The sequence below is a fragment of the Drosophila busckii genome, chromosome 3L, assembly GCF_011750605.1.
Source record: "Drosophila busckii strain San Diego stock center, stock number 13000-0081.31 chromosome 3L, ASM1175060v1, whole genome shotgun sequence".
Classification (NCBI taxonomy): domain Eukaryota; kingdom Metazoa; phylum Arthropoda; class Insecta; order Diptera; family Drosophilidae; genus Drosophila; species Drosophila busckii.
In genome coordinates this window covers 15,784,676-15,835,724 of record NC_046606.1, presented here as the reverse complement: position 1 = coordinate 15,835,724, position 51,049 = coordinate 15,784,676, and the positions used below count along the sequence as shown (strand labels likewise).

Genomic DNA, 51,049 nt, shown 5'->3' with positions numbered 1-51,049 from the left:
ACTCAGCTCGCAATGTGTGCTAAGTTATTTATTTATTGCAGTGCAGTTTTAATTAGAAGAAATATGTAAATTGTAGTTGGAATTTAATATAGGATCGGAAAGGTCGGAATTTCAATTGTAAAATTTAAATTTTAAAGTTGGGTAATTAAATCCAAGCAACTGTGAAACAATCAGCAGTTTCTTGAGGCGTAACATTTACAACATGTTGCTGAATGGGCTGGGATATTTCTCCTGAAAACAATGTTGCTCACAGCTACGGTCCTTTCTTGACTTACCGCAAATTCAGGGATATTTTCCACAGTTGCTTGTTGGGACAAAAGTCCTTCTGATTTCTCCTGTATAAGAGTATTATTATTGTCCTGATATGGGTTTTTAGCAGGGTAATAAAACATCCCCTTATCTTAAGTGTGAGCTGCAACGAATCTATTAAGGCAAAAGTAAATGCACACCTAAAATATTAAATAAATTATAATTTAAAATAAAATAATATAATAACAATAATTACTAAAATTATTTGAATAAAAACAAAATGTTTGATTATTGTTTTAAATTTTAACAATCGTTACAAGTTGAAAATTTCCCTACAATTGCGACCCAACAACCCCTTCAGACTAATGTCCTGCCACCCCTTAGAATTTTCTATGTTGCGTCAGTGCTGTCAGTTTAGCCTTTTCTCGCTCTCAAACAATAGAGAGCAAGCCACGCGCTCTCGCGTTCTCAATGGCGCTCTCAAAAACGTGCGCTGTTAAGCTTCTGTTAAACGTGTAAAACCCCCGCATTGATCAAATTCTTGAACAACAGCTGCATAGATTCAAACATTTTGAATTCAGCATGCGATTTCCTCCATCTTATGGCTGGAACCAACTACAGGCTCTTGGTCGTCACTTACACAGCCTTAATGTAAATGTGGGCTATTCTATAAAACTAATAATTGTTATCCTAAGCCTACGATTTTAACCAGTCAATGTGACAATATTGCTCTATTAATAAAAATTTGAGCAAAATAAAAAATAAATCCATATTTTAATAATTTATTATGTTGCACATTTCTGGCAACTCTTTGATCGTGAAATGCAAGCGGAGTAATCGAAAATCGATAACTACCGATCTACAAGTGTATGCATGTGTGTGTGTGTGCTAAACATTGTTTGCTTTAATGCGTAAACACGCCTTTTCATTAATAAATCATGAGTGAATAAAAAGTGCGATCCTTATTGAAATTGCTAGAATCTTGTGAATGCTTATGCAGATTCTTAACGGTAATAGTAAAAACTTCAGTTTAATTGAATGTGCAACGTGATACGTATTTTCATTACACCTACATATGTACCATCCATGTGCATGTGTGGGTATGACTAACTTTGTGTTATAAATCGTGTCTCTCTTTATCAAACATGTTTAAATTACATATGTATACATACATACATGTAATATCAAAGCTCCCATGAGAAGGCTTCCTTAAAAGTTAATGAGCAGAAAAAAGCAGTGGAATAACATAAAACCACACTTGGCCAAGAAAATGCCATACACACATACATACATACGTAATTTAACCTATATGTGTATTAGGGGGATTATTGTTTATTTTTTGTAAATATGCCAAAGTGTCGCAATCTTTAATTGTTGAGTCAAAACCAAAACATTCAATTATTATATATCGTATACATATGACATAAACAATTAAGAACAAACAGATAATTTTAATGATGGTAATCAAAGTGCTCTTGGATTTGCCGGGTCCTAATACAATTTTAATTTGTTTACTTGCTTCATTAAACCAATAATTCTCAATTATTCCCGATTGTGTTTTAAATGAAATGTGTAAGAGGCACATAAATTGTTCTGATAACTAATATTTACATAAATAAATGAACTGCTATTTTATTTTTGTTTTGATTTGATTTGAAGGTGTGTCTATAGAAGAGTAAAAACAGTTTAAATTCATTTCGTCTTATATCGGTATTGCAAAAGTTGAATGCTTACATTTGTCGTATATTGTGACATTATTTAGGTGCAAATAAATTGTGGTCGATCCATCTTAAAATTTATTCTTGCAATATTCGTAATGCATCAAATGCATCATTTTATGAAAATTATGAGAATCCTACTCTAGTTGGGTGGCAAATAGAAAAATTAAAAAAAAATAAGAAATTAATTCTAAGGACTTATTTTCTCATGCTAAAGAGCTCCCTGGATATTCTAACAATTAAAAATACTATGCATTAATTTAAAATGTATTAGATATAATGGGTTTAATTTCAATATCATATTTGTTATCTTCACAGCATACTTTACTTTTAACTAGTTTATTATCATTTTGAAATTAAAAATTGAATCCGAAGTATAGTTCCTTTAATATGGTAACACAGAAGATATTTTGCAAACATATGTCACAGCAGCAGAAACAGCTGTCATTGTTTATAGTTTGTTCTGTGTATTCATGAACAAGTATGTTTGTCCTGGCTTAACAGGAGGTTATTGGAAGAGTGAATAGTGATTTATTTTGCATTTGCCATAATTGTGAGAGAAAGTTTATTTTATTTGCTTAAGGAAATAAATTTTATTTTAACTTAAGTTTTTTATATTAGGTTCCTTTAAAAAAGCTGAACGCATAGCTAAACATGTCTGAGAAAATAGTCACCAAAGTGTGACGTCACCATCAGTGTCAGTGTCAGCTGTTATTAAACTGTTATTAATTTTAGCTTAATATTGTTGTATAAATAAAAAATTTATTTACAATGTATGACAAGCAACTAAAAATATACTTATTTTACCGCAGTAACTTTATTACAATTGCTAGAGCCTAATCAAAAACAAGCAACAAAAAAAATTAAAATTGCTTTACTTTTTTTTTTTTTTTTATTAATTTTTATTGTATTTTGTATATTTTAAGGACTGGATACCATGAGGACAAGAATTCCGAATATCTAATATGAGTTTAAACAAATATGCACCAATTGTTAAAATAAAAAGGGTTATTTTGCTTCAATGGATTATTCTAATAGTAAATTGCATATGCGAAATTCCGGCGACTCATTCAGGCACAAGGACCAACAGCTGCCGAAGGCAACACCAAGCTGCTTGTTTATGCGTCAACATGGACATCGGAAACCGGAAATGGCGCTGAATGCAACATTTATTGCAATTTATTAAACTTTTGAGCGCAGTCTATATTGCTAACATAGTTTGTTAGCCAACGGCACTGACTTTAATGCATATAGTATATGCATCTACCGACTTTAGTTTACAAACATCATTTGCGGTTAGACAGCACCTGGTTTACAGCTGCCAGCTGTCTCGAGCATTCTTTGTGTATGTGTGTGTGTGTGTATGTGAGGCTTACAAAGCGTTTTGTAAACGATTTCCCCGAAAAACTTTGCTGCGACCTTTTGGGTGTTGCGGCCTAGACCCAACATTTGTGGTCGAGTGTTAAGCATATTTTTTTGGATATTTTTGTTGGTTACCTGAGCGTAAATATTTGCTAATGAGTTTTGTTTGGCCATTAAAGATTGTAGTATATGTTGACGAGCTCGTAAATTCCCTTTAGATTTAATATGCAATAAACATAAATACTTGCCCTAATTGACATTGATTAAGCATTTAATTTTATATTATGCATTTTTAAACAGTCAACGTAGTTGCAAGTGCTGTCACAACAAGCAAATCTAATTAGCCGCTGGGGGTGAGCGATAAAAAAAATACACCGTCAATGATAAAAATGTAATTTAAATAATGTTAATGATAACCCGAAGGCAATGCCAACTTGGAAATGCAAAGTGATTTAAATTAATTACACAAACTTTCATATTAAATGCGCATAAATGAAATCTGTGTCAGCTTTATAATAACCAATACATGTGAGTAGTATATGTGCATGTGTGCGTAACATTTGTTGCGCTTTAGCGTAAATTGATGATTGTTAAGCCACTGAACAATGCCACAAACAGACCAGAAGACGTAAGCGTAAGCCAAAATGCTTTTGCGAGTCCCAGCAGCAGCGCAGCGGTATGCAAACCACAAACCGCTGTCAATGCTGAAAATTGAAATGCCAATAATTCCTAAGATAATATCCATATATTATATTATTATATTATAAATAATACTTGTATTTACTATATATATATTCTTTATATATTTTATGATTTTGTAATATTTTTGTATTAATTTATAATTATTAAATAGTATTAGTATAAATATGTAATAATATGAAAATGAAATAAATGATATTTTAATACATAATGAATAAGTAGTTTATGTAAATTATAAATATAAAAATATGTAAAATACGAGATAAATGTAAAGGAAATAAATTTGTTCCATATCCACAGTTTCACTTGTACATAGTTTGTTATTTCAATTGCTCAATTTATTTGACTGAACATATTCGTTGTTGTTGTTGTTGTTATTATTGGTCATTGATCAATAAGCACAAAACAGCGGGAAAGTTCAATTCAAGCAACAAAATTTAGCTAAAATTTTTAAAATAAAATTGAAAAAAAAAAACCATAAAATGGCAGAATATCGTCAATGCTTAGTGTCGGGCAGTGTAAGCGCCGAAAAGCTAATTTCTTTCATCGAAGTGAGAAATGAAAAAATTGAGAAATCTGTGTTGTTAAAGTATATAGGTAAGTAAACTTGTGCATTTCATATATAAACTAAATGTTCACTCCTGGTCCAGCTTTCCCTAAGTTAGCCTTGTGGCTCACAATAAAATGTATTTGTTTAAACGGCCAAGTGGCCGGAGTATAAAAGTATTTATTTGCTTGGCGCGCGTGCCGCCTATATGTAAGTAACACATATAATATTTGGTAGTCTATGTGTTAACTTAATTAAATTTTTGCAAGCAAATCGAACACACGTCTATATATAAAAAATAAAAACTTGACCTATGCCCACACACGTTAAATTCATAATTTAAGCACTGCCATAAAAATTTATCTTTAAACCCTATGATAACGTCGTTTATGTTATAATAATTAATACATTTTGTTTATTTTTTTTATCAAAATATCACTCATAGTGAAATAGCTTCTTTCTTAGAAGTTCATTCGGAAAACTTTTCACATAACCGTCTAAAGCAAGTGCTAACGAACCCAAAAACACCAATTACTATTTAGTATTTCCAAATTTGTAAAGCTGATTTTATTTATATAATTTTACAAAGAGCAGCTTTTGTAATGAATCTGTAGAAATATTGCTCCTCAACTCGGTCAGCACCAATTTAAGAGCCAAAAACGGTCTTTCAACGCTGACTTGAGTTGAAGGAACAGCGTGAACAACTTTTGCCAGCATAAATAAATATGGTAAGGCAAATTTTTTTGTTTCCCAATATTCCATAATGTCCAGGTTTACATCAACTGGCTTTGGGTTGTAGTTGTCAATTTCTAGGTAAGCAGCCTTAACAACCTCGCTGTAGCTGTCTTCTGCATCTTCGTCACCTGATGCAACCTCAATAGAATTAAGGAACTCATTTAATAATGAACTGGTATTCGACTCCTCGACCGGTTGTGCATTCTGGCCTCTTTTTTGCGAACTTGGTGATGGTTCAGGACTATCAATGCATAATGGTGAAACCTATGAACAACATTTTTAATTAAGCTTTTTATATATACTAAATTATTGTGAATGATTACCTGTTGATCTATTTTTAGAATTCAAACTATTAAAAGATTAAGTTGGGCTCTGGCCTGCATCAAGCTTATAGGGTTTTTCAGCAAAACCCGTCTTATTCGGGGGTCCAAATATAAACTGCAGACGACAACGTTATTCTCCATGAGAGCTTCTTCACGAGACTCGATACAGGACTTCAATATCATGCTGCTTTTATGCCTCACTGCGCCAACTGTAAGTTTCAGCTCTAACCACAGCTTGTAAAAGTCACCCATATAGAGTTGGGTGCTTTGCAACTTACTGCGAGTTGTAAAGAATGTGCAGCACACCTAACAGCCTGGATGGAGTAAATCTGAAAGCCCTTATTAAGGTTTTCATCATCGAACACTTGATCATTTTCATCCGCCAAGTCATCAAAAAAATTATCAAGGTCGTCTTCCTCAGCACCATCGACCGACTGGCTTAACAGATCAACTGCCTTTAACATATTACGTCCGTTGTCTGTTGTGACTTGTTCCTTCGTAATGCCAAAACTATTTAAAATCGCTGTGACCTCGGCACACAGGTTTTGGCTTGTATGCTTCATGTTCAGCTCTATAAGTCCCAAGGTACAAATAAATATTTCATTTCCATTATAAAATTGAGCATTGACACCAAGTATTCCACGGTTGCATTGAGTTGCCGTATCCATTTTTAAGGAAATAATTTTGTTTTTCAATATATTAACGATCTTTTCCTTTAGCTCGCCACATTTTTCGGAAACCACATTCATTACATTACTGGAAGTCTTTAGTGGCATAATTAAGACCGGAAAAAATTTGATGCGTCAGTGTTTTAAATGCTTTGGAATCCAAAACTGAAAATGGCATTTTTTCGACCGTCACCAAGTCAACGCAGGCCTCCTTTACTGCACTTTGGCTCATAGTCGAAGAAAACTTTATTAGCTTTTCTGGAATAACATCTTCTTCTTTCTGAGCCAATTCAGACTTATAAATGTCGTTGTGCTTGGACTTTAAATGACGTTCCAGGTTACAATTATAGTTTCCAGAAAACGTTTTTTCACATATTTTGCACTTTGATTGGTTGTTTCCCACATGGAAATCAAAAAAACTGCGAGTAACACAAGTCCGCTTACGACCCATTTTGTACACTACAAATTTCAGACTGACTATTAGTGGAGAAGAAAGAATAAAAGAATATTTGTTAAATAAAAAACGCGTTTTATGCATGTGTTGTTATATTCCAACTACATTTGATAACGTTTACCGTTTCGGTAAAGTGCAGCGAGTTTTTGTGGGCTCCATTCTTAGGTTTTCGTAAATTTTTTGATTTCTTATTTTATGAATTACATTTTCTTTTACTTAAAAAAATTATTTGTAGTAAAAAATCTTAAAACTTATGCACTAGGCCAACCAGGCAAGCAGTCCCCGGACAACTAGATTCAAAATGCGGGCTCTACAGCTGGAACCCGCTAGTACGAAACATATGTAATAATATTGTCAAAACTTAAAAACTTAAAAAAATTTATTAAAAACGTTTTCCAAATGAAGAAATGTAACGAAATCAGCTGGACCCACCGATCAGCTGGGCCGCTAAGCTGAGCTTTCGGTGGGATCAGCCTACCACCACGGAAAGCTCTGTATCGATCGGGCAATTAGAGGACCTAGCTGGTTCTCCTTCGTCCCTGGGCGCTTTAAGCATCTAGCCCTGGGCGCTTCGTCCCTGGGCGCTTTAAGCATCTAGCCCTGGGCGCTTCCCATCCCTGACTCATTCTCTTTCCTTCCGGGCATCGTGCCAAACAGACGCGTATTAAATTAAATAAGCCCTAATTAAATCTTCTAAATTTGGAATCATCTTGCAAATAAACGTGAAGTAAACTAAAAATTAAAATTGTGTTCGTGGTTTATTGTACAACTGTGCCTAAAGTTGCAAGAAATCGAACCCGCACCCTCGCTCAACCGCCTACCGCCAAAACTGATCTAAAAGATTGCCACCGCTCGGCCAACAGTAGCGTAGCTCGGACCCAAAAAGATATTGTGGGCCCACCAAACGGCAAATTTGTGCTACAATAGGTATTTTGGATTCGTTATTCTCAAAAATTGATAAATTAAATTTGATAAAATATATATAAATGAATAAATAATCATTAAAAATTGAATTTTATTTTTTCACTTATAATGACTACGGCCCCAATAAAAAATTAGAAACATAAGCAAAGTACTTCTGGATAATGTTCTTAGTTTATTACACTTTGACATTTTTGCAAAAAAATGGAAAAAAGGTATTATGAAGTTGCTCAAATGTAGTTTCAGGAGAAGGAGGCGTGGCAGACCCCTATAAAGTATATATATTCTTGATCAGTCGACGAGCTGAGTCGATATAGCCATGTCGGTCTTTCCGTCCGTCCGTCCGTCTGTATGAGTGCGTGTTCTTCAGCAATATAGAAGCTAGAGCAACCAAATTTGGTATGTAGGTGCTCTCTATATCCAGGACACTACGCTTTTTATTTTATTTTTTTTTATTTCCTCCCCCCTCCCCCGCAATTCGAAAAAAAAACGATTATATATAGGCAGTACAAAAAATCTCTGTAAAATACAAATCTCTAATAAAATACAAAAATTTGCCTAGTCATGTTTTGGACCGATTGTGAAAATTTCAGAAACGATCGGATAAAAAACTTAGGAATTATTGACATTTTCAATTTCAATATAGACAGCGGGGTGCACGTGCTGACGCGCCATTACAAACGTCGCTGCGACGCAGCGGCGCCGTCGTCTGCTGACGCTTAATCGAAAACGAGCTGTGACGCGTCCGCTGTTTTTTGTGTCTGTATGTGTTTGTGAGTGCCTGTGTGTTTGCCTGCGATGCCCCAGTCAAAGTGTATTTAAAGTTGGGTGCGAACAACTTTAAGTGCCTTTTTGTAGTTAGAGCAGTTAAACGTAAAGTCGAAGAAATAAACTAACGTTACTCTAATTCATAAATATAAAATTAAAATAAACATTAGGGCGTGCCGAACAACATCCTCTGAAAGGAAACAAAAACAATTATAAAAAAATGAAAAAAAAAACTAATTTTAACCTCCGTCAGCGAGTCACGCTCACTTTGCGGCGTGTCGATCACTTCCCGCGGCGTGACCTTTCTCAATTTGCGCGGCCTATGTTTTTGGATTGATAATATTATTATTGTCTATCTCCAAGTAAAATAGACACGAGGTTCGAAATATAAATAGGGAAGAACCAGGAAGAAACCCTTGAATGTTTAAAGAAAGAAAAAATAGAGATTTTAATTTAGTAGTAAAACTACGTTATCGAGCTTCTGGAAGTTGAAACCCGAAGGGAGGAAGCGACAGTAGTCGGAAAAGGTGAAAGCCTCTTGAGCACCAGCTGAAAGTACGACGTGCCGATCGTTACGGTCAACTTTAACACGTATTTTGTCGACCATGATGGTGTGGTCAACGAGAAAAGCACGGTCGAACAGAACGACCGGTTGATAGGTGGAAGTGACTACCATTTTTGCGATAGCCACTTGCTTGATGATGGTGATTTGGATGAATTTTTAGAGCTGCGACATGGTTACAGATCAGTACTATGGCGTGACGGATCGAAGTTCAAGACGAAATGACCTTCGCGGTTATAGAGTTTGTGGAATTCTGTGGGGTTGTTGACGAGGAAAAGGATGGAATCGATCAAAAGATTGTGTTCGGTATACTCGGTCTTGTACCGTTCGGTGATTGCGTTATTAAGAGAAAATTCAACATGTACATTATTTAAGGGGGTAGTAACGTCCTTCATAGATGTGCGGTATTCTTCGACGTGTTCGTAGTTTCGAAGATCGCGTCTGCCCATTTTTGTAACAGCACGCACCGGATCTGGAACCACATATATGTACGGACCTGATTGTAGAAGAAACTTCCCACAGAAGTACGGGTATTGCAAGGTTGCGAGAGTCTTTGCCTCAAAGTTGAATAGATCGGCGAAAATGCCTGCAGTGTCGTAGGAGATGTTGTGACCGAAAAGTAAGTGATCCATCGCCAGCGTAAAGACCGCAGACGATGTCTTTGGGGTTGTAGATCGCTACGCAAGCAGCTTGGTTGATGATAGTGTTGCCGAGAAAAGTACTAGCGTCGCCCGAACGTCTTTGAAACTCGACGATAGCAGCGAAACCTGTGTGTCTGTCGGTGTACAAGCTTCGCACGTGACTATTATACCAGATTTCCGCCAGAAAAGGATCCAAACCCAGTTTCATGAAGAGCGCGATCTCGAAAATGAGGTAATACGCTGGCATACTTTTGTCGTATTTACCAATATCATTTTCCACGCGCTCACAGTTGAATAGGGTTTCGGCGTCAAATCTGGAGTTAATCTCGGCTTTAAATTCGTCTGGGGACATACCAGTATAGAATAGGAATTTCGGGTTCATTATGGACAGAAGGCGATTGCGGAGTTCTACGAAAATGGGGCAAAAAATGATGTTTATGTCTTTAGGTTGGAAGGCTATTGTTTGCACGCTTTGGTATTTGAGAGCGTCAGAAGTTGAAGAGGGGGCTTTGACGGCTTGCTTTACCCACAATGTGCAGCTTTAACGACGTCTCGTTCTCGAAGGAAGCCCCGCACTTTGGGCAACTGAAAATACAAATGTATGTATGTATATGTGTTAAATTAAAATTGTAAAAATTATTTAATTTAAACTTACGATCCAGCAAAGACCGTCTGGCTGCATTTCTCCTTGTGTTTCGCACCATTCGCTTTGGATAGCCTCATGTTGCGCTTGCAAAAGGGGCAATTGTATGACATCCTTTATTTGTTTTTTTTTTTGCTGCGCCGCACTGTCAGCCTTTGCGGGTGTGGGCGCTTCCATGGGCGAGAGTGTTGGAGTTGGCGCTTCCATGGGGGACACAACCACCGCCGGCGGGACCTCTGCGGACAGCAGCGAAGTAACGGCGCGCATCCGATTCTCGTAATCATCTTTACGAAGCTCTGCCACTGCATTCAATCTTGCTATTTCGCCCTTCAGGAAAATGATTTGCTCTTTGAGTGCGATGTTTTCTAAGACTATTTCTCTACAATTTTAAGAGAAATATAATATTTTAATAAAATATTGTAGGAAACAAAAAAAAATTGCAATCTTACTTGACGTCCATTTTGGTTTGAAGTGAATAAGAAGAGGAAAAAAAAGTATTGTAAGCTGGTTTAAATTGTATTCTAATTAAAATTGTATCGAATACATTTGACAAAGGTGAATTGTGTTTTAAAGCAAATTAGCGTCAGCATGATTAACGTTAAGTTTGAATGTTGGTTTCATTGTGATAAGCATACTTACCATTTGTATGAGAATGTTTAATATTTGATTTTATTTCTTATACAAATAAACCTTTTTATTTTCACAAAAGTTTTTTATTTGAAATATTTTTGTATAATTAAAAAAGAAAATAGGAAATTAACGTATATACCTAAAAATATTATATGTGTATCAGAGAACGGCTTCCGTTGAGCACAAAAACCTCATCATAAATCATCCAGAATTAAATTGGCGCCGTACCAGAAAGCGCCTGCGCCCACAATAAACATCATGGCCTTCGTCGTTTAAGCCGGAGAAGACGCCTTTCCATTTGACCCGCCTTCAAAGCGGGCTTCAGCAGCTGATCGTAGCGCTTGGATTCGCTCTGCTGACCGGCCAAAGGCAACCACAGTGCGTATGCCAAGAGGGCAGGCGTGAAACAGCAGTTGCAGTATCGTGTGTGAAGAAGTGAAGAATTCTGTGTAAAAGCCAACAAGCACTAAAGTTACTTTAATCTAATAAAATATAATATCACTTAACATAATCAATATCCGTTAAATAAAGATATACATTTGTAGTACGTTAAGCCCTACAAATAATGGGGGCTCAACCGGGAATGAAAAAGTGAAGTGATAAAAGATAAAAAGAAAGAAGAAATTTTCACAATCGGTCGAAAACATGACTAGGCAATTTGATTTATTTCAGATTTTTAAAGATTTTTGTACTGCCTTATATATCGTTTTGTTTCGATTTTGCGTCCTTTTGTAGGAAAATAAAAAAAATTTAAAAATAAAATCGCTTAGTGTCCTGGATATAGGAGCCCCTAAAATTACCAAATTTGGTTGCTCTAGCTCTTATAAGATGCTGAGCAACACGCACTTCATCAGCGGACATGGCTAATCGACTCAGCTCGTCGAGCTGATCAAGAATATATATACTATATTCTCTTTACGTTCAGTTCATTGATATCAATTAAATAGATTTCTATTCTAGGTTCTAGATGACTTGCGGAAACTGAACGCTCACAGATTTTTGACCAGTGGGTCAACAGAGGTGCTGCATAAATAAATGAATGTGAATTAGCATAAAATTCCTTTACTCAGTTGGCAAAACATATTTAGCTTATACATGAAAAATATCATTTGCTCTGCTCTCATCTGGCTCTAATTTTTGTTACACGGCTATTAAAAACTATTATATTGCTGTAGATGTATGCTTCCACCGCAAAAAGTTTTTTAGACGCATCATTTTCCATATGCCATACTGTAAATAATGCTCGTTTGAAGCTAAAAAAATAAATTTAAAAATAATATACGGGTATATGCGGCTCAACTTGGACATTTTCACAGCACAAAACATTGACTAATTTAAAAAAAATACATTGATACCAAACCCAGCCAATCCTCAAAAGTTCTATTCCAAGAAAGTTTAGTTTATTAGAAAACATTACATTTTTTTCAACCACTACAATCAATATAGAATTTTGGGACGAAACACAATCACAGGTCACAAACACTTATTTTGTTATTAATTACATACCTTTTTCGTTAATATAATAGCAAAAAGTTGAATCGAAATGCAATAACTACAATTTATATGAAAATTTCAGCACGTGGTCAAAGTTAGCGGTAAATCGGTTGGTTGCAGCTGGTGGAACATATGTATGTTGTGTTTGAAGCTTTACAGCTGTGCGAATATTGAGAGGAAAGGGGCACGAAAAGAGTTTTTGGCCTATCGGATATATTAGTAATCGATATCGAAACGATTTTGGCGACAAAGCTTAACTTTAAATTTAAATTAATCGCTGCTAAATAAGCCGTTTCGCCCACTGTGCGTTGGTCTGTCCTGGCCACCGTGGCGCATGGACAATGCAAATTGAATTTCAATGACGAGATATCATTGATGCGTGGCTGAAATTTACAATTTGTGTTTTGTCGCCCAAGCGGAAACAATCACAAAAATGCAAAAAAAGCAATGGAGCCAAAATACAGACAGAGAGCAATACGGAAAACGAAAACGAAAACGAAAACGAGAGTGAAGAGTCAACAATTACACACATTTGGGGGCAATGTGAGATGGCTGTTTCATTTTGAAGAGCTTCGACAAATTGCTGTGGCAGATAAATATTTGAAAGCCTTAATTGTTACTGTAAGCAAAATGGTCAATTGCGTTAAATATGCTATTTTTATAATGTAATGAAATACATACTGCAGCTTAAACTCGATATGCATATTAAACTAAATAACATTGCATGACTAGCGAGTAATTTGCATGCACAACGCAAAGAAAGAGAACACACGTGCTGGCTCCACAGCTGCTCTTCTAGTATTAGGAAACAGCGAGAGGTAGTGGGAGAGCGACCACAGTAAGCTGCAGCTTTGTTGTTATTACATTTTATTTAGCCTCAGTGCTGCCAGGTGCTAAGGACCCTCATAAGCTAGATTCGAAGTAAAAGTAAGCTGAGGACTCGTTAAAGTCGCTACTTTTCAGAAAAGCATTTCTGAATAATTCTTTGTATATTATTCTTGCTAATTTTGCAAGCCTGGCATGCGTTTGATTTCACAATTCATCATAATAAAATACGAAAATTAATGAAAAAAATTCAGGTTATTCACTTTACAATTTCAATATCTTGGCACACTTTAAACTTATTGCTAAAATGTGCTGTATGAACTTTTTAATATGCTAAATTATTTGCAAATTTTATAAGCTCTTACTGCTAGATCTAGCATGAAATAAGCTAATCTGGGACTTCTTTATAGCACGCAAACCCTGTAAGCTTTGAGCTAAGCCTGGCTTAAGCGTTGAGCTACAACAATTGAAAGCTTTCCACTCAATTGTCGCTCAGCTTACAGTTTATGAATAGTGTACAGTGTACTATAAGCGTTGAGCGCTGCTTGGAAAGCCGTGACTAGGGGCAACAAAATCAATTTGTAGCGACACACGAGGTACAGTGTTTTATCAATTGATGAACATTTTTGTTGCTCTGTTTGCTTTTGGGTCTCAACAGCCTCACATAAATCGCTCAAAAGTGGCAACGCAAAGTAAAACAAATTGCAATGGAGCGCCACACAGTAGGCAAATTCTGCAGCATTGCTGCCATGTAAGGCAGCACTAAAAAAATACACACACACACACAGAAACACATGCATATATGCATGTGTATTGTGAAGCAAATGGAAATGAAAGGCTCACAAATGGAGTCGTAAAGCAAACGGACTGTGCTCTGGTCGCAGGACCTGTGCGGCCGTTTGTCTCATTGCAGTCTGTTAGGGCCGTTGCTATTGCTGTTGTTCCTGTTCTTGTTTTGTTTCTGCGTGTGCGTGTGTGTGTGTTCGTTTTCTTGTTTGTTTGTTGTCCTTCGGCATGCATGCATATGCACGCATATTTACGAGATGTGTCCAGGAATGCGCCTTGGCAAAGCTGCTAGCAGCTGCTAGAAGTAACTGCCCCCAGAGTGGGTGCAAAAAGAAATGCTGTCGTAAGCTCTTACAAGCGGTTCAATGTGTGTCAAAGGCATTTTTAAGCTTCAATTGCATTAAGAATTCGAAAAAATTGAATATTTTTTACACAAACAGCAAAATTTCGAAGTCCAACTGTCGTTTATATAATTTCGTTTCATTTTAATTTGCTGCCATTAGTGCCCTTAATTATGAGCTTATCTTTTGTATAATTATGTCAATTATTTTCAAATAAATCTACTCATGCAATTTATAAAAAGCATGACAAGCGCTAAAAAGTAAAGAAAATTATCGCAAAAATGATAAGACTGTCGAGTCTCATTAAAACGTAATTTCATGTCATTAGCCGTAGGTCAAAGAGGGCCAAGCGAATGCGTGAATTATACATTGGAAGGCGCATTGACAGAATAAAAAATAGAACAGCAGCTAAGACTAACTCGGTGCGGGGACAGCAGTAAGTAAAAGACAAACAAACGGAAGACAAACACTTAACAGTTTCCCCTTTTATCTCACGACCGCATGCTATATAAAATCAATAGGGGGCAAGCTTGTATATTTAATCCATGCCACGCCCCTTTGGCAAAGCGCAACAACTAAGGCCAAGCACGTTTTGACAGCGTTGTTTGAGTTCCTCGATACACTTGCCCAATTGCCAAAATGCTTAAACTCTAATTTTATATCAAATATTTAATAATCATTTAATTAAATTTAAATTCATATTTAGATTGAGCCCTCAATAATTTGTAAGCATATTGCGCATTCGACTTTGGCCACTGCCTAATTTTGGCTTTGCTTCTTTTTATATTTAACTTGACTTTGCAGTTCAAGCGTGGCAAGCCATATGTGTCCTAACGACTGAAATCGAGAATGAGACAAACACTAAGTTTCGGGCTTGGGACTGGGCTTGGGCTTGGCCTGTCAAGTGGCTCACATACACACACTCATATGTGTATGTGTGTGTGTATGTGTGCATGTCAAAGGCCGTTTCAATCAGAATTTTGCTGTTTTTGCTTTTACTTTTTGTCTTGTTCTTTTGCTGTGAAAAGCAAAAGCCATTATGTCGATAACTGTGCGATTAGCCAAGTTTTTATGTCGATAGGCTGTAACCTGGCCCTAGCAGCACGCTGTCCTGTCTGTCAATATTCATTTATTAGTTGTGGCCCCAGACAGAAAAAAGAAAACTTTTTCTTTCTGTGACACATACTGTTGAGCCTGCAAATCCTGCGTTGTGGTCTAAGTAGTTGAAACTTAAAGCCTATAAATGTAGCTTGTCGCTTGATTAATACGGATGTGTGGCAAGCTAAATGCAAATTGACAATTGATATCCAAATGATATGGAATGTTGTTTTTAGAAATGGAAATTGTCTAAACTTAAGCTTGACAGCTGACAGCTTTTGTGGTTGAAAGATTTTCTGTCATGTCAGTTAAGTGTTTAAATTATTTTAAAAGGCTGTCTGTCTACCATAGATAGAAACTACTTTGTGTTAGTTAAAGCAAATGCTCGGACAAATTGCTCTGCGGTCAATTTATGTGTTTTACAAATGTTATAAAAATCGCTCTCAAGGCAAATGCTTGTCAAACATTGACAGCGCCCCGCCCCCGCCCCCCAAATGTATTAGACACAATTAGATTCAGCATGGGCGCCCAAATATGTTTGAGAAAAAAATAAAATGTTATGCCATAAACTATGCGAACTTGAGCAATGAAGAGGCTATAAAAATCGTAGCTATATAAATGGGCCCGCATAAAACGGCAGTAATAGAGCAGATACAAGCATAAATACGTATATAGTAGTAACATATTATGACTTTTTGCTGTGGCTGATGGCATCAGCTACACTTACGCAAACTGATTAATTGTTGCATATAAAAAACATTTTTACTTAAGTTTTTCACTTTGAATTCAAAAGTTTTAAGCCGACCCAGCCACAGCGCTTGAAATATAATTTAGTGACATTTTGTGGGGCAGGCAACTCATTAATATGGCTTAGGCAAATGCAAATGGGCGTGTTGACAAATGACATGCAATTTTGCCGCACAACAAAAATGCAATTAAAACCAACACCTCGACTGCCACTGCCACTGCCTTGACAGAGACTCGCAATCGCACACTCAACGGCTTAGGAAAAGGGACAACAATTCCCACACAAAAATATATACTACAAAAAAATGGCTGGGCGCATTAAAAGGACTTACAAGCTGGCGCCAAAGCACACAGCTCTGCCGAGCAATGCTGAACATCAACATTTCCACAGCTTTTGGCCAGCTAAACCTTGGGCACAATACCATGGTACAGGCCATGTGCTTGTCTAGCTGCAGTTTTTGGCTGTTGGCGTCGTTGGGATTTTCATGTCAAGCGACCGCAGCCCAAGTGCGATAAATCCAAAAGCCAAAACAAACAGCAAACCAAGGCAGCACTCTGGCTTATATTTATACATTTATGTATGTATGTATGTATGTGTGTGAGTATGCATGGTATGCATGGCTCTTGGCATACCTACATACATTTATTAGTCAACATAAATTATGAATTCGATTTCTGAGAAAATGCAGAAATTATTTGGCCCAAATGCTCATCAAAGCATTTTAGCCCTAAAGTATGCTTTCAAATTGTGCTGAGCGTGTTTTTGATATATGTTTGTTGTAAATTCATAAAGTCCTGCAGACCAGCAGCAACAGCTGTGGCTTCGAATTGAAATTGCAATTATTCATTATTTTGGCAATTAATTGTTTTTATTTGATTAAAGTCCAACAAGTGCTGTGGGGCTCTACAAAATAAATGAGCTATGCAGGCTTGGCATTTTAATTTTAAAATAATTACGAGGAAATCCTTTCGAAAAGTTATGCAAATTAAGTCGAGAAATTGAAATTGAGCGCACAATTCATTTAACTACTAAAACAATTCATTTAATTGCTTAATTCAAACGCTTTAACAATATTTTCATATATAAATTTAAACTAATAATTTCCAAAAAATTTATTCGTGTATATACATATTTGAGGAATTAAAAATACTTGGAAAGAGGCAGTTTAAGGGGAGTTTAAGATTTTATTTGTAATAAATTTATTTATTTGGTTTATTATGTTGCAAACCTTTGTTTTATCTACTTTCGAATCATAATTCTATATTACATAACATTAGATATTAACAGCAGCCTTAAGGTTAGATACATTTTTTGAAGTCCATGCATAATTTGCAATAAAAACAGTTTACTCTCTGCCTGCTGGTAATCGGCTTAATCTTACCACAGACTTACTGAGATATATATTTCACCCACAAGACCAGCTACACACACCACACTTTGGAGCGTACTTGTATACATATATGTGTGTATAATCGCTGCAGATCAAAGCGTCGCGCAATGCTTAGGCAAAGTTGAAAGTTCATTAGTAAGCCATAAAGTAGACTATAAATTTTTGCACTGCGGCAAAACATATGTATACACACATATAAAATATATGTATTCGTATACACATATACATACATAAGTATGCATAAGCAATGGCTCATTATCAACACCCACAGCAGCAGCTGTGTGGCAGCGAACCTGTTAAGCGCTTCGCAACCAGCACAAAAACAACAACAACTACAACAACAACTAAGGCAAGAGCAACAAAAGCTTAGCTTGTGGGCGTGGCTGACTGAGTTCAAATGTGTGTGGGCATGTGGGTGTGTTTCAGACCTGCTATTAAAGTGGTTTCTACACTTTGGCCTGCTATGAGTGTTAAATATACGCACACATATGCAAGCTTGTGCCACATATGTATATGCGTGTGTGAGTGTGTAGCATATCTTTAGGCGCCATCCGACCGCATATCTACATTTAAATTATGCAAGTTGTTGTCTAGGCTCTGCTCTGTCTATTCCTAACAGTCTGTTAGTCTGTCTGTTTGTCTATTTGCCTATTTGTTTGTTTGTATGCCTACTCCCACTCCCACCACTGTCTTTGACCCAGAAGCACAATTTTTAGCCGCGTTTTTTGCTACGCTTTACATTCTCTGCAGACTTCTACGCACATATACATACATACATATTTATATACGCTTGGGCTTGTTTGTTTGCCAGTATTTTTGGACTCAACACACGACTTCTATATTTGCACAAGTTTGTCTGCCTACAGCCATTCGGCAATAGCTAGTGACTATACATATATAAATACTTTTTTTTTATTTTTATTTGCTACCAACTGCTGTTTATTTGTTTAAATTTAAAGCTGCAACTTTCCCATGCTGCCTCTACTCCTGTTGCTTTGGCTTTTGCCCATATTCACATTCACCCAATTCAAAGCTAATGTTTTGCTTTGTTGTTGTGGCTTTTGCTACATAATTGTAATACTTTGTTGTTGTGCTTAGGTGTGAGGGTAAATGCTTTGTGAATTTGCAGCGCATTTGCTGGCTTTAGTTTAATTTATTATTAATAAATGTTTGCGTAATTTAATTAGCTTTAAGGAATCATATTTAAAATTAGTTGCAATCAATTGATTTTAATTAATATTATATTTTAAATATTTGCTACAATTAACCAAAGTGTTTAACAAACATTTTTACAACTTTTTTATGTTTTTGCATTAAATTAAATTTTTTGTTGCTTTTGCGCTGCGCTTCAGTTGTCTTTTTGTTGCTGCCTTGCCTAGTGTCTACCTAGCCCAGCTAGAAATTCTTTTTATTTATATTTCGTTTATTGCGCGTTTCGTTTTCAATTTTCATTTCAGCTTTTGTTTCTTCTGCTTCTGGGCCGAGCTTGTGTGTGCTTTGGTTCCGCCCCTGACTGAATACATTGGCAAAATTATTTTATTTTTTCTTTGTATATTTTTTCGGCCATGTTATTGTTGTGCGCGGCTGTGGGAGTTGCTCTCCGGACCCGCTGCTATGCCGTGGAGCTCTGTTGCGTGAAATCGCATCAGTTGTACAAACTTTAGGCGCGTTATTTAATTTGCCATTGAGGCAGTGCGCTCCATTTATTCAGTTCACGTGCCTGTGTCCAGCCGGCGAGTGCAGAAAAAATGATTTTGCTTGGGTGTGCAATTCATTTTGAGCTGTGATCAAATTTAATTACAGTCCAAGAAACTAAGAAAATTGCCAACGCTTGCTGCAAAATCAATATGACCTTGACAAACTTGAGTACGCTTACCGTTAGCTTGAGTCATTGAACATGACCCAGTTCGATACTTGCTAAATAATTGATCCGCTGCTTTGATTGCTCTGCCGAGGGTGGCACAACATTTCGCCTTTGAGTAATTGAGCCTGCCTGGCCCTTTGTTATTGACCTTTGCGACACGTGCCGCAGCCAAGGTGCTTAAGCCCAAGCCGAGCGTAACTTCAAGCAGCTTTAAGCCAAAAACTAATAATTAGCTATATTTTATGTAATGTATACTGAATTCAAATTGTAGTTATCGCGCTTGTTGGCAAATTTACAAAAGTTTGCTGCTTAAAGCACAAAGTTCGTTGCTTAAGTAAAACTTTGTTATTAGCAAGGCGCTTGTATGCATTATTACGCTGAATTATGCTAGTAAACTTAATCAAAACTTGGCTACTCTTAATGCACATATATATATGAATATATATATTTGCATATTGTACTTAGTACAAGCAATTAAATAAAATTTTTGCTAAATTAGCAAAAAGTTGCTGCAAAGTTGTAAAATTTCGGGCCTTTGCTGTTTAAAAATTATATTTTCCCTTTGCTTAGTGAAGCGTGAACTAGACCCAGGAGGCGGAGGGCCATAAATATGCCACACACTTATTTAACAAGCGTTTGTTTGTGGACTTATTATGGCAATTGTTACACTTTAGCCTTCATATATTGCTCGTTGCGTATGAGCAGTGGGTTATATAGCTGCTGGGGCAGTCATTCAGTTTCCGACATAATTACATACTTATTTCCATTTAATGGTTACATTACAGTTGATGCCTTTTTGCGGTCGACTCTCTGTCTCTGCTTCTTTGCCTTGGCTCTTTGCTCCGCTCCTTCATTTGACTATGCGCTTTATAGCGCCCGTTTGTGAGTAGATCCACTTAAGTATCTGTTGCTTGTGGTTTATGCGCAGCATTTCGAATTGAAAGCTCCTTTGATATAAGTACTTAGGGCAAGAAATATGTTACATTTTATTGAGCAAAGGCGCTTTTAAAGTGCGCTTAGCACACAAGTGTACTCTTATATTAATGCTATAAATTTGTCCGTTGCTTTAAAGCAGCAATACTTATTTAAAGTTTAGCAACTTTTTCTCTTAAAGTATTTTTTTGAATGTGAAACTAGCTGCTGCTATCGCTTAACCCATATCAACCTTTAACCTTTCGCTGTTAATAGTGGCTTAAATATTTATGTAGTTCCTAATACGCAAACTGTGTTTAACCGAAAACTTTTATATTGGTCTGGTCTTGCCTGTTCGCCGCCCCCTCAATTGGGCGCATAATTTATGGCCAAGCTGCCAAATTGTTATCGCAGGCTTTGACACATGTGTAACCAAACAAAATTTGTATAGATAATTAATGCGATGTAGTGAGCTAATAGAGTTCAAGGTTAGCTGTTAGACTTAATTAAGCCAATTGAAACAGATACTTTGATAAGCTTAGCAGGTTGTTAAACCTAATATGAGTAGCATATGTGGATACAAAGTCAAACGCGTATGCACTCATTGTTTGCTTAAGAAAAAACTGTGTATGACAGGCAGAAAGGGAAAGCGTTTTATACACACAGACACACTCACACACACACACACACACACAGGGACAACAAAAGCAAACAAGTTGAAAGCGTAGCAAGAAATAAGTTTTGTATAGCATACTTTTTAGCGAAATTATTTACATACAAATGCTGATGATGTTGACGAAAGTTGGAAAGTGGAAAGTGGCAAGAGGCAACGCTACAGACAGACAGACAGCAGCAGCTGGCAGACAGGCAGACGCGTCCAAACAAGGACGTCGCAATTCTCGAAGGATTCACAGCGCCAGGCACTTCAAACTATTGCGTTGGGCGGGCTTACAAAATGCCTTTGCTGCTAGTTTTGCCCTTAAAAAATACTTTTGTGTTAGCGGATGAAGTAAGCATGCTCTGCGGGCATGGTAAGCAACTTGAAGGTTGCTTTTTTCCCCCTCTAAATATATATACAATACGGTGAATGTCTTTGTCTGCGTTTGTCTGCATGTGTGTGCCAGTAATCAAGAAAATTTTGAGCGCGAAATTTCGCTACCATTTGATTAAGTGAAGTGCTTGGGCATTCATATACAATATGTATTCCACACAGTAATTTTAACTTTCTTGTTAGCTTGTATTTTTATGAAGTGTACAAATTAGTTTTACAGGTCATATATGTAGCAATGCGCAAAGTTAATGAGGCAACAAATAGGATACTTTTAGTTTTATAGAAAGCTTAGCTGACTTTGTAAGACATCGTGCTTTGAGAGAAAGAGATCGTGGTATCTAATACTCCGTCATCCAAACTAGGCAGTGCCAGCTTACAAAATGAAATATAGAATGGCTTTAGAATAAGTCAACTCAATAGGCAATACTTTTTTAGAGCCCCGAACAAATTTACAGTTGTTTAGTCTGTAAATACTTTTTGGTCTGGATCAAAATTCAAAGTATTTAGGTAATTTTATAAATCGTTAAACGTGGCAATGAGTGCGGTCTCCATGCTATTGCACAAAGTGCTGCAATCAGGACTATGCAGAGCGACCACACGCTGCAGTTCCAGCAGCGTTAAGTTTGAGCCCTTTGCGCGTATTGAGCCTGTGGCGCCCAACGAGCATAATCGACTGGAGGCGGCTTACCACAATGATACAAGTCCGCTGAAACTCAATCTGAGTGGCGAGTTCTATCGCAATAGCGATGGCAAACCGCAAGTCTTTCAAGCCGTACACAAAGCAGCCATTGGCGTGGCTTGCGATGAGAAACTGTCGCAGGAGCCGTTGCCGCCGCTGGGCAATGCTGACTTTATAAAGGCGGCTAACGAACTGATACTCACCAACTCCGCGGAGGCGTTGCTGGAGAAGCGCGTGCTGGGCGTGCAGACGCGTTCGAGCCTTGATGCGCTGCGTGTGGCCGCGCAGTTTCTGCGCGAGAAGATGAAATGCAATGTGTGCCTGTTGGCGAAGCCAAGTTCTGAGACATATGAGCGTATTTTCAAGCAAGTTGGCTTCCAGTGCCACAGCTATCAGTATTTTAGTGAGGCCAAAGGCGAGTTGAACGTTTTCGGTCTGGTGGCGGATCTGATGACTGCGCCAGAGGGCTCTGTGGTGCTGCTGGATGCCTGCGCACAGAATCCCACGGGCTTGGATCCCAGCGTAGATGAATGGAAGCTCATCAGTCACATAATCAAGTGTAAGAAAATGTTGCCATTGCTGCATCTGGAGTCACACGGCTTGGCCACCGGCGATGTTGTGCAGGATGCTTGGCCAGTGCGTTACTTTGCTGGATGTGGCTTCGATGTGCTCTGTGCTCAGTCATTTGTCAAGAATTTCAGTCTCTACAGTAAGTAAGCAGCAACTAAAGCGTGAGCCAGCTGACTAAGACCTTTGACTTAGATGAGACTGTGGGTCAGCTAATGATCGTGCTTGGTAATCCCAAGCACTTGCCTGCGGTGCGTGAGCATCTGGAGAACATGCTGTTAACTGAAAAGGAGCAAAGCTCGTCGGTGTTTGCCAGTCGCATTGTGGCCAAAATTCTAACAACCACTGCACTCCATCAGGAATGGTAAGCTTGCCGACCTTACGCTAAATAAATTTGTATAAGCGTTTGTTTTAGGACTCATACGATCAAGGACATACATCAGCGCCTGCATAAAATGCGTACGTTGTTTGCCAAAAAGTTGAAGGAGCTGAAAACTCCTGGAAACTGGGATCATCTAAGCGATCAGAAGGGTCCATATCTCTATACAAATCTGAAAAATAAGCACTTACAGCAATTACAAGCGCGTCACATTTATATTCCCAGCTCGGGCCGCATTAATGTTGGAGCACTGAGAACAAATAATGTGGAATATTTGGCGAGTGCCATCAATGATGTCCTTAAATGTAAACAGACTGATACAGTTGATACAGCCGATCTTACCTCCGCTCATCTGCATGCTTTGCAGCATTTTTTTAATGCCGCCTAATTGAAAATTACTTGCACTTTGATACATTAAACTTGTTATGCTACAATGATTAATGCACTACGCTTTAAGCTTAAACCTCTGCATGTGTGTGTGTGTGTGCGTGCGTGCTGCCTTGTCATAATGATGAAAAATGCACTTTGTAATTCTCGTCATAGTCAGCGCACATGCGTTGCCGTCACACAGAACTTATAAATGTCACATTAGAGTCAGTAACAACTACCAGAATGAGACCAAAGAGGCAAAGATGAAGTGAGCGAGTGGGAGAGAAAAAAGTGTATGTGTTGGTGTGATGTAATGGGTAAGCGAGAGAGAGAGGAAGGTGAGAGAGGCAGCTCGTTAAATAACACCAACACCAGCAGGGAGGCTAAATGCTCGGCACTTGTGCGTGAGCTTGTGCTTGGAATATTTATGACATGCACTTGCTCTAATGCTATGCATTTCCCTCTTTGTCTTCTGTCTGCGTATGTAAGCACATGCTTCTGCATATTTACTGACAAGACGGTTTAGTTTTAATGAAATTTTTTCAATAAATGACATACGCTGTTTTATTTATCACGCTCAATTGCTGTAAGACAAATTTCCGTTTGTATATTTATAATATGAATAAGTTTGTGACTTGACAGGCACCTGTTGTGTGCGCTAAATACATACAAATGGCAGCATAAATAAAGTAAATGTGCATACAAATACATTTGTATATTCCCAATCGAACCCTTTATTTTATGAATGTCCGCATTGTGCGTTGGCGCACATTTCACCGCAATCGCAATAAATCTTAAACAAAACTCAGGCAACAGACAGCTGAAAATAGATTGAAATACATTTTTTATGCCAAAATCGCGAGCTTGCCTTTTACTTTCTGGACTTGTGTGTGTGTGCGCTTGACTTTAAATGAACCCTAGAAATCTCTGGGGCATCAAACTGGGTTGCAATTTGTCAGATGTAGGCGAAGCTGCGAATGGGGCGCATGGGGGCGTATCAGCCGTTGTCAGGGTCAAGCTTTAAAGCGCTCTAATGAACGTCCATTGAACACAATTCAATTCGATTCAATTGCTTTGACAGTATCAAAAAGCAATAAAACTTGTAAGGGTCAATATAGTACACAAGTATGCTTACAAAAATATGTGCTGATGCCTGTGTGTGTGTGTGTGTGTCATTGCTTGTTCGAATTTAGTGTGCGTGCGGTTTTATCATTGATTGAACTCAAAGACATCAAATTTACACTTGAAGTGTCTTAAGCGACAGCTGCCACATGCCAGGATATGAAATCATGGGTGTGTCAATGCCATACCTAACCTCAATTACTACAAAGTCGCCCAAGCGAACGTAATGTGCGGAATTTAATAAATTATGAACTACTTTTATCAATTCAATTAGCGAAAGCAAGCATGAAACCGATTACAAACTGCTTATTTTTATTGCATAAGACATGAAAGCACTTTAAGTAAAATTAAGTAAGAGTAAATCAGACGAGTTAAGCTTGTTGCATGCAAAAATCTCACTCTTTTTACTTTTTTCATAAATAATGCAGCAGCATAAAGAGTTTTTCGCTTTACATACACTCCTCTCCCGTTTAAACGTTTTTATTTTTATGTTTTTTGGTAAACGTTTCACCGCGTTTTTGCGGTCTCACATGCATTTCTCAACACTGGCGCGCGCTGCAGCACTTCAACAACTCGTGGCACACATACAAACACTTACAGACATTACGACCGCAGCGACATGCCAATTGTGGGAAATGATGTGGATTTGCTTAGTGGCGTGATGCGGCCCCAGGCTAGAACATCGCCAAAGAGTGCTGAGCAAAATGGTCGTGGTCGTGTGGCTGAAAAAGTTTCAGAAGTAGCAATTGCTGTGGCTTATAGGCGCCAAAAACAAAAAAAGAAATGTTTTTTCTGGAAAATGAATTTCATTACTTGCCAATTAAAAGTATTTAAGCAAAATTCTAGCAGCAGTGGAATTTAAATTTCTATCGATTTAGCTTTAGATCGTCAACCCTTCGATGTGCCTACCTTTCAAAACGCCGCTGTACTGCTTTGGCTTTGCTCACGTTTTAGCAAACGCAAGTTAAAAAGTATATTGCTTTATTTAAATAATTTGTAGTAATTTCTAAGCTATTGTAGTTGGCATAATTAAAAAAGTCGAAATTATTTACATAAATAGAGCTTTTAACATTAAATTTATTTGTAGCATAAAATGCATATAAATTAAAAATATTCTTAATTTTATTTATAATTAACGAAGACTAACAACTAAAGTGCGCGTCTTGACACGCGTTTAAATTTCAAATTATTATTATTTTAATTGTAATTTTGAATTAATTCTATAGTGCAATTTGACATCTGCGTCTTATAATGTATATAAATTAATTAGGCAAAGGTCAATGCACACGCTGCGTAAAGTTTACTCAATAATGAATTTGCTTTAATGTGAGCTTAAATTACGGCCACAATATCGTTTTGCAGGCCCGTCCTGTGATTTTCTGGTTAAAATTAGTCGGCAGTCCATTAACCTAACACCTATTGAGGCGCCATCTTAACTAGTTCACAGTCAACTAAGTCAACTGCCTCATTAGCATACGCCTCGATAAGCTGAGGCCTTCATCTAGTTATGTCCACGCCGCCTTGAGCCGGTGGTGAGGGTGAGGGGCGGTGCAGTCAGTTGCAAATGGTTGGCTGCCATAGCTATGCATTCGAGACAAGTTAAGCACATTGTTAGCAATAAATTCGCTTTGCTAACAATGAGGATATTGGATGTCAGTGTGTTCTTGTGTGCGTGTGTCTGCTCTGTGCTGCGCATTTTGTCTTGGGCTTGTGCATTAGGGTCTCTCTCTCCCACTCTATAACTACAAGCAAATGCAAAATGAAACGTCAATTTCTTGGCCATTTTCATATTATGTGTGTGTGTGTGTGTGTGTGTGTGTGTGTGTGTAGCATTCTACTCTACACTTAGTCTTCCCACATTGCCATCAGTAAGTCTAGGAGTGCGCTCACTTAAAGAATAGCTCCTCTCCACCCTTCAACGTTTGCGTTTGATCTCTTGCAATATGATATATAAACCGAATTTAAATTTGTTAATGACAAAGTCAAGTAAACAAAACGCTTATGCATGCATTAAATTACTTTTCCGATTAGACACTTGACATTTTAAATAAAAATAGAAGAAGCCTCATGAAGTCTGTTCAAATTATTCATCAGTCAAAAGCCAAGCAAAACAAACTATTCGATGAGCCCGACTGTTTGTCTGAAACAAGGAGATTTCAAAAACTATAAGAGCTACATACACCAAAGTTTGTATGCTGACCATGCTGACGTCAATTTGTTTGTTTGCTTGTCAAAGTGTATCAAAATGTTGGCTGCGCTCAGCTTAATTGCATGCTTGTTGTTGTTATCATATGCTTTAGCCTTATTAAATACAATAAGCCGTTGAATATCGATTAAGGCAACATAATAATATTTATGGATATAAAACGCAAGCAAACAGCAACCTCAATTTTCAATATAAATCATGGCATGCGTGCTTCCTGCCCCAGTGCTGCTGGCCTTTGCCACACTCATCCGATACTGTCCTCAATGCCGTTGCATGCCACTGGGAGTGCCAGTCAACGTTATACTTGTAAATAAGCCAAAGGGGAAACTTCATACGCACACACACACCACATCCTGATAGCATTTATATGCACGCATGTATATGTTATGGACAAATTTTTTTCTTTTGAAAGCCTCGCCACGTCACAAAATATTTCAACTTGGCTGCCCTTTGCATGCACTGCCAATTGCCAATTCCAATGACTTGAAGCGAGCTGGGAGTGGGAGCTATCAGAGCGGAAGGAAAGCACAGCCGGATATTATTTATGCATATTATTTTTATGCTTCAATTTGTATTTAATTCATTCGTTTTCTCGTTTTTTGTTGTTGGTTTGTTTGCCAAGATTTAACATGCATTTTAATCAAAAAGTTATATATATCGAGTAAAATATTAAAAAAGTGAAACGAGCTCAAGCCACGCTGGCAAACAACAAAATATATAAATTATAATTTCCGCTGGCGACCACAGGATACAACACATCCTTCAGCCTCAGACTTCGCCACACACTGTAATGACAAAAAAAAAAGAAGAAAATGCAAAAACAACAAAAACTCGGCAACAGCTGCGTGAAGTGCGTGCAATTATTACATTTCTTCTTTGACTTCTTTTTATTCCAAATACATACATAGTGTGTATGTACTTTTGCTGCTGTGCCAAGCAGATAAACTTTCATCAAGTTTCTTTGTAGTGACTGTTGTTGTTGTTGTCCGCTTTTTGTCCCCAAAAGTATTTTAAGCGTAATATTATTGCCACAAAATGCGAAAGTCACCAAAAAGTAGACAACATAAGTCACGTCACTGGACACTCAAGTGGCTGTGAACAAACAAAATAAATCAAATGGAATAGCAGGAGACAATGGTAACAGTTTTCGTTTAACTTTTGCAAAGCTTGTAAAAATTCAATGAAAATTAATTATCGCATGCAAGAGCTAAGCGATTCTTTTCCTTTAATTCTGAAGAAATTAATTACTTTAAATAAAAGTTACTCACTAATTAAATTTAGACGTGTAAAATATAATAAAAGATAATTACTTAAGTTAAAAGCGAAATGAGCAGATGGTAAGCTGGGAAATACCTAAAAAGTCTTTTTAATTTTTAGAAATCTTAAAGCAAACTTTAGTCAGACACATCTTTAATCCAACTCGAACAAACTAGCTAAATTGTATAGTCAGTGATATAAGTTTTTGAATCAGTTTACATTCAAATTAATGTCGCTTTGCGTTGACACATCTTGTTCAAGCGTTATAGCCACGTTAATAAAGTATTTATAGCCTCTTTGATTTATGACACACGCATACATAAATATGTTTTTAGTTTGAGACTCCATCTCTTTTTTCCATATTATTAACGCTCGTGTGAGTTTCACACTCCGAAATTGGTTCATCGCTGTCGCTTGCGGTCATATCTAAAAGAGTTCAGGGCACATCCTTTGCGTCTGCTGCCTTGTTGGCTTGCGCAGGGTTAAAGGGACATAGGCTTAGGTTGGCATTACCTTCTAGCCGACATACACATAACACAATTTGTTCCGCAACATTGATTTAATCCTTTTCTCTCTTTTATTCTTTAAGAGCTGCGCACAATTTCTTAAATTTTTTCCTCTTGGTTTTCTTGCCGTTTGCCGGCATTTGCGTCCTTGAGCTTAGCTGATTTTATTCTTTTCCTTTTTTTTTCGCCTCTTTTGCGCTTGTCGAGCACATTACCATAAATTTTTGTTGCCGCTGCTTATGCTTTGTGCTCGCATTTGGTCCCATTTGAGCTTTCAATACACTCACATTTACATTTGCTGATTCAAAGACATTGAAACGTACTTTCCAACAGCTTTCCGCACGTTTAAATTCCAGCCGTCGAGCTGAAGATCTGAAGAACAAAATTATATTTTTATGCTAGCTAACTGTAAATAATATGGGTGAGTGGGTGAGCTCGTCGTTGACTTTATATACCACCTGTTAGATTGTCTGCAGTTGGCACTACTTGTTGTTAAAGCAAGTACTATAAATTTGATAGAATCGCAGTTCAATTGCCGTGTACTCAGCAATAGAAATCTGCAACTAATTTGCATTGATTTGAGGCATTCTAATTAGATAATTGGGTACTGTAAATTTAAGACTCGAATGGTTTTCAATATTATCAACAGCTAAATGTAAAATAGAGTTCAAAAAATGTAAATTTACGAGACGAGAGCGACTCCCCTTCACACCCAAACGAGCAAAGACTTAAAGCTAGGCGATCACACAAGGAAGCCTTAAAGCTGAGAGCTAGCTAACAGTCGTTGATGTGCAGCTGAAAAATTTTGGTAAATTTTTGAAAGAAAACACTAATTATGATATATTTTTTTATATTTAGAATTTTTACGTTTTTCTTTAATGATAATTAAATATTAAATTTGAACATAACGCCTAAATATTAATCTTATTGTATAAATACATATCAAGTAGTAATTTTTATTTTCTAACAAATATTATACATACTTTAAGAAATTAAATTGTTCAAACCTTTCCTTGATTTTGTATTTGCTTAGTACACAACACAAGAATAAGTTATTGTAAAACAATTTCATATTTTGTGTTAATGTTAATATCAGTCATTTACTCTTGTTATAAATATAATATTATATTTACAATTTAAAGTTGTTATTCAAGATGCATTTGCTTTTGTTGAAGTACTTCCCACTAGCATGCATATCGGCTATATCTTAGGTCAGTGCTTCGTAATTCCGGTTCTATCTAATCAATGCGAGCGTTGAGCTTAGTCATGACGCCAGCGACACGTGGCCTTTAAATTATTTCGCAACAAATACTGAGCGCTCAACTTTAGTATTGTTTATGCGCTGCTTGGCTGCACTACGATGAGCGCTCTCGGCATATTGGACTTGAATGATGATTGCTTATATTATTTGCTGAGTCAACTGACAGATGAGGAGCAGCTGAGCTTTACGCAAGTTTGCCAACGCTTTCGTCAGTTGTTTGTGGCAAGGCATGGCTATAAGCTACGCGAATTCACGCTGCACACGCGGAGCACGCGACAAGAGCTAATTGCACTTAGCATATGTTGCGAGCAGGTGCAGCAGCTGACAATCGATTTGGATAATTCCAACGCACTGCATACAGTGGCCCACAGCAGCAACTGCTGTCTCAACTGCTTCACCGTACTGTGTGCAACGCTGCAGCGCATGTGGCAGCTGCAACGGCTGGTGGTGCCAACAGCTACATTTCATGACGACACCAGTGCCGCAGCCATTTGAGAAAATTTTAGCTGCTGTTAGGCACTTGCCGCACCTGCAGCAACTTAAGCTGAAGGCCACGAACGGTAAGTGGCACGCTCAACTGTTGCTTAAAGTCGCGTAAAATGCGTGTTTGTAATAAATTTTACTCTTCAAAAACGACTTAAAAGCTTTCTTCTCCATATTTATGTGCAAATCAATCCCAAGGAAGTTGGAAGTTCTTTAAACAAATCTAGATTAGTTAAATACTTATAAATCGTAGAAGTTTAAATGCTGTAGGTAATCCCCCATATTAATATCTTATATGCCATTTTTACAGAAATAGCTAACAATTTTTATCTTTATTATTTTGTTGTTCTTATAAGCATTAATTTTATTTTTATTTATTAAGATCCATAAACTCATCACACTTTTATTATTTATTTAATTTTAGTAATTGTATTTCCTTTTAGAATGGACATGCAATAATGTGCAGCACTTGCAGCATTTAGAGCAGCTGCAGTTGCACATTCAGCACAACATCGAAGCAGACATACTCATCAAGTGTTGCAAGGCGAGTAGTCGGCTGCGTATACTTGATCTCGGCTATGGCTGTGTGCAACGTCAGCTTGTTAATATTGTGCCCCACTGTGCGCAGCTAGAGATCTTACGCTTTGGCATGACGGCCGAGGCTACGGACTATGCGAAGCTGGCCAAGCTGCCAAAGTTGCGACAGTTGAGTCACTGTGGTATACGGCGTAGTGGCTGCTTTGTGCCGCTGCTGCAAGCATTGGTGGCGCCTCAGCAATTGCAACTGCTGGAGATTGACGGTGGCTCGCTGAACATGGAGGAAACTTTGCAGCTTGTGCGCTTGCGTAGTTTGCAGCAACTTAAATGTTTCTTTTCGAATGCCGGCTGTGTGGCAATGTTGGCGCATCTGAAGCATCTGCAGCAGCTGTCCTTCTGGATGACTTGCCAAGAGGATATAACACAAGAGCTGCTGGCTGTTGTAGCTGGCTGCAGGCAACTGCAAGTGCTACGTGTGGCAGTGGCGCGTTTGAGCAAATATTTCTTGGCTGATGTGGTGCAAGTCAGGGAGCAACAACAACAGCCGCTGCAGCTGGAGTTGCCGCAAGCCGCAGCACTTGAGGTAAGCTAACAGTTTGTGCAACCAACTTACTTTACACAAGTTTATTTTGCAGAAACACACGAGTCCGCTGCTCACTTGCTTGCCGTTTAAGGCAGAGTCCTGGAAAATATCCGCAATACAGTCAGCATAAAAAGTTAAGTCATTTACAAAAAGAAAAAAATAAATTAAAAATTATTTTATACCAAGGCACTTGGGCTTTTGCGCTTATTTGTTGTGCCATTGAAATTGAAATTAAATTTTTTCGGCACCATTTGTTTACTTGTTTACTTTTTTTCTGCAGTTGTTGCATTTTTTACGCATGTTGGGCACGCTTTAACGCTTATACATGGAATTAAATGTTGCACACAGCGCACACAGCAACAACAACAGCAGCAGCAACAATAAACATATAACTGTTACTGTTACAAGTGCTGTTGGAATATTCACAGTTATTGTTGTTCACTGGCTGCAAGTGTAACGAGCTCAGCTTAAGTTGAACAACAATGTAACATGCAATATTACTCAGAATCAGATACATGCATATATATTTGTACAGAAAATAATTGCAATCATAAGTTGAAAAGGCTTTGCAACGCTCAAAATATATTCCAGTAAACGATTCATCAAAATGACCGCGAGAGCTACTACATTGGCATATATTTGGTGCTTGCAGATATTTTTATTACAAATTCACAAGAATTAAAATTTAATTGCGGTGCATGTTCTGTAATTTACCGAATAAATGATAATTTATCATTGATAAATACGAAATAGTACAATTAATGTTAGTAAAGTGATTTACATATGAATAAGCGGAACGATTGGATTGCTAAACGGAATTATACCAGAAATCTCAAACAAAACAATATTAAAAAATATAAATTTTGAATTTCTTAAAATAAATTCTCTTTTGCCAAGCAAAGAGTTTATTTAAAATTTTAAACATATTGAAAAATTGTGTACAACACAACTCTTCACCCTGCTCTCTTCTATTCGATTCAGATAACTCAACTTGTGTTTTTCATATTTGCAGCTTTAAGTTGAATTATACTTTATATTGGTGCTTGAACCCAAAGTGCCAAACTGAGTCAGCATGAATATTTGATGGCAATTGGCGAAGCCGCACATTATTCATTAAAAAATTTGCTGTATCAACAACAGTACAACGACAACAACAACAGCAGCAGCAGCAGCAACAACAACAGCGAAAGTGATGCTGGCAATGGCGGCTTTAGTGTGCGCGAAATTGGAGCAAACGAGGCAGCAGTAAAAACTTCCAATTACTCAGAGACCGTGCTCAATCTACAGGCAACACCGACATGAAAGGCAGTTTCAAGTGCGCTGCACATAAAAAAAAACTGTAGCTATATATGTAAGTATGTATGTATGGTATGTGTGTTTGTTTGTTTTTTAATATGCTTTTCTTTGAATAATTCATGCATACAACAAGCTGACCAACAGGCATGCAAGGGGTGTTCAGAAAAGAGAAAAGGGTTTGTGTTTTTATTTGCAATGTTGCTGTTGCTTTGCTTTCATTCAAACGCCAACTTATTAATTGGCACTTGAGCTGTGGTTAAGCGCTCATACTTTTGCTGTCTGGACATCAGGTCTGAGCTCGCTGTTATCCTTTTTTCTCCTGTAACAAGAATAATTTTCCAGGGCTCCATAGCTTCTTTAGACATTCAACATGGCTGGTAATCCACTCAAAGCACAAACAATAACAACAACAGCAGCAGCAGCAGCAGTAGCAGCAGCAGCAGAGCAAACTGACAAGCACAGACAACAGTTTGACAAGCAACAGCCACATGCTAAATACCCTGCGGCCAATGCTATTTACACAAAGCAAGTTCAATAAATCAATCAAAACATTATATTGACATTATGGCTTTGAGACAAAGCCAAAGCTCAAGTGTTTTAAGCAAATTTTATAGTGTATGCATTGCCTAACATCTGCGCTGTGTTTGAGGCGACAGATGAAGTGTGTGGCGTATACCACAGTGACTGTGTTATTGTCACGTTTTAACATTTAAATTAAAATGTTGCGCTTCGACATGAGTTAACCAGCCTGTAAGAGTGAGTTGCTGTGGGCAGGCGTAAATTGCAAAAGGCACACGGCTACATGGAAAAAATGCCAGCCATATCCTTTTTAATACAAAAAAAATGCAGGGGGAAATGCACAGAAAAAATGTATAAAAAATTGCTGTTGTTGTTGTTGTTTTTGTTGTTGCTTGTCGCTGTCTTTTGCAGTTGCCAGCTGCACTTGAAAGCAGCTATGTTGTTGTTGTAGTTGTCGCTGCTTGGCCATCAGTGGCAGTGCCGGATATGGTCCTCTTGGCCAGGCTACATTTATTCTTCATTTATTCAATGCTGCTATCTGAGCATCAACAGTGTCGACCACACGGCGTATAAGTGTTATTTGTACCGACTTAAGCGCTTCACAAGAGCTTTTCAGTCTCACTTCAGTTTCAAAATAGTAAAACAAAAGTCTACGAAAAGTTTAAGTGTTTGCATTATGTAGAGCAACATTTAATTGTTATGCAGCTTATAAAGATGAAGAGCTAAACACAAAAATATTTTATAAATCTCGGTAATTGGCAGTTGTGCGTTGAAAAAATAAAATAAATTTTTATCAAATTTATTTTATGCTTCAAATTGTAAATTAATAAATGCATATTAAAATAATAAATGAATTCAACGTCTTTAGCTTTTCGCTCTCAACTTTTTAACATAACTTAAAGTTAACTTAACATACGCTGGAGATTCAATTTGACATACAAGAAATATAAATTTGACTTATACAAATTACTTTAAGCTTATTTTTAGCCCACAGCTAATCAAAGCCACTTAAGAGTAATATAAGAAATTTCAAAATTAGGATAAACACAATTAACTTTAAATTCGTAATAAAGATTTCCTGACTTTCGTGCGCAGCTGTTTCTTTTTGATTTATACACTTTCATTAAGCATTAAGTAAGTGCAATCAGACAAGAAATTATCAGCCAGCTGGGAAAGACGTCTTAACCTTGTGTTTCTGCAAGCGTTATCTTAATGCACTTTTAATTGAGCTGCGACCTGGTCAATGCCAAAGGGGGTGCTGGTGGCGCTGATTGAAACTGAAATTGAAAAGCAGCGCAAAATGAAAAATTATAATTAAGATTGCCATTAACGGTAGACAATGTGCCAGCTGTTCTGCTGTTCAAGTGGAGAGCGCATGTCTTCACTTCCCCCCCCTGCAGCTATCAGGCTGTATTTCAAATTTCGAAGACCTGGTACATGGTAATGTATAGAAGGTCTTATAAGTCAAATGAGATTTGTGCGTATCTGGCGTGCCAGACCCACATTATATATATTCCTTATTTTCAGGCTGACGAGCTAAATTGAACAGCTAGATTTGATATATGCAAAGCTGATAACTATGTTAATATATGCTAATATAAAAAAATATAATTTTATCCCAATGGGATTAAAAGTTTTTTTGCAGTTGCTGAAATTCCCAACATGGTGCTGAAACATTAAGTTTGACAAACTGTTTGTGTTTGCTGGTGCCAAAGTTTTTGGTTCGATTCGCATTCAAACCGAAACTTTTATCTTTTGTTTTATTAATTTAATTTTTTTAATGTTCTCAGCCAACATGTGGTTAATACAGCTTTAACAGAAGTTCGATTTCCCTCATATTAAAGTTTTCTTTTTTATTTTTATTGTAAATGTCTGTGTTATATACAGCCTAAGTGCCGGCCTTGTAATGTCGGCTGTGCCCCAATTTTCACAATTTTTAATTGTTAAACCATGGGAGGACAATGCCATATGTTGCCAACATTGTTTAACATAAATAATTGAACATTTTTGGGAGAATTTATGCGCCAATTGTCAGCATCAAGCGAAAGCAGACGGCGTAACATAATTTTTAAGTCGACATTAGTTAACTTTGAACTTTATGACTGCTAAATGAAGCGACGAGAACATTTAAAAATTGTGGCAAAAATAAAAAATAAAATTAAAATGTTTGCGTGCTAATTAAGCGTTGGCTTTAAAACGATTTCTAATCAGCAAACACAAACACTCACACCTATTTCCCATATACATATACTTATGTATGTATGTGTTTAGTATACGTACTTACATCAATAACAAAACACGCATATTATAGCCAAGCCAAGTGTTCTGGTTGCAATAAATATTTCTTTTTTCGACATAGAATCTATTTATTTTACTGACAGCTTGTCAATAGCAAATGCGTATAAATTGTATGATTGCAAATCAATTACCAAATCATTTGATTTTATTTTTGTATAGATTTTTTTGATAACATGCGTATTTAGTTTCAGATCTCACACACGCTACAGTGCTGAAAATTAGTGAACGGTCACTGGACTGCAGTTGACAACTGCGTTGTGATTGTAAGCTTCATAATGGATTGCTTGATTTTATCTGGAAATGATTTTGATTAAGCTAATTCGGATGCATTGCCAAGGAGTTATAGCGAAAATAATTATTTGACTGTATGACAATTCAGTTAACATAGTCAAGCTCTATTAAATCATATACAAAGTTCTGTTTAGCAATATTTTCCAAAGTTTATTTAATATTTATTATTACAAAAATCTCTGAAAACTCAAAACTCAAACAATATTCCTGAATTCTAACAATTTTGGTTTGTTTGCATACAATTAATTCTTGGAGTTTGAGGTATTCTCAAAAGTAAATCAACTTTCATTTTGTTTCATTTAACAAAGAAGTAAAAACAAATGGATTAGGAATCGAATGAGCTAACAAATTTAAAAAACATATAACGCGGAGCTATAGAAAAAACATAATCTCATTTCCGAAACTTGACCCATTTATATGATAAATCATTAAATAATTAAGGCTTTTCAATTATTTATGGTGCCATTAATGAAATTAAAAATGTGTTGATAAGAATTTGTGAATTGTGTAGTAAAACAAAAAAAAGAATCGCATATACCGTAATTAATCGTGAGAATTTATTGTTTAACACGAAATTTTTATAAATGTCAAGTATACGTAATTTACAAGCATACAACCAATATTTAGATAGCATAAGGCTAACTACCATATGGGAAGGGCCCAACAGCCCAGGCAAAATGTAATCGCATTTTAGCAAAATTCCAGCTGCCAAACGCCCATTGACAGGCTGCTATCGACGATCGTAAACAAGTGCCTACGATTATTAGTTTGTCGATAAGGCGATAAGGCGTGCACAAAGTACGTTTAAAAAACCCAACTAGCTGTGGAAGATTTGACAGAGTTGGTCGCAACGTTGTGCCATGCAGAGCTCACTGGTCGTATTATTAATATTATTTTGCAGCAGCTTCTGCTGCTGTGCAGCGCGTCGCCTGTCGCGCATCTTGCCACAAGCTGAAGGCGAGTCCGGCGTGCCCGTCTTTGGTGACTGCGGTTTTAGTGTTAACGGTGATCTTAGCGATCCAGCGCCGCTCTTCTCACGTCATCAGTCTTACGAGCTAATAGTGCCCGATTCCACGGACACAGTGCGTCTGGCCAATGGCGAGCTCTTAGATTTGTTTTGTCCTGGCGACGGATTTACAGCGCCTTTTGCAAAACAGACTCAGATAACTGTGCAGTGCCTGCAACAAAAATATTTTCTCCACGACGGCCTCATTTATGCCTTATCTAACTTTACCTGCGCTAATTGGCCCACATATACGGCCCAGCGCACGGGACGTGAGTGCAACGGAGGCACAGATCTGGTGCAAGTGGGCTTTGAGATGGAAGACGGCGCCTTTTTGCATGCCTACGATGTCTGCCACGATGAGCTGGCGGAGACCACGCGCTATGTACATCATGTGCTCCACCCATGTGATTATCAACATGGCGTGTCACGTCCCAACTTCGCACAACTTGACTTCTATGGTGATAAGGATGTGAATATTAAGTATACGCAAACACAACAGAACTTCACCATTAGCGAGATTTTGGGCCTGGATGCCTCGCCTTATTTCAACTACAGTGACGATCGCATCCTCGCCCGCGGCCATATGGCGGCCAAGGCGGACATGATCTTTGCCGCTTGGCAGCATGCCACATTTCTCTTTATCAATGTGGCGCCACAATGGCAGACGTTCAATGGCGGCAACTGGGAACGCATCGAGAGCAGTGTGCGCAAGTTTGTGGCCACAGAGAATATCACTGTGGACTGCTATACAGGCACTTGGGGAGTCTCTCGCTTGCCTGACTTTGAGGGCACACCACGTGAGCTCTATTTGGACTTTGATGAGAACAACAATGGCTTGATACCCGTGCCAATGCTTTATTTCCGCGTTATTATTGCTCGCGAGACGCGCGAGGGCATTGTATTGATTGGTGTCAACAATCCTTATGCCAGCTTGGCGGACATACAAAAGGAGTACATTTTGTGCGAGGACATAGGACATCAGCTAAGCTGGGTAGGCTGGATGAAAGAGGATCTACATGAGGGCTACTCCTATGCCTGCACTGTGGAAGACTTTACTGCTGTTGTCAAGGATCTACCACTGGAAGATTTACATACAAATGGCGTGCTTGGCTTGGATGAGCCTATCTCTACTACGACAACTGAAGCAGACACAAGTTCCACCTCAACCTCCACTACGACAACTGAAGCAGACACAAGTTCCACTCCAACTTCCACTGAAGCTTCTTCGACTACGACAACTGAAACCGACACAAGTTCCACCTCAACCTCCACGGAAACTTCTACCTCAGAAATATCCACTTCAACTACCACGGAAAGTCCTGCTACAGAAACTTCCACTTCGACTGCAGCTTCTTCCACTGAAAGCTCGTCTACCACGGAACTATCCACTTCAACTACCGAGGAAAGTGTTCCTACAGAAACTCCCATCTTAACTACGACTACCACCGAAATTCCTTCAACTTTAAGCACTACAGAAGCACCTACAACTACGACTAGCGAAGAGCCTGCCTCCACAACTTCAACTCCTGCGGATATTCCCTCTTCAACTTCTACCACTGACGCACCCACGACTCCAACATCAACACACAAGCCCACACCCACACCCACACCCACACCCACACCCACACCCACAGCGAAGCCCACACCCACTCCCACTCCGAGTCTTGGCTGTCAAATCAACATCAATGCCCATCTGAAGAATCCTGCACCACTGCTGACGCCCAGCAACGAGCTGCTCTGGCTGCCCTCTGATGAATTCGGCAACTTTGACTTGGGCGTGGGCGAAACGCTTGAATTGCATTGCACAGGCGCTTTGGTTAAGCCCTTTAATCGCTACACCGCACTCACCGCAAGCTGTGTGAGAAATCAATCCTTTTTGGTGGATGGCGCTCAGTTGGAGTTCCAGCAGCTAAGTTGTCAGACCTGGCCCAGCTACGAGGCACAGCGCGTTGGCGTCAGTTGTCCAGGCGGCTCTGATCTTCTAGAGATAGGCTTTGATGTAGCCGCAGGCTGGCTGCAGCAGCTGGAACTCTGCTTTGATGATAAGGCGCAGATAACACGCTATGTGCGCTATATGCTGACGCCCGCAAATGTGGCGTATCAAAAGGGCGTGGCACAGCCGGGATATCTGCGGGCTGGCTTCTATCCGGGTAAGGATGTCAATCAGCTTTATAGCCAGGCCCAGCAGCTGCAGTCGCTGAGCGCCACGCTGGAGTTGGATGCCAGTGAGTATCTGGACAGCAGCCGTGATTTGTATTTGACGCGTGGTCAGCTGGCGCCGCGTCTGGACTTTGTGCACGGCTCAGCGCAGCGTGCCACGCACTTTTATGTGAATGCCGTGCCACAATGGCGTAGCATCAACATAGGCAACTGGATGGCGCTGGAGCGCAGCCTGCGTGAATTTGTGGCACGCGATGGACTCAATGTAAGCGTGCATGCGGGCAGCTGGGGTGTGTCCACGCTGGCCAATGCGCAGGACGAGCAAACAGAGATTTATTTGGATGCAGACACACAGCAGCTGCCAGTGCCAAAGTTGCTCTATCGCATAGTCATAGATGAGCTGAGCCGCAAGGGCGTGGCGCTGGTGGTGGCCAACAATCCACATGCGACTCTCGAGCAAATACGCGCAGACTATGTGCTGTGTGAGGATGTCAGCCTGCACATGGACTGGCTGCAGTGGCAACAGCAGGATATACATCTGGGCTATGCTTATGCCTGCAGCGTGGAGGACTTTACGGCAGTGGTTAAGGATCTGCCACTGGAAGAGCTGCATACAACAGGTTTGCTGGGCTTGAACGCCTGGCGTCAGCCCTGCAGCTTTCGTGTGAATGGCGATGTGGAAGATCCAGCGCCGCTTTATCTGCTGCGAGATGCAGCAGGCAAACTCAGCTATGTGCAGCCCAATCTGGAGGGCGTTGTCGAGCTGCAGCCTAATGAAGTGTTGGAACTGCACTGCAGCGGCTCGAGTAGCTTCCAAGCGCCTTTTGCGGGCGAGCATCTGCTGCACGCCATTTGCCAGCAGCAGCAAATCTTTATGGTGGAAGGCAACTACTACAAGCTGTCGCATTTGTTATGCAGCAAGTGGCCGGAATATGCCGTTAGACGCACAAAACGCAGCTGCAACGGTGGCAGCAATCTGCTCGAGGCGGGCTTTGAGCTTGCCACTGAGGAGTTCTTGCAGACCTACGATGTCTGCCATGATGAGCAGGCCGAGGCCACACGCTATGTGCATCATGTGCTTTATCCCGGCAGCGCGCACTACCAGCACTCTGTCAGTCGTCCCAGCTTCATCACAGGCGGCATGTACGGCGACAAAGATGTCAATGAGAAGTACAAACAAAAGACACAGAATATTACAGTAAGCGAGATTCTAGGCATGGATGCTTCACCGTATTTCGACATAAGCAAAAATGTCTATCTGGCACGTGGACATCTCTCTGCTAAAACGGACTTTGTATTTGGCGCTGCCCAGCAGGCAACCTTCTTCTTTGTCAACGTGGCACCGCAGTGGCAGACCTTCAATGCTGGCAACTGGGAGCGCATCGAGGACAGCGTGCGTAAGTTTGTGGCCACAGAGAATATCACAGTGGACTGCTACACAGGAACTTGGGGCGTCTCTCGCTTGCCTGACTTTGAGGGCACACCACGTGAGCTCTATTTGGACTTTGATGAGAACAACAATGGCTTGATACCCGTGCCAATGCTTTATTTCCGCGTTATTATTGCTCGCGAGACTCGCGAGGGCATTGTATTGATTGGCGTCAACAATCCACACGCTAGTCTGGCGGATATACAAAAGGATTATATTATCTGCGAGGACATAGGTGAAGAGCTGAGCTGGATCAGCTGGCAAAAGACAGATCTGCTCAAGGGCTATTCCTATGCCTGCACTGTGGAGGACTTTACTCAGGTGGTCAAGGATTTGCCACTGGAGGACCTGAGCACCAGTGGTGTGCTGGGACTGGATGCATAAATCATCGAAGCACTGCAAATTAAATATTTTAGTTTAGTTGATAAATAAAACTAGTTTGACAATTTGCCAAAAATTGTTAAATATTTATAAAATATAGCGAGCACCGGCACTGCTCGTGTGGACTTTTGTCATAAATTTTACAGACTTTTGTATTGTTTGCCAAAAATTCTATTTAAGAATTTCCATGTTATGACATTCACAAATATAATGTCATAAATTTATAGAAATTTATTCACGTGCCACACGCTTCTGGCTGTAACTTATTTGATTTATTGCAGTTAAGCTTGCAAGTGCTCATATACTAAGTGAAATGAAGATAGCTTGTAAGTTCAAAGTCTTAATTTGTATTATCTGCAGAGCGAGCTAATTGCACGTATTACGCATTTGTGATTATTGTATTGCAGATAAATGATCAATGGACACAATCTAACACAGTTGTTTTATTTTTGTTAATTAGTTTAGACTTTTAAAGTCGCAATACACTTCAACATTATGTACACATATTATCTAATGAATTTTTTGAAAGATTAGTTGTTAGTTGACAGCAAAATAAATAAATATTATCAATTAAATATTTATGATTTTATAGTAAATTCAATTACACGGAGAGCTCTTCTTTGCTTCACAAATCGTTTCAAAGCTGCAATACGTTTTGATTTTGATATGTTCACAACTTCTGTTAAGCAGCTGCCTTCGATAGATTGACTATCGATAGCAATCAAAACTACTGGCCCGCAACCCCGCAACAATATTTGAAATAAAATATCAATTGAATTTTAAACAGACAGCTTCAGCATATAAAATATTTGTCGTACGCCATACGAAATATTATTATTCGCTATTAATTGCTATTAAACAAAATGACATAATTTAGTTGCTCGAAATAAGCCGTAACTATCAGTGGGCATAACAATTAATCAGTAAATTAAATGCTGCAACAACAGCAGCGGTTGTTAGAAAAAACTCAACCGCTTAGAAAAAACTCAACCGCTTAGAAAAAACTCAACAACAAAAAATGTTTATACTACAACCACTAAGCATAAGCCGAAGAACCAATCAACATATGCTTAGTGGTTGTATGCTTAGTGCTAAGAGGCAGTGCTACAACTTTCGCAAGCGCAACGAGAAGAAACTTGAAGTTTATTTACAAGATATGTTCAGTGATGAGGAATTAGAAGAAAGGAGCTACGAAGAATACATTAAAAATAGACCTTGCAAAAGCTCAACAAGGAGAAAAACATATGTATTGAGCAATGGTGACAGTAGTGATTATGAAGCCGAAGAACCAATCAACAACAACAATAGACCAACAAATAAAGAAAAATTTGTATTGTACAATTGTGAAAATACTAATTGCGGAACTGAAACATTTTATAAATTTGTAATAATTAATGACAAATTGTACAAAAGATGTAATCTATGCTACAGCATTTTTCAAAGCGGTACAATGGATGACCATATAATCCCTTGCAAATATAATTATAAAAACAAATTATTTAAATATCAGTAAGTCTGTTTTTTTTTTATTATGATTAACAGTGTATATTTAATTTATATATTATATTTGCAGATGCAATAAGTGCGACGGGTGGTGGGCAGAATACCACAATATGATGAAACATAGGCCATTCTGCCAAATAAAAAAAAAATAGGCGCACCATCAGCCCCTCGGAGCACATTCTGGCTAACGATGGCAACCACCACCAGTTGAAATGATAATGCCCACCAAAAAAAAAAACCATGCCATTAACTGATCGTAATTTCATTTAGGCGTCTACGCAGTTTGGCGTAGAGCTGTAGAAACATCGATGCAAAGATCGATGCATCGATGATTTTGTTTTGCTCAACAGTATCGATTTATATTTTTGTGCATCGATGTATCGCTACGTTGCTTGATCCGAGGTTTAAGATAGACGGATTTCTTCTTGATTTTAATGCAGATCAGGCGGCAAAAGCATTAGAAAATGAGGTCTCCGTTGTTTTGTCCAACAATCCTAAAGACCATCCAACACCACCTATGGATCCACCACCAAAAAAACATAAGTTTTTATTTTTGCAAATCCAATCGGAAGCCAAAATTCGTACAAGCCTCTTGAGGCAGTACATGGAACGACGTAATGAGCCGGAAGAGAAAGATCCACTTGTATATTGGAAAGTAGGTATTCTGGATATTTATATACATTCTTACTAATAAAAAATTTATTTAGATGGAAAAGGAAGGAATGCTGGCCCTAACAAAAATTGCAAAGAGCATACTCTGCGTGCCAGCATCATCCTGTGAGGCTGAAAGGCTTTTCAGCAAGGCTGAACAAATTAGCGTCGATGCGCACTAAAACCTGCCATAGTAGACAAGCTACTATTTATAAATAAGAACAGTGATCTCTAATAACATAAAATACATTCTTTTTGTCTTTTAAGTTAAATTAAATCTGAATATATATTTTTGTTTTTTTTTTTAAGTTAAGTTAAATCTCAAAATAAAATACGTTTTGGTTTTGAAATATAAAAAAAACAATGCAATCTAATTTAAACTTTCGAATTTCAGACAGCAGAGTGTGAAATGTAAGCTGAACTAAGCATACTCTAACATTTTTCAACTACTATAATTAAATTAAAAATATAATAAAAATGATGACGATATTATCGATAAAATCTATGTTTTTATTGTGAAATATCGAAAACATCGATGTACTGAAATATCGATGTTTTTACAGCTCTAGTTTGGCGGACGCACCAAAAATGAAATAGGTTAAAGGCAGAGTGACCATCTCCTTTTAATACCGAATGTGATAAAATAAGAATGTACTAATTTTGCCCTAAACATGATATCGATTAAGCATCGATATCAGTGATTATTTGTGTGAGTAAAAAGCCACTCCACACGGGAGGAGCAGCAGGAGGATCGAGTATGCGATAATTTAAGGAAGCCCTGGGCCAGCCTCAACCAAAGCAAAGACAATAGAATACTAAGATGCGTAACGCCATACGATTTTTTTGCACACGATTTTTTCGTGCTGGTTTTTTAGCTGGCTTCAGGCTCTCTTAAATTTTATTCAAAAGCCAGTAAGAGAGCGATCTAGAGTCAGCCGCTCTCTTTGTACACATGCAGCGACAGCCGCCGACTGTTTGTGTGCACACGTATACACAATTGCATGCATGTGTTTTTTTTTACAGCACATTTGTCAAGAATTTACCTTCACATTTATTTATTTTAATTTTTTTAACTTAAATTATTGACATAACACATTTTTAATTTTTTTTAAATATTTTTTTTCATAACTTAAATTATAAACATTACAAAATTAAAATTAAATCTTAATCCTTAATTAAGGAGGCTTCTTGCTTTTGCTGTACTTGCCGGGGTCTTGGCTGGCAGGTAGATGGGAAGGGCTTTCTTTTTATTGGTAGATGAGTTAGCGTTAACGAACTTCTCATGGCCGCTGTCTGCCAGTCACCACCCCCAACCATATTCGGTCACCAGGTAAGCAAACAGCGCATGCAGATACGATATACCAAGTTTTATATTCTTGTATTGATGCACTAGTGTTAGCTAATCGGGGGAGACACTTCCTAGACTTCCTTGCTAGAATTGGAAATGCAGAGTGACAAATTTCACCTTTATTGTTTCACACATTTGTCGGAGGGCATTAATGATAAATAAAGAAATGTAAATAATATTCAAAAAAAAAAAGCAAAATATTGGTTAAGGAGGTTAATTTGTGAAATTGTGATCATACAGATCATAAAGGTGAAATTTTATCATGAATAAGACTATGAATTAAGAGAAGAAAAATGAATTTTGTTATGTTTATGCTTTATCTTGTAAATAAAAAGACGAAAAGATAAATTTGGTGGTAATTGTGTTATTTGTTACACGAGGGCGTGTTAGGGTCAGGATGGCCGTGTCGGAGAATGTAATATAAGTAGTATTTGAAGTGCGCGGGTAATATTTGACCGTTAACATGGGATTCAATGTATAGGCCCTGGTAGAGTGAGATTCCAGTTCTTAGGAGCTGGAATGGAACGTAGTTCCGTAGCGTCGTCAGTGATGGAAAGGGGATGAATGGTTACCGAATGTCAGTAAATGACAGCTAAGCAACGTGAAGTTGGCTTCAGCGACTGACACGGTGCAACCGGCGGTCGGTCGAACAAGACGTACGGAAATTCGTTTCGCTTTACTAAAGAATAATAATTAAGTTAATATGGCTGCATTGAAGGGTAACGATGCCATCTTGGGAGACGCTAGAATTCAGTCTCCGACATATGCATATTTCAAACATTGATATTTGCGAGGCACTTCTATAAATCGTGAAAGAATAAGTTTACCCCCCTCTCTGTATCTAAATATTTATTCTGTGTTTGAGAAATACATCGTTTTGCAATATGATAATAGAAACCGCCCACTCTAACCTATCATAGTTTATCATGTCTAGGCTTTTATATTCGCACGACTCATCCAGGAATTCAAAATAATTTTTAAGGTATGTTTTCCAAATCGATACAATATACGATATTATTAAACAGAAAGGCTTTGTGGCCTTATCATTATGTAAAGTTTTTAGCACTTGCGATGATGTCATAGAGGGCTTGAAGCATTGGCTAGATATTATCACTAAGCATAGTGGTAAAACAAAGACTTGCGCTTGCGCTTGTTGTTGTGGTTGCGCTTGTTGTTGTTGTTGCGCTTGTTCTTGTTGCAGCAGCAATGGCTGTGTTTTTTCTAACAAGCGCTGCTGTTGTTGCAGCAGCGGTTGAATTTTTTGGAACAAATTCTGTTCCTCCAGCATCAGCGGTGTAATTTGTTAGGTTATCTGCTGTTGCTTTTTTTTCATTTTTTTTTTAATATTTTTAAAATTTTTATTAAAATAATTATTTTATTTTTTTTTTTTTTTTTTTTTTTTAAATATTTTTTTTAATATCTGAAACTTAAATTTAAACTTTAAATTAAATATAATTTTTTTAATTTTTTTTAATATTTAACAAACTTAAATTTAAACTAAAATAAGGTGGAGGCTTCTTGATTGTGCCGCGGTCTTGGCGGGCAGGTAGATGGGAAGGGGTTTCTTTTTATTGGTAGACGAGTTAGCGTTAACGAACTTCTCATGGCCGCTGTCTGCCAGTCACCACCCCCCAACCATATTCGGTCACCAGGAAAGCAAACGGCGCATGCAGATACGATATACCAAGTTTTATATTCTTGTATTGATGCACTAGTGTTAGCTATCGGGGGAGAGACTTCCTAGGCTAGAATTGGAAATGCAGAGTGACAAATTTCACCTTTATTGTTTCACACAGTCGGAGGGTGTGGTATAGATTGTCGTCTTCGAGATGAGTATCTCCAAAGAGGAACTCGCTCCCGCAAAAGCGGGTCCGACCATAAGCGCATTGAATCGGAGTAGAACTATTTTCCTGAATGAGTCGTGCAAATAGGTTAGAGTATATGGGCGGCTTCAAATACAGAGAAGGGGATTTTCACGATTTATTGAAGATTTATCGATTACCCTTATTGATGACCGAATATATTAATCGCAATGTTTTGTCGGTGACTGACATTGCAACGACCATGAGAACTTGTACCCACTTGCAGAATCCTTTGCAGGGTAACACTAACTCATCTACCAATAAAAAGAATTGCCCCTGTGGGAAATTATAAAAATAATTTCTTCCATCTACCTGACCTGCCTCACGCCTCGATCTATACATATCATTTCCCGTTGAAAGTCTAAAAAAAAAAAATAAAAACGTTATCTAGGATATATAATATTGTCTTTGACTGTCACATGCACTGCATGCGCAATCACAACGCAACTGACCGACTCATTTAATTAAGACGAGGCAGAGCAAACTAAAATGAATGTCATGCGTTTATTGCTCAAAATGCAGCAACATGTTGCATAAATGCACATAAGTAACTGGGGCAACTTTGGATAAATTTGAATTTGATAGTAATAAATAAAAATGTTACTCACTTTTCTGGCAATTTCCAGCACCCGCTTTAGAAGCCTCCACCCTTCATTGGTCTTAACATTTTGCATGTTATGCAATAAATTAAGATTGCCCACAGATATGTTGCCGAGACTAGTTAAAACAATACAGCAAAAGAAAAATTACGTCATAATATTTTATTTTATATACAAAATTACAAAATTATTAAAATTAAATTCAGCTAATAATTAAGTGCAAAATATGCACACAAAATATTAAGATTAGTTTCAGATAAATAATTCTTTTAGACACCAAAGCAGGGGCGTCCAAGCCCTGTGCTCAGTGTGCTCATTTGTTTTTGTAATTGCTCTTCAGTATAGGAAAAACAAATGCGTGTATATATACGTAGTAAATAATAAATATATTATATATAATTAACTTATAAAGTTATATATATATATATTATATATACATCCACAACACTCACCAAAACACCATCAGCTGAGCCAGCACCAACACGGGAGAAAAACAGCAAACAGCACAACACTCTCACATCCATAGCCGAAAGCCCCAGTAGCTAAGGCTGCCTCCCCTGAAACTTAAATTTAAACTTTAAGCCTACATTTATAAATAAATAAATAAAATAAAAATATATACGCGCTCTTTCCATAAGCCAATTTAAATTATTTTGTCTCGACTGCGCGAGCGTGTCAACAACACTTTCATGTGTTTGTTGTTGTGTCAAAAATTTGTTTGCGAACTTTTTGTTGCTTTGACGAAATGCGTGCACTTAAAAAAATTTAAAACAGCAAGCAAGCGTTTGGACGCCCCGTTGGTGACCAAAGCAAGAGTGCAGCTCGAGAAATGTCCGTCCATGTCATATTTGACATTAAATAAATAAATACAAATTATACTTACATTTTGTTTCTAAGTTGCTGCATTTTCTTCCAATAATGAGATGTCAAAACAAACAAAATGCTTCTCACACAACCAAAACCTTTTGAGTTTAAATTAGTTAGAGTTGACAATCAATATGAAAATTGCGTCAAAGCCTATTGAGTTTAATAAAAATAAAAAATACAGCCAAGCGGTGCGAGATCAATGGCTGCAATATTGAGGACGAGGCTTGGACATTAACTTGCGCCAGCTGTGACTCCAACAAGGGCCGTGGCTGTAAAATGGATCTCTTTCAGCTGGGCAGTAATTGCCGTTGAAAGTCTACAAAAAAAACGTTTTTTTTTTTTTTTTTTTTTTTTTATTAAAAGGCATACGGGGAATCAGCCCGCAATCTGGCGCTCCGGCTTAGCGGTTAGCTTCATCAAGATTTACAATAATAGCAATTACATCTAAGCAACTGGGGCAACTTTGGATAAATTTGAATTTGGATAAAAGCTAAGTACGATGAATGATAGTAATAAATAAAAATTTGTGATTATTGTATTGCAGATAAATGATCAATGGACACAATCTAACACAGTTGTTTTATTTTTGTTAATTAGTTTAGACTTTTAAAGTCGCAATACACTTCAACATTATGTACACATATTATCTAACGAATTTTTGGAAAGATTAGTTGCTAGTTGACAGCAAAATAAATAAATATTATCAATTAAATATTTATGATTTTGTAGTAAATTCAATTACACGGAGAGCTCTTCTTTGCTTCACAAATCGTTTCAAAGCCGCAATACGTTTTGATTTTGTTATGTTTAATGCTTCTGTTAAGCAGCTACCTTCGATAGATCGACTATCGATAGCAATCAAAACTAGTGGCCCGTAACAATATTTTGAATAAAATATCAATTGAATTTTAAACAGACAGCTTCAGCATATAAAATATTTGTCGTACGTCGTACGTATACGAAATATTATTCGCTATTAATTGCTATTAAACAAAATGACATAATTTAGTTGCTCGAAATAAGCCGTAACTATCAGTGGGCATAACAATTAATCAGTAAATTAAATGATTTATACCGCACGCAACTGAATTGAACTTTAACTTTCGCATGCAGAGTGCACTGAACTATAAATAATTTTATTAATTATATTAATTAAAACATATATTCAAGCATAAAATGCTGGTAGTTTAAAAGCGCTGTGTGCTGGCCAGAAGCAAGTCAGTTTAACAATCAGCAAGCAAGCACAACTAAATAAATAATAATAAAAATGTTTTGGCAAGTGGGCTATGTGGCGTGTGGCATGCTGCTGCTGCAGCTTGTGGCCAGTGTGCATGTTAGTGCCTATAAAAGTGAGTACAATGACTGGCAAATGTGAAGAAAGGAAGCTAATAAATGCTGCTATTCGACAGAGTTTGGAAGCAGTTGCCACGACTTGGACTGTGGACCAATGGAGCGCTGTGTGCTGGCGCATATAGCCTGCGAGCATGATCAGCGCGAGAATGAACATTGTGGTCAATATCCCAAATGTGTGGAGCATTCCTACAGTTCGGGTATGTTTAATATACGTACAGCAAAAAACGCAGAGCTAATGGCTCGGCTTTTCAGATCAGTTAACAAGCAGCACAGCTAGCACACGTAGCACCAACTATCCCAGCACCAGCACGAATCTTATTCAAATTAAGCAGACCACAGACAGGCACGTGGACTTGGACTTGGACGTACAACTGTTGACGGAGGCAGATAATGGCCAAACACATGCGGCGCAACGTCAGGCGAATGTGTTGGTCATAGTGCAGGATCAGCCTAGTTATCCTAGTAATAACAATGCCTGGCGTGCGCCTTGTCTTGTCTCGCCTTATTATCCCTATGGCTGTAATTATAATTATAATTACAATAACAATTATAATTCCTATGCGCGCTCGAATGCACGCCCACGCCCACAATTGGTGCCGCCCACACCGCCCTGCTATTATAATTGTTATCCCCGCTCGCCGGCCAGTTATCCTTCGCTAAATGGCTAAAACTGGTGTCTTCTACTTGCAGCCCGGGCACGTCGCTCGCCTCAACCGCCGTACATGTTTCCAGCACCACCACCACAACAACCACTACCACGGCAAGCACCAATGCCAATTGCACCAGGCCCAGTTGCTCCAGCTCCGTACTTCAACACAGCCTATCCCAACAATATGTACTACAATCCGCCACGTGGGCGTCAGGCAAACTCACCCTACACCCAAATGCAACCCTACGGCAACACTGCTTATCCCAACTATTTGTACTACAATTCGCGCCAGGCAAATTCACCCTACACCCAACCCTATGGCAATTATTACCAACCCACGCCCAGCTACTACTCCTACTACATCAATTTGAATTTGCCCTTTTCGGGGTATCCTGCACAAGCTCAACGCTGAACCAAACAATTCTTCTGCTACCTTTCGCAGATTCTTTTGCCACCCACAACGTCTCCATACGACAAGTGTACGGACCAATGCCCCTACCGAGGCCTATGCCTTATCCTTATCCTCGGCCTCAACCTCCGCGTAGAAGACAAAGTCCGTATCCACAGTACCCGCAGTATCCGCAGTATCCACCTCCGTATCCTCTTGTATATTACCCACCCCCACAACGTTATCCAATGTCCATGCCTATGCCAATGCCGCTATATATACCTATTGTAATTCTCCCCATTGGCATGGGCACTTTTAGCACCGTGGGCTACAACAACAATCAGTATTATGGGCCTAGCAGCGTTTATCCTACGTATAATCAGCAGTTTCCCACATCAAGACCAAACTACGACTACTATAACAATAACAATAACAATAATTATAACAATTACGATTACAACTCATACGGCTAAGCGGTGTCAATAAAATGCCAAAACTCACTAAATTATTTAAATATTTTCTATCTCCATCATGACATGCAGGTCTTTTAAATGAGCGGCTTAAACGATCCTTAAGTGAGTATAGACGCGTACGAAGGGCGCCACAGCAGGGAGGCAATATGAATGGCAATGGACAAATGGGTAACGGCGGAGGAATGGGACGAGGAGGTGGAATGGGTGCAGGAGGAGTAGGTCCAGGACGAATGGGTGCATCGAATATGTGTGGTAGTGGAATGGGATATCCAATGGGAATGAATGGAATGAATGGTAATGGAATGAATCGTAATGGAATGAATGGTAATGGAATGAATCGTAATGGAATGAATGGTAATGGAATGAATCGTAACGGTATGAATGGTAATGGAATGAGTGGTAACGGATTGTATGGCAACGGAATGGGAAGAATGAACGGTGGCGGAGGAATGTCTGGACAAATGGGGGGTAGAGTAGGTGGAGGAGGAGGGGGTCCAGGAATGGGATATCAAATGCATTGGCACAGTAATAGCCACGTCGGTCAAGGCCAAGATCCGAACGCAAATGGTCAAGCTTCCTACTCCTATGACGCAAATTC

At 38.3% G+C, this 51,049-nt stretch overlaps 5 protein-coding genes across 5 annotated transcripts; all 5 read left to right on the top strand.

The window, feature by feature from the left end:
• Window positions 1–21,870: 21,870 nt before the first annotated feature.
• LOC108598798 (aspartate aminotransferase, cytoplasmic) lies at window positions 21,871–23,514 on the top strand. The gene is made up of 3 exons (XM_017985542.2): window positions 21,871–22,817; window positions 22,871–23,039; window positions 23,091–23,514. The coding sequence occupies exons 1-3, from the start codon at window positions 21,965–21,967 to the stop codon at window positions 23,440–23,442; spliced, it is 1,374 nt and encodes a 457-aa protein (XP_017841031.2). The 5' UTR covers window positions 21,871–21,964; the 3' UTR covers window positions 23,443–23,514.
• Window positions 23,515–29,874: 6,360 nt separating this feature from the next.
• On the top strand, window positions 29,875–31,559 carry LOC108598153. The gene is given in 4 exon segments (XM_017984770.2): window positions 29,875–30,225; window positions 30,227–30,335; window positions 30,702–31,378; window positions 31,431–31,559. Coding segments are annotated over 4 exon segments (1,215 nt in total). The 3' UTR covers window positions 31,509–31,559.
• A 5,083-nt stretch (window positions 31,560–36,642) lies between these two features.
• Window positions 36,643–40,822, top strand: LOC108598154. The gene has a single exon (XM_017984771.2). It carries the CDS (start codon window positions 36,643–36,645, stop codon window positions 40,759–40,761), a length of 4,119 nt encoding a protein of 1,372 aa, XP_017840260.2. The 3' UTR covers window positions 40,762–40,822.
• An 8,003-nt stretch (window positions 40,823–48,825) lies between these two features.
• On the top strand, window positions 48,826–50,069 carry LOC108598155. Its single transcript, XM_033293742.1, has 3 exons — window positions 48,826–48,937; window positions 48,998–49,138; window positions 49,632–50,069. Exons 1-3 carry the CDS (start codon window positions 48,856–48,858, stop codon window positions 50,000–50,002), a joined length of 594 nt encoding a protein of 197 aa, XP_033149633.1. The 5' UTR covers window positions 48,826–48,855; the 3' UTR covers window positions 50,003–50,069.
• A 10-nt stretch (window positions 50,070–50,079) lies between these two features.
• Window positions 50,080–50,451, top strand: LOC108598156 (protein lifeguard 1-like). The gene has a single exon (XM_017984773.2). It carries the CDS (start codon window positions 50,080–50,082, stop codon window positions 50,449–50,451), a length of 372 nt encoding a protein of 123 aa, XP_017840262.2.
• Window positions 50,452–51,049: the final 598 nt, after the last annotated feature.

Coding starts and splice junctions, on each gene's coding strand:
- LOC108598798 (XM_017985542.2), top strand. CDS start 21,965: ATGAGTGCGGTCTCCATGCTATTGCACAAAGTGCTGCAATCAGGACTA. Junction 22,818..22,870: donor CAAGAATTTCAGTCTCTACA/GTAAGTAAGCAG, acceptor CCTTTGACTTAG/ATGAGACTGTGGGTCAGCTA. Junction 23,040..23,090: donor ACTGCACTCCATCAGGAATG/GTAAGCTTGCCG, acceptor CGTTTGTTTTAG/GACTCATACGATCAAGGACA.
- LOC108598154 (XM_017984771.2), top strand. CDS start 36,643: ATGCAGAGCTCACTGGTCGTATTATTAATATTATTTTGCAGCAGCTTC.
- LOC108598155 (XM_033293742.1), top strand. CDS start 48,856: ATGTTTTGGCAAGTGGGCTATGTGGCGTGTGGCATGCTGCTGCTGCAG. Junction 48,938..48,997: donor GCATGTTAGTGCCTATAAAA/GTGAGTACAATG, acceptor GCTATTCGACAG/AGTTTGGAAGCAGTTGCCAC. Junction 49,139..49,631: donor GGAGCATTCCTACAGTTCGG/GTATGTTTAATA, acceptor TTCTACTTGCAG/CCCGGGCACGTCGCTCGCCT.
- LOC108598156 (XM_017984773.2), top strand. CDS start 50,080: ATGCCCCTACCGAGGCCTATGCCTTATCCTTATCCTCGGCCTCAACCT.